Genomic DNA, 51,503 nt, shown 5'->3' on the forward strand with positions numbered 1-51,503 from the left:
ATACAGGAAAAGGAGAATGAGGAAGAACTTTGACATTTGGCAAACATAAAGTGTCCCCTTCAGGGACAGAGACTGGAGGTGGGTTTGTAAACGCGGCGGTGAGGGAGAGCTGCCGACACCTGCGGGGATCCTGGTCCTCGGGGCCCGCACCTTGACACCCGGGTCCGGTCTTGGAACGAGCCCTGTGGTAGGTACAGTAGTGATGTTAGTGGGGAGAGAGGGAGGACGGGGACGAGGGAGGGACCACAGTGCTTTAGGGCTTTCCCCGGGCTCCATCCCAGCCCTGGGGTGGGATGGGGGGGTGGGGAGGGTGGAGGCACAGACCCAGCTTCAGATCCCACCTTCCCAGGCGCCTGCCTCTGGGTCCTCCAGCAGGGTGCTTGGGTGGGCTCAGGCTCGGCAGGGTGGGCCGGGGGCGCATGACACCAGGGTTTTCCCCACTGGGCCTCAGCAGCTGTGGGGATACTGGGGAGAAATGGATTGTTTGGGGGAAGAGGGAACAGAGCCCCTGAACGGGAAGCACAGGTGCAGAGTGATGGGGCCGGTGCGAGCCAAGGTCCTGTTATCCTGGCTTCTGTGAGTCTGGGGACCCTCCCTCCTCTGAACTGGGGAGGGCAGGAGGGGGCTTTAGGGAGGTTGTGCAAGGGGAGCCAGAGAATTTGCACGCCTTTGGGATTTTATGAGTTCAAAAACCGTGCTCCAGGTTTAAGACAGAAAGGATGGGAACAAACAGAGGCCAGGGAGGCAGGGGTCTCCTGGGGCTGCCCTGCTGGGGGCTGGGCAAGAGGAGGCTAGAGGCGTCCCTGGGAGGTGAGGCTCATCCCAGCAGAGGCCACCTCTTCATATCAAGGACTTCAAGGATCTCCTGAAAGGAGGTTATACTTCATAACTTAATACTTCGTAACATGCGTAAACACAAAGTTTTGAAAAAATAAATATGCGTCATGCCCTATAAACTAGGAGAAGTGAAGGGAGAGTAATGATGGAGGGAGCGACCCTACGTGTTTCTGGGACGGCGTGGGAGGAGGTGCGGGGGTGGCTCGCCCCGCACAGAGCCGCCCTCGGCGAGTGCTCCCCTAGGAAGGCAGGCAGCCCCCCCAACCCCCGCCCCGGGGGACAACGCACAAGCCATGAGGGCCCCGTCCCTGGTGGTGACATGTTTGAGACGATTTTGAGACAATTCCTCTTGGCCGGAGCTCCAAACTCCGCGAAGCCTTCCCTCGAGCCGCATGATGCTGCATCCTGGGAGATCCTGGTATCTCCAAACTTCGCAAAAACCCAAACCACAACTTGGCGTTTGGATTGAAGCAGAAGAAGGTTCTAGGGTCAAAGTCATTGTAAATAGGTCTGTGGCTGCCCTGAGCGTCCAGCAGGGAGTCCATAAGTCACCCTGGCACCCTGCAGCCCCCTGCCCTGTGTGGCTCTCAGCCCACTGGATGCCAATAGTGTCCCCCTCCCATCCGATACCCGGAAATGTGCCACAGATTTCCAAACATCCCCGACAGCGTGAGGGCCCCACTGAGGACCACTGGTCAAGGCCATGTGTCGCTGGGCCCCCATCAGCCCACCGAGCCTTCAGCCTGTGTCTTGGAGATGCCCTCCTGCCAAAGACCACAGGAACTTGGTGAGCCAAGGGACACCGTGCATCCCGGGGCATCTATGTAAGACGATGTTAGAAAGGACGAACTCAAGGACTTGGGTGTGTGTCATGTGATTCGGGGGATGCTCAAGGACATGGGTGCTGGTGGGAGGCAGAGGTAGCTGAGAGATTGAGTATCTTAATATATCTTATCTAGAAGGGGGTGGGATGAAGCCAGGCGGGAGCCAGCAGAAGGGGCCGGTGGGCCCTGGGTTCAGGTCAGGTCATCCAGGCTGGGGTAGTGACTGGGGGTGTCTCCCTCCTTCAAGACCAGTGGTCTGGCCAGGACTCGTTTGCAAGAACACCACAGCCCCCCGACCATGGGCTCCGGACAGGGCTAGGGTGAGGCCCGAAATTGAAGGGGGTCCCTGAATCTCAGCAATCAGGATAAACAGTGTTTTCGTGGAGTATTTTTTTTAAGTGGCCTGCAGGGTCCCCAGACGTCCATGGTATTTATGGGGACAAGTGAGCCACAGGTTTTGCTTGCTCCTCTGGTTCTTGACACCGGCTGGAGAAGAGTCACAGTCTTGAAGTCGGGGTCAGGACCTGCCTCTTGGACTTGGAGACCCCGTCCTCCCCGACCACCCGCTTTGTGTCCATTGTCGGGTGTCTGTGCTGTGCAGGTGGAGGTGCCCGGCTCCTCTGCCTGGCTGGACGGGGCCAGGGCCGGAGCCGGGACCTACCCAAGGACTGAGGTTTGCCGGGCCTCTGAGGCTTTTGGAAGCTCCCCAGATGACTGTAACATCCACGTTCATTCCTCGAGGTATTTTTGAGGCTACTAGCTTGGGGTGGGGGAGTGCAAGCATTCATGCTGCTTGGGACCCCCGGAGCATGGACTTGCAGGAGGACCCCCTGTGCTCCCTGCAGGAACCACAGAGAGAGAGGTCTGGGGAGAGAACTTTGAGTCCCAGGATGAGACAATTAAGCATCACCCCCAACCCAGATGATTCCCCTGAGCAGGGAGGTCATGGGAAGGAGGCCCCTGTGCTGGGGGGTGAAGGTTGTTTCCGCCTCCGAGTCTGGCCTGGGGTCTTCCCAAGTTGGCCGGGAAGAGCTCTCAAGACCCGAGCGCCCAACAATGGGATAGAAGACATCGCCTGGGGGTGGGGGTCGTGGGCAGGGCTGCCCCCCTTGGTGGTGCCTGCAGTCAGGCGGAGAAGGGTGGCTCTGATCTGGCCACCGAGTGAGGCATTGACAGCGGTGTCTGACGGGCGACGGAGGCTCGGTGGCTCTCCTGGGGCGCAGGCTGCATCCAAGAAGGGTGGGGTGCAGAGGCCTGGGGACCCTCGGGCCTCCACGGGGTCAGGGGCTGTCCCTGTCACCGGCCAGGCCTCGGCACCCCCCGCCCCCCACTCAGCAGGTGTGCGGCCAGGCCTGGCAGCCGCAGGGCTCCGGGGGCCCACGTGGTCACGGGGAGGTGAGCCTCCTCTGAGGGCCTGCCAGCCGCAGGGCGAGAGGACCCAGCAGCTCCTGGTCACCCAGAGTGCTCCCTGGGATGCCCGGCCTTTGGGATACTGGTTCCTCAGCTGTAGGTCATGGGCCCGGGTCATCCTCCATGAAGCCAGGACCCAGGGGTGCCCAGGGACATGGGAACACGCGCTGAGAGCTGCAAGCAGGGAGGTGGCCCTGCGGTCGTCTATGGACACGGGGAGTGGGTCCGGGGGAGCCACGGAGCACAGACACAGACTCAGGACTGTCGGAGAGGAAAGACAAGGGAGGGGACCCCTCACTGGGAGGATGTGGTATGGCCGGCGCTTGGTGACCAGCAGCTGGGGGACACTGCCAGCCAGGCCCAGGCATGAGGACTTGCCCTGGGGGAGCAATGCGCTGCGTCCGGCGGGGTCTTGCTCTCCCACCGGGGCCTCAAGCGACATATCTGCCCTCCTGATACTTTTCCACTGACGGTAGAAACCTGACCCAGCACACGCAGGGCGGCGAGGGCCAGAGGTGACGTATCCGGAACATGCAGGAAGCATTGCTGTAACTGAGGAAGGGACGGGGGAGGAAGGTGGGCCCCCTGCTGAAGATTCTGGGGGGACCCTGTCCCTCCGGTGTCCCTGCTGGGGCAGGTGGAGCACGGTGGGAGGAGGAGTCTGGATCAGGGGAATTCTGGGAGGTACGGGGTGGGGGGTTTGTCACCGTTGATGAGGCCGAGGAGCAGGAGGGCAACAGAGCCCCCCCGCCCTGGAGGGAAGGCACGGGGTGGGTAGCAAGGGGGACGGTGACAGCACAGCGCAGTCCCCCGGCCGCAGCTAAGATCAGGCCTGGCCTCAAAGGCTGGGCTTGGTCTGTGAAGAGAAGGGGACACAGAGGCAGAAGGAGGGGGGCACGTCCAGGTGAGCGCTGCTCGGGGTAGCAGCATGCCCAGGGGAGGGAGGAGGCTGCGCTTTGCATGCACCACGTGGTCTGAGATGTTTCCAGAAACGTTCACTCCCTGGGCCTGGGCATGAGAAGGAACACACAGGGCTTTGGATTCAGAGGCCAGGACGTCCTGCCGTGGCCCCCACACCGCAGACCCCATTGCACGGGCCTTTTCGAGTCTTTCTCCTTATGGTTCCTCATCCGTAAGGCCGGGCTAATAATATCTCACCTCCAGGGACATGCTCAGCTCCGGGAACCCGGCCCCAGGGGCTCCAGAAACGCAGCCTGTGGTTCTGATGGGAGCTGGTGCCTGTTTTCGGTAGGAGGAGGCCTCCGACCAAGAAGCCCCGCTTCCGTCGGGCTCGGAGGAGCCTCGGAGGAGCACGCAAGATCTCAGGATCCGGATCCGGATCAGGATCTCGGGCCGCAAGAGGCCGGCAGCACAGGCAGCTCTCGGGACTCCCCGCAGGCCCGTGCGTGGGGAGCTACGCGGCCCAGAAAGTCAGCGACGGCGCAGCAGCCTGCACCTAGGGGGTCGTGAGGCCTCCACGAGAACCCGAGACGGAATCCTCGAGGTGAGACTAGCTCATTTCTTCACAAAGCCGCATCCGTTTTCAGAAGAAAAAAAGTAAAAGAAGGCCACCAAGGGGTCACCGGTGCTAAACTTGACTTGCAAATAAATCCGGAAAAAGTGCCAGTTGGAAACATGGCTTTATTGGTTTGCTCTCTCCACGAAGGAAGACATGAATCCTCTTTTTTTTTTTTTTTTTTTTTTTTTTTTTGGAAACTTACATTTGAAATGTCTTTTCGGAATTCGCAGGGGGCGGTTGGCCTACTGAAGAGGCTGCTCGGCCTCCCTGCCTCCCTCCGCAGGGCTTGGTCTGAGGCCTCTGACAGCCTCACGCAAACGATGCAGCTATTTAGGGATCACCTCGCAGTTCCGAGGCCCCCCCAGGAGGGAGGCCCTGGGCTGGAGGTGCTCCTACCCCCTCCAGCCACCCCCAGGTGGCAGAGGCTGAGAAAGGAGGTGAGGCTGAGAAAGGAGAGCCGCTTGGGAGAAATAAAACACAAGAGCATCGAGTCTCAGGAAGGAGGAACTGCCCTCGTGCTGAGTACGGGGATCTTTATTCATTCAGACATCAGGCCCCAGAGCTAGCTTTGGCCAGGAGCAGGGTGAGAGAGAAGCAGGGATGAGCCAGGGGACAAGGCGGGCGTCCCGGAGTGGGGGAGGTCGCTTCCCAGGGTGTCCGGGGCCGAGGGCGTTGCTTCAAAATCTGCATTCTGGAAACAAAGCACAGGCTTGCATCCCCACGACCTGCCTCGGCTCCACCCACCGGGTGCCTGGCTTCTCAAGGTCAAGACAGGCTCCAAGGTCAGGGCCTGGGGCTGCATTCACCCCAAGTCCCTGGGAAAGTGTTTTGAGTGTCCAACCTTCCGAAGAAGAGCCCACCGGAACCTAGGGGTTCGGGCAGGTGATAGGAGAGATGGGCCTCAGCAGGGCGGCTGCCAGCCCCCGAAGGAGAAGGGGTAGGACCCTCAGCCCCCACCCCACATGGAGGGGCCCCAAGGAATGAGGAGAGCCAGCAAAGAGGGAATGGACAACCCCTTCCTGGTCCCAAAACCTTATGTGGGCCTCTGCCTGGATTTGCCAGGAAGGGGCAGGTGGCCCCGGGCACTGGGCCAGGGGGCAGGCATCATCGATGGGGATTGCGGGGGCGGCTCGCATCGGCTACAAGGAGGCCCCACTCCCTTATCACCCTGGGACAAAGGGGGCGGGTACTGACTCCAGGAAGGGACCTACTTCCAAATAGGGGCCTGTGTCCTTAGAAGGCATTTGGACTGCCAGGTGGCTTATAGCAGGCCTCACGCCTGAGATGTTGGGGTGGGGGGTGCTGATGGAGCCAGGGCGGCACCCACCCGCATGCGCCGACACCTGCTCGCGGCGGACAGGGGTGTCCCGCCCCCGCTGCACCACTGAGGCACTGGGGTCTGGGATCAAGTCCCGCATCAGGCTCCTTGCGGGGAGCCTGTATGCCTCTGACTCTCTCTCGCTGTCTCTCTCATGAATAAATTAAATCTTTAAAATAAAAAAAGAACAGGGCGCCTGTGCCCCTCGGTGGAGGCGGGGCGGGGGGAGACGGCGGGGTGTGGACGGGCACCCGGCTCCGTGCCCGCTGCTGCACCGTCGGCCCTGCCAGGACCACGTCACAAGGGCAGGGGTGTGTTTGCTGAACGCGGCTGCAGGCATTGGCCCGGCCTCCCAGGCCTGGGCATTTTCCATTTCCCTCCAAGACAGTCTTTAAACTAGTTCTCTCGACGTTGTGCCTTGACTGAACATCTTTTCGGAACAGCTGCTATTAGATTGGGCACAAACCTCTCAGCAGAGGGACATCTGGGACCGCCACGGGCCACCGACTGCCCTGGGCACGACTCCTCTGACCGAGGCCTCCACCGCCGGACAAGCCGCGGCGCTGGGTGTCCCGCCAGGGCGTGCGTGGCTTCCTGGGGACCTGGGGGCTCCCCCCTGGGGCCGCTTACCTGTGTCCTGCAACGGCTTGAAGCACCAGGGCACCCCGTGGATGCTGGAGTCGAAGCAGCAGCCCCGATTGACGCACTGCTCGGAGGTGATCTCGGGGTAGCCGCAGTCCACCCTGTCCTTGGGCGGCACCTCACACAGGTTCGTCGCTGTCCCAAATGACACCCGGTCAGCACCCGGAGCCCTTGCCAGCCTGGGTCGGTCTGCTGACTTCATCCTGCGAGCGCGCAGCCTCCCCCAGCATCTGGGGTGGAGGCGCAGGACCCCAGCCCCACCCCGGCATCTGCTTGAGGACGACCCTCGCCCGTGGATGGTTTCACACGCTCGGGGGGAGCTCTGGCCTCTGCCAGGGTGCCCCTCGCACTCATGCGCCCCCAGGGCCCCGTCGGGGAGCCCACGGGGCCGCGGTTCCCTCCAGCTGGCAGGAACCCCTGGAAATCTGGGGGCCCCTGAACCCAGAAACAGAGTTTCCCTTCACTGTTTGATCAACAAAAAACTGCCCCCCTTAAAAAATAAATAGTATAATAGATGATACACCCTCAAAACAGAAGACCACAATGCGAGCTATTTTTTGCCCCTTTTCTGTGTCCCCCTGTCCCCCATTTACTCGGTTTGTCACACCTTCCCGGCACCTCCTTCCATCCTCAACTCTTGTGTCTCAAGCAAGCCTATGTTGGCTCCAGTTTCGCAACGTTTGCCTCGTTGCCTGACGGGATTTTTCTTAGGAAAACAGAACCCGCAGGAGATCCCCGAAATCCTCTCCTATCTCTGCTACCCGGAAAATTCTCATTCCCGCAGCTCCGAACGTCGCTCCCACTGGGACCCCTGAGACGGTGTGGCGTGGTGGGGGCATCCCGGGCTACAGCAGGTGCACAGCTCCCCAGGTGACCCGGGGGGGCACCCCAGCTGGGAACCACTGCCTCTGGCATCTGATAAGAGCCGCACCCTAATTTCCTCAAACTTGGGTCGATGGGATAGTCACGCCCCCACCCCCACCTGCAGGCACAGTGCCAGCGCTGAGTGAAAACTGCCTGCGTGTACCGAAAATGTTCTGGAAGAAATTGCTCCCACCGGACTTTCTGTTCCATAAACGTGCCAGCACAGCGCATAAAGACCTCTATGGTAATTCAGAAATCTGCGGCCGAGAGGGCGATGGGGCAATAGGGTTGGCAGCGGCTGCCAGCAGGCCGGGCAGACCTGGGTTCTAACCCGGTTCCAGCCCTGCCCGGGAGGGCTGCCCACGACCAGTCACTCGCTTTCTGAGCCTCAGTTTGCTTGTCTGTGAAACGGAAACAGCAAGATCCAGTTTGTGGTGCTACTGAGAGGGACCATGTGCGTCCGGTGATTGGCAGTTACTAACGGACGAGGGGGCTTGGTCACCTTGCCCCGAGCCCCCACGAGGCCCCCCGAGCCTGGGGCCTGTGTCCCTGCCCCTGCTCCTCTGTCCCCACTCTGCCACCAGCCCCCTCCTTCCCACGGAGTGGAGAGGAAGTCCGAGCAGTACTCACCCAGGCCCTGGTAAGCCACTGCCAAGCTGGAGGACCCCAGGACCAGGACCACCACCAGCAGCCAGAGCACTCTGGCCTCCATGGTCACGGGTGGGCTCTGGGGACCCGACCGCTCAGAGATCGTGCCGCGTCGGCCCAGAAGACGCATTTATACCCTTGTGTTTGCCCAGGTCCTCTGGCTTCTGTTTGTCTGGGGACGGCCCTTCCCTCTGGCTCTGGCCGCACCTACTTCTCCCGGCGCAGGGCCCTACAGCCCCCAGCGGCTCGTCTTCCTGAAGGCGAGAGGCAGTCGGACCCCAGGGCGGTAGCAAGCAGCGGGGGGGCCAGACTCCAGTCTCTGGGTTCCACTCCTCTCCGGGGAGCAGGGCTGTGGGTCCAGGCTCGGCCGGCCTCGGGGAGAGGATGAAGTCTCATTTCAGGGCCGGACAGTGGCCAGCAGCCCAGGCAGGAGCAGTCCAGGAGGCTCCCTCCTCAGTGAGCACAGCGCCCGGAGTCCCAGACCGGGCTTGGGGACCTGAAAAGACGGGGCCCGCTGGCGAGTCAGGCACACCGTGCACCCGGATCTCGTTTCCTCCTCGAAATTCTTAAAAATCTCGTCCTTTCTGTTTTTATTGTTGACAGCAAGATTTATTTTTATCATTAAGTACACTTTCATAAACGTCTTCAGTAAACTTACACAATATTTTAATGAAATTCAATTTAATAAATTGTAATATTTTGAAAACAAGAGGATGCATGCAGTGGGTTTTGAAAAAATCAGACAATACCAAATAAAGGCCTCCCCTGTCTAGAGATACCTGTGTTTAACACTTCTTTCTTTCTTTCTTTCTTTTTTAAGATTTTATTTATTTATTCATCAGAGACACACACAGAGAGGCAGAGACACAGGCAGAGGGAGAAGCAGGCTCCCTGCGGGGAGCCCGATGCGGGACTCGATCCCAGGACCCCAGGATCACAACTTGAGCCGAAGGCAGATGCTCAACCGCTGAGCTACCCATGCGGCCCTGTTTAACATTTTCTTAGGTATTTTTCCAGAAAAGTTTTCTCCAGATCCAAGCACGTTTTCTTTTTCTCTTTTTCTTTATCTTTTCCAAGCACATTTTTAACCCAAATGAGAACTTACGAGACACATTTGCTCATCCGCCTTTTTTTTTTTTTTTTAAATGAAGGGCATATCCTGGAAATTATTTTACCACAACCTATCAAAACGAGATGGGAATAATTATGCTCATGGTCCAGAGAAATGAACTGAGGCTCACAATATAAGGTGCCCGTTGGGACTTCCTCTCATGGACCAGGCGGAGCTAGGATCTGGAAGCAGGTGCACCTGGCTGGTCACCTCAGCGCCCAGGTGGGGGTGCGGGGTTGGAGGGGGACCTGGAGCACCCCAGAGTTTGTCCACAGAGCTGTCCTCCACGCGGTGACTGAGGGGCCTGGCTGTGCTCGCCTTGGCAATGGGGGTTGGGTCCCACCTTGTGACAGCCCAGGCCTAGCCCGTGAGGACCCAACCCTCTCCACCTGGTTTGCACCCCTCTTGCAAGACAAGTGCAGGCTGAAGGCAGAGCACTGTCTGTGTTGTCTTAAGGCCTGGCTTTGCGCCCCGCAGGAGAGCGTGCACCGAGCTCACAGATGACAGGAGCCGCGTTATTAAAAGATCATTGTAGAGAAAATCCCCGGGAGCCTCTTCTGGATGGACCTCTGCCTTCCCACTCCCCACAACATCCTTGGGCCCGGCAGGGTCATGGAGCTGAGCCAGGTCCCAGGAAAGCGCAAACACCCCAGAATCGGGCTCAGAAGGGACAGCTGTTTGAAGCCGCTGGAGTGCCCCAGTCTCCACCCAACCGCACTTGGGATCCTCTGGGGAGAAGGAACCGTATGGGTGCTGTCCCTCCCCGAATCCTCCCTGAATCCTCCCGGAATCTTCCTTGAATCCTCCCCAAATCTTCCCAAATCCTCCCCAAATCCTCCCCGGCAGCCAGTGCCCAGCCACCACCGCAGAGAAAAACCACCCGGCCTTTTGCTTCAGTGAACTCAGTTGATGTCAACTGAGCCTGGGGCTTGGAGGGCTGAGGTGATAAACCCCTGCCCTTGGAGAGCCCCCCGTGGGGAGACAGGGTCGTGTGGGACTTCCAATGGGAAGCTGAGAGTTTTGGTCCCAAGTCACTTTACCACCTGGGCCCCAGTCTCCTGTCCTGTCACACACGCCCCGCTCCCAGGGCTGCACGAGGGGGACACGCAGAGTGAGCCGGGCACCTGGGGACATCCGTCCGTCCATCACCTGCCGGGTGACCCAGACCCTCGGGTCTGATGGATGGGCAGCCGAGGCACCGGGGGCAGCAGGGCCTGAGCTGGGCTGCCAGGCAGGGAGAGCACAGACCTCTCGGTGGCCAGCGGGCCTGAGCTGGCCCGTGGGGACTAGAGCGTTGGGGAAGTGTTTGTGGGGGGAAGGTCCTGTGTGTTTGTCTCCTCTGTTCTAGCGAACTCTCCAGCCAGGGGCAGAGGACGGGGTCCGAAGGGCCCACTGTGCCTTCCAGAGCTCACAGGTCTGTAGCCTTCCCCAGCCTCCCTGCTGACTCTCGGGGGATGGGGAGCTCATCTTCCAGGAACGGATGAAAACCAGGGCCAGAGCTGCAGGCCCAGGACTGTCGCGAGCCCCACCCTGACTAGTGGCTGTCCTGTGCACCCCTAACTCCTCCTCTCAAGCCTTCCCTCTGCCACAGTCTCCCTGGCCACGTGTCTGGACCGTCCTGGGACCCTGCCCCTCCGAATCCCTCCCGCCCTGAGCTGTGTGTGCTGGTGTCCCAGGGAAGGTGCGGTTCTCCAGGAAGCTCCGAGAAGCGGGTGGTCTGGCCCTGAGCACTGGGGCTGCACAACCTCCCACCCGCAGAGCGCACGGCCGATGGCATGTCTGTGTCACAAGGAGGGACTGAGCGTGGATGGAGGGCAAGTGCTCAGCCTTCTAGTGTTGGACCCTAAGGACCAAGCAGAGCCCCCTGACCCCAGAGCCCACAGGCCAGTGAGGCAGAGTAAGGCTTGACATGGGGATCGCAAGGTAGCGTAGTAAGGCTTCTCTTTGCAAGTGCAGTCTGAACTGGGTCTTGAGGAGTGAAGAGGAGTTCCCAGGTGGGTGAGGGGCACAGGGTGTTCCAGGCAGGAACAGCTAACACTCAAAGGCAAGAGTCGGCGTGACCTACACAGGCTTACATATTCCGTGCTGCCTCTCGGCTCCCTGAGACTGTCACTCTTGGTGATTCAAGGCAGCAGAGAGCCAGATGGAGGGAAAAGATACACAGCCCGGTTAATCGGCACGCCTAGGTCAGCCCTGGGATCACACACCTCCCTGGGGGATCTCCTATTGACCTGCTGTCACGCCGTTCTGCAGCTGCCCTGGGTGTGGGCACCTCCCTCTGTGCTCTTGCACAGAACTTCCTGCTGCTTTCTGGAGAGGGGCTTTCAGACACTTCCTGGAGGCTCCTGTCTTTGGTGTGGATAAATGGAGGGGTAGCTGGGGGGCACTGTGCAGTTGGCTCCCCACCAACTCTGGAAGAGGGGACGGTAGAGGACAGAGGGCCCTGGTGAGTCAGAACACAGGCCCTGAGCCCCAGGACCCCCCTCACGGGCCTTGTGCCTCCCGCCCCCAGCACTGGACCAGTGCCTGTCCTACTATATACGGGCGCATGTGACAGCCCCTGGGTTTCGGAGGAGCCAATGTCTAGACCAAAGCCTACTGCTGGTGGTTTCACCATAGTTGCCCCGACTCCAGAGCTCCTTTGGGTTTGGGGGCTGTTGCATCAGCCCCAGCTGCTGTGACAACCAGGAAAGTTTCCCAGGAATGAGTGAGCTGGTGACCAGGACACCAAAGGAAGAGCGATAAGTTAGAAATAAACAGAGCTAATAGCCAGGGAGCAGATGTGCCTGGGGGCGCCAGGCCCCTCATTGGCAGCCCCGCCTTGCAGACCCGGATGGGCCTTTCTTGAGCAGCTGGACCAGCTCCAACAGGAAGCCCGGGCTCTGGCAGTGCATTGACACGGGGCATGGGACATGGAGATGCCCCCGACCTGCACCTGTTGCACGCCGGCCCTTGGCACTGCGCTGAGCCGTGTCCCAGGAGGACAGCCAGGGAAGGCGGAAGATGGTCCTCTGCCAGCCACGCTGGGCAGCCCCTGTGCTCTCGGGTTTCAGATTTCTTCCCTGTGAATCAAGCCATTGTCACCAAGTGACTTCCCAGTGTGCTGGAGTGGAGACTGTCCTCCCAAAATCCATATCCTCCCTGGAACCGCCGGGTATGGACTATTTGAAACTGGGTTGTTGCAAGTGTAAGTACTTAAATTAAAATGAGGTCAGACAGGAGTGGGGTGGCCCTTAGTCCAATATGGTTGGTGTCCCCAGAAGGACAGAAACACAGACGCGCAGGGGGATGGCATGTGATGATGGAGGGCCCGGTGGGCGAGATGCAGGGAAGAGCCGAGGAGCCCCCCAGGACTGCCTGCAGCTGTGGGAGGTGGAAGAGGCAGGAAGGACCCTCCTCCAGCGCCCTGGTCGGGAGCACAGCTTGCACCTTCATTTCAGACTTTGTGGCCCCCGCACTGTGAGGGAGGAGCTCTCTCTGCGGGAACCACCTAGTCCGATGGCCTTTGTTACGGCAGCCCCAGCGCACACGAGGTGCATCTAGCCCAAGAGCTACCTTCACTTGGGTTTTCTCGCAAAGGTGGGGGGAAAGCACCCAGAGAGAGACCTGGAGAGCTGGGGCCCCGGGGACCTTCCCCTTTCCACCCTGACCGGGCTTCCCATGGCCTCTGCCTGGTGCTCGGGGCCCTGCCCCCCCCAGCCCCATCTGCTGTGCCAACCACACGCCCACGCTTCCATCCCCACCCTAGGCCTACATTTGCCCTCCCTGTGCGCCTTCAATTGCTGGTCTCTACAAATCGCTGGTCATGTGAAATCAATCCCCAGTGTTTGTAGAACCCTTCCCTGCACTCCCATACGTCACCCAAATCATCCCCAGGGAGTCCTTTGTTCCAATTTCCTTGTCTCAGGGGAGGCTGAGACAACATAGGCCTCTGGGGAATGGTGAGACTCCGGTATCCTGGTCAAAGCTGGGCCAGGCTCCACCCCCCAGGCCAGGGGAGGCCCATTAGGGAGGTGACCGTGTCCTGAGTTGTCCAAACTGGGACACTTCTCAGAGCATACAGGGCACTAGTAATGATTACACCAGGAACAGAAGTGTGAACGGGGATCATCCTAAGCCAACGGGCCTCCCTCCAGGCCTCCAGTCTGTGTGTGACTCCGATGAAACACAGGCACACATAGTGTTCAAAGCTCTGGAAACACAAGCCATGTGATCACACATGAGTGTGTCATGCTCCGTCATGTTCTGACATACGTGTTGTGTAGTGATGGAAAACCTGCAAGTGGATATGAGGGTGTGTGTCTGGCCCCTACTGTGCTCAGGCTGCTGTCACAGCAGACCATGGACGGGGTGGCTCATCTGCAGCGGTTATTTCTCAGAGCTCTGGAGGCTCGAAGGCTGGGATCACGATGCCAGCACGGTCGCCTTCTGGGGAGAGCTCTCTTCTTGCTCACAGGTGGAAGAGCTCTCTTCCAAAAGAGAAGAAGAGCTCCACCAAAGAGCTCTCTTCTTTGCCTCACATGGTGGAAGGACAGAAATGGTGAAAATGGTGAAAAACAAAGTTTCTAGGACCTGTGAGACAGTATCACAAGGACTAACAGAAGTGGAAAAAAAAAAAGGAAAAAATTATTAATACTGGATCTTTGAAAAGAGAAAAAAAAAACAATCGATATGTTTCTAACTAGACCCATCAAGAAAACAATGAAAGAACACACATATAACCAATATCAGAAATGAAAGATGGGCTACCGTTGTAGCCCTACAAACATTCGAAAGGAAAATCAGGTGATAGGCAGAATAATACCAATATTTATACCCACAAATCTGATGACTCAGATGAAATGGACAAATCCCTTGAAAAATACAATTTACCAGATGGACAGAAGAAGAAATAGAAAATCTAGATATCCCTATTTCTATGGAAAATTTTGTAGTTAGTAGCAAAAGTCTTCCTGCAAAGTAAATTTCACATTCAGGTGGTTTCTGAAATTCTGTCAAAGAGCTCCCCTCTCACACCAACTACTATAAGGAAAAAAAAGGAGGGGGGGGACAACGAAGAAGGATTGCTCCCCAGCTCATTTTACGGGGCCAGCATAAATCTAATACCAAAACCTGGCAAATATATTATGAATTACGAAACACCACCACAAATGTAGATTCAGAAATACTTAAAATACTGGCAAGCTGAACCCAAGAACATACAAAACCAGTAACACATCATGGATGATAAGGGTTTGTCTAATGAAAAAAAGGTAGGTTTGGGGCACCTGGGTGGCTCAATCAGTGAAGTATCTGCCTTTGGCTCAGGTCATGATCTCAGGGTCCTGGGAGCGAGTCCTGCATCAGGATCCCTGCTCAGCAAGGAGCCTGCTTCTCCCTCTCCCTCTGCCTCCTGCTCACTCTGCTTCTCCTCTCTCTCTCTGTGTCAAATAAATAAAATAAAATAAAATTAAATTAAATTAAATTAAATTAAATCAAGGAAGGTTTAACATCAGATAATCAATCAATGCAATTCACTACATTAACAGAAAAAGTGAAAAAAAAAACGATCATTTCAACAAATGCATTGAAAGCATTTAACCAAGTTCATACTCACACATGGTGAAGACTCTCAATTAGGAATAGAGAGAAACTTTCAGCAGCTGATAAAGAGTATCTACCAAAAAAACACCACAGCACCATTCTTTGTGGTAAAACATGAGCATTCTTCCCTTAAGACTAGGAACAAGGCAAGGATTCTTGCCCTCATTTCTATTTAACATTGTCAGGGTGGTCCTAATAGGTGTAGTAAGGCAAGAGGGGAAAAGGGCATAAAGATCACAGAGGAAGAAGTAAAATTTCCCTTATTCACAGATGATAATTTGACTTCCAATGGTTTGCTGTGAATATGTAAAAGCGCAATTCATTTTTATATGACTTTGTATCCTATACTTTTGTGGTTTGGAAGATTTCTTCAGATTTTCTAAAGTTGCACACATTGTGAAGGTACAGTCGATAGGTCTGACTCAATTAAAATCCAAGGGATCTCTTCAGCCAGACATGACAGATGAATAAAAAGCCAAGCCAGGGGATCCCTGGGTGGCTCAGCTGTTTGGCACCTGCCTTTGGCCCAGGATGTGATCCTGGAGACCTGGGATCGAGTCCCACATCAGGCTCCTTGCATGGAGCCTGCTTCTCCCTCTGTCTGTGTCTCTGCACCCCTCCCCCCGCCTCTCATGAATAAATTAATAAAATCTTGAAAAAAAAAAAAAAAAGAAAAGCCAAACCACAGGGATGCCTGGGTGGCTCAGAGGTTGAGCATCTGCCTTCAGCTCAGAGCATGACCCCGGGGTCCTGGGATCGAGTCCCCCATCGGGCTCCCCACAGGGAGCCTGCTTCTCCCTCTGCCTGTGTCTCTACCTCTCCCTCTGTGTCTCTCACGAATAAATAAATAAAATCTTTTTTTAAAAAAAAAAGCCCAGTCACAAACTAGGAAAAGATATTTGAAACCTATGTAATGGACAAAGGATCACTATCAAGGACACAAAGAATTTTTTTTTTTTATTGGAGTTCAATTTGCCAACATATAGCATAACACCCAGTGCTCATCCCACCAAGTACCCCCCGTCAGTGCCCGTCACCCAGTCACCCCGACCCCCCGCCCACCTCCCTTTCCACCACCCCTAGTTCGTTTTCCAGAGTTAGGAGTCTCTCGTGTCTGTCTCCCTCTCTGATATTTCCCACTCATTTTTTCTCCTTTCCCCTTTATTCCCTTTCACTATTTTTTATATTCCCCAAATGAATGAGACCATATAATGTTTGAAGGACACAAAGAATTTCTACAAACCAGTGAGAAAAAGACAAACATGGTTTTTAAAATACACATACAGGTAATTCATGGTAAAGGATGGAAAGGGGCCCAACATCACTCACAGTGGGGAACGATACAATCACCTAACATTTACACACCACTTCGATCACATGGATTGTACCCACCTCACAAAATACTGACAAGGGTACAGAGAAAGAGGAACTCTTCCTCAAAGTTAATGAGTGTAATTAATGCATCTACTTGGATAAGCCTTTGGACAATACCTAGTAAATGGAACGAGTGCATATTGTTTTGATAGTAAGAAATTGGAAATAATATATATAATTGCTTATCAATAGGGCAATGCATTCCACATTAAAATAAATGAATCAGGCCTATTTTTGTCAATAGGAATATGTTTCAGAAGTTAAATGTAAAATATAAGATCAAAGCCTGTACATTATAATATCACTTCTATTATTTAAAAACAACAACAGGGCAGCCCCGGTGGCGTAGCGGTTTAGCGCTGCCGTCAGCCCAGGGTCCTGATCCTGGAGACCCTGGATCAAGTCCCATGTCGGGCTCTCTGTATGATGCCTGCTTCTCCCTTTGCCTGTGTCTCTGCCATTCTCTCTCTCTCTCTGTCTCTATGAATAAATAAATAAAATCTTTAAAAAAAAGAAAATAAAATAAAAACAAAAAAAACCCCCATCACCTACTGTTGATGGATATACACGGGAATAATGTATAGTGATTTCAGAATGGCGGTTATCTCCAGGAAGGGAGGGAAAAGAATGGGTAAAAGAGGTACTTTCACTGTTTTATTTCTTTTTATAAAAAGAGAGGTATCAAGGCAAATAGAAAGTCCAACATGGATAAGTCTGGGTAGTGTGTAGGGATGCCTGGGTGGCTCATTTGGTTGAGCATTTACCTTCAGCTCAGGGCGTGATCCTGGGGTCCTGGGATCGAGTCCCTGCATCGTGCTCCCTGCAGGGAGCCTGCTTCTCCCTCTGCCTGTGTCTCTGCCTTTCTCTCTCTCTGAGTCTCTCGTGAATATCTCTGCTTCTTTGGTTGGTTGTGCTAGGTGAAACTGAAGGTGCTCTATGCTAGAAAATGTTAGTACAAACCATCAAGTTTACTGGACAGGATCTTACCATCATGTAACTTCTCAAATATTTCATTCAAAGATAGTTAAGGCACTTTTAACTTAGTCACACATTTTAAACTACAAAAGAAATGACATTAAAATTTTGCCATTAAAATAATTACAAAATGTATGCTTTTATTCAAGGACTAGATTACATTTAGGACAAAAAGGTTTTTCCTATTTAAAATTCTTACCTTGTAAATTTTAATTTGTATATTCATGAGCAGCTCTGGACATTTATACTGTTTTGTTTCCTTGTTATAAACTTTCAGATTGTTGGTTTATTGACTGTAAGAGTTCTATGTTATGATTGAAAGAAAAAGATTACTGGAGAGAATAATTGTTTCGGAATGGTGCCCGTTACTGTGATGTCAATGAAGGATTTGTCCGGAGTTTTAAATATAAACCAGTATTTTATGGAGGTTTTCTCAGCCACCAGTAGTCTATCCTGGCTGAAACTGAGTACATCAGATTTAACATAGGAGCGGAATTCTACATAACACTGTGAAATGTAATCTTAACTGCCCTCAAGTACCTTATTAAACTCTTACTCTGAACCCAGTGTCAAAAAAAAAATTAAAGATAAATCTTTTAAAAAATAAAATAAATAAAAATAAAAATCCAGATAACATAACGTGGTTTGTGAAGCTGAGAGTGACCAAACCTGAGAGAAGCCAACTCTCAGACTCGGGATCTGGTCCAGGATGAGGGAGGGACCTCTCTGGAATTCCATCCAGGGTCTGTCTTAATAGCAAATAAAGTCTCCAGTCATTTCAAATTTTCTGATTTTGATTCCTAGGTCTCCTGTAGCACAGTCTCAACTTTCTATCCATATTAGTCACTTTACCAAATCTGCTAGATATGAAGACCTGACTATGTCCTGGGTTGGGGAGGAAGAGCGTGCATGAGTGTCCACTTGGTATCCCAGTGGGAAAATGCCAAGTAAACGATCATGGGTTTATACTACTAATCTCCGACGCAAATGCGCCATGGGTGTGTCCCCATGCTGTGCACCATCTCATCCTTCACCTCAAAGTCCGTCAGAATAAACAACAGATCATGATTCTGACTTTCTAGAAATGAGCACTAATCCATCAGAGGAGGATAAGTGGTCTATCAGATTTTTCACTAATGGGATGAGCACTGGGTATTATATTATATGTTGGTAAATCAAACTTAAATAAAAACAAATGTAAAAAAAGAAATAAAAATAATAAATTCAAAAAAAGATTTTTCACTAAAAGGTAGAATAAGAATGATCAGAATTGAAAGTATCTTATATCTCATAAAATGCAACCCTCTATCATACCTGGTTCTTCCCACCACATCACAGAGAAATTTTAGCTCAACTACAGTAGTTTTTAGGGAACTCAAAAGAAATGGAAAGCAGATCCCATCCTTAAGCGATGCATTATTTGCCAAAAGCAAAAAACATACCATCAAAGCTGCAAAGAGAATGCGCAAGACGACCTGGGCCAGTATTTCCACATGCTTCCTTGCACCTGTCTATGCAGGAGTGGGAGGTTTCTCTGCGCGGGGCAGGGGAGAGATTCCCCATAACCAGCCGCCTCCCCAGGGCTGCTGCTCACAGGGATTCTGGGTGGTTTGTGTTAAAGGTGCCACGTGGGCATTTGTCAGATTTGAGGCCAGTATCCCTCTCACGGTGACCCTGTCGGTACTCACCATCACCTCAATGTTTCAAAGAATGCTTTGGCCCTGCCATCATGTATGCACCCTGTTAAGTCTGAAATCCATCAGGGAATTGAAAGCAAAAGTGTGAGACTACAAAGAAAGGCAAACCCCACAGGCAAGAGCCGGCCTCGGTGGCCAATGACTCTCTGTAGTTCTTACTTATAAAGGTGCCCACCTGGTCTCAAGACTCATGATGGCCCTGTTTTGCATATCAAGTGGCAAGAAGCTAAATACTGTGGTTCACTAGTAGATCGTTCATACATACATCTCGTTTTGGATGTCTTGAGAGGTTTTACCAAAGCATTAATATTTGTCGAGCTCCTATAGGTGGATAAGTTATTGAACAAAGGACAATCGGTCAATATTTACCAAACATCCTTTGTGTGCCCGGGCTTCAGCCCAGGTGCTGTGGGAGGTCATAAAGGAAGAGGATGACGTGGTCACCATTGATAAGAAAACTGCTGTCATGAGGGGGCATTATAAAGTCAAAGACCACATTGTGGGATCCTGGCCACCTGCACAACACTGTAGTGACTGCCCTCCAGTGGCTCAGCACACTGAGAAGGAGCCAGCAGAAGAATATGTTAACTTCAAAAATGAGGTCACCAACACACACGCAGGCTGCAGGAGGGAAGATGTGTGGGCGTTGGGTATCAACGTTAGCGCATCTCTCTTCTAATGGAGATGGTGATAGAGGAAGAGGATACTCTGTACTGGGCTGTGAAAGGCAGGAGGGATGTCATCAAGTCAATGGGGATGTGTTGTTCAAATATGAAGAAGATGCAGCAAGAAGGCACCTCTTTCCAGGACATCAGAGCAGAGTGAGACATCCTGAGACTTGAATATGTGGTGGAAGACACGTTGGGTACGCAGAGAGCAGAAGGGTCCCTGGTGCTTGGCCTCCAGATGGCAAGAACCAAGCACAGTGGTCATGGCCTGGGTCCTTCATCTTCATCTTTGATGTGAGGTGGGAAGGCTGAGAGAGGATGGCCCTGATGGGTCTAGAGACAGAGACTGGGATTCAAGCTTCCTTGGTGTCCCTGGACCCCTGAACTGTGGTTTCCTGACGGATGACCATGACACCTTCCAAGATGCTGTGAGTCAAGCAGCAACGGGCAGCACAATGCAACAGGTAAGGTGCCATTGGCTTGCTGACAGCGGGAGTTGGTGACAGAGACCCATACAGTGACTGCTTTGTTACTATTGGGATGATCTGGGGGGCCATCCTTGGTCCTTCATGACTCAGTTCCATGGGGTTTGGTCTAACTCACTAACCAGACTCCTGAGTTTTATGCCCAGAGCCGCTGACTGTTCCTGGAGCACATGTCTGGCTTCAGCTGACCTTCCCACTCTTCTGAGTTGGAAGCTGCTTGTTGCTCAGCTCCCACCTGTGGGAGGATGGAAGTCCCTGCTTTTGGGGATCTGTGGCTGAAGGATGGATCAGAGAAGGGAGTAAGACAGGTTGACCCTGGCCTGAGGCTCAGGGTGAGGGACCCTGTAACACAAATGCTGCACCCCGAGGCCAGAAGTTAGTTTTAGCAAATTGCATTGCTCCAGGTAAGTACCCAGTGGTTACTCCATGAATGGGAAGCAGGGGCTGAGCATTTGCTCATCATCACAGTTTTCTGGACCCTTGATAAAACAAACCGAGAGCAGGCCGACTGGAACCCTATGTGGGATTCCAGTGCAATTCAATACACTTGGTGCGCCAAGTTATGTTTTGCAGGACAAAGTAACCACACAACAGAAAAGTTCAGATTCTAGAGCTAATAAATAACTCATGAGTTATTGTGAAGATCAAGAGTGGTAGGCGGTGTAAAAGCAGACATTGAGCAATGCTTCCCAACCCTTCCGCCTGTGGACAGTTCTCAGAGAAAGCAAGGCCGAAAACCCTTTTGTAGGAATTACAAAAAATAATCAGCAGTAACTTTGTAGGGTATACGGTAAAGTGAATCGATATACAAATATTTTACTTCTGAAAAGTGTTTCATTAAGAACATAATCATTTATATTCTGGTAATTTCCTTCTTTTTTAACATTGTTTTTACTTTCTGGAGAAATGTGGATTCTCACGACAAGATTTTTAAGTCAATCCACCAACTGGATAACTTATCTGGGGAAGATCTGAAGATCTGAAGATGGATTTTCATTGTAATTATTTGTATTATTCTCTCATTCACTTCCTGTATTTCTTGACCGGGATTTCATATACTCTCTGCTTTTAACCAATAGCCATCATGATTATAAATTACAGGGGCGCCTGGGTGACTCAGTCAGTTGAGCATCTGCCTGTAGCTCAGGTCATGATCCCTGGCTCCTGGGATTCAGCCCAATATTGGGCTCCCCGCTCAGCAGAGAGTCTGCTTCTCCCTCTCCCTCTGCCCTCCACTCGTGTTCTCTGTCTCAAATAAAATAAAAAATCTTTGAAAATGATAATGGTTGAAATTTATCAATATAATGCGAAGAGCGTACAACTTTAAAGCACTCATGGTAAGAAGCGATTCATCTAGTAGGACAGCGAGTGAGGAGGAGATGCCCTCTTAATAATCAGACAAAATAGAATTCAGGCCGAAGCACCTACATGGGACAAAGAAGGACACTTTACAGGCCACAAACCACCATGAGGATATGACGGTTACAAACATGTTTGTACCAACAAAAGGCGAGGCAAAGGTATTCATTCTGCTTACAAACTGGCAAGAATGGGTCGTGCAGGCAGGTATGGACAAAAAACAGAACTGATGCATTTTGGGGACCCCATGCCAGGCCTAAGACAAGTCACGTGAGCCAAAAAATAAGAAAGAAAATAGAGACTCCGGCAATATAATCAGTAAGGTAGGTCTTAGAGATGCACGTACCTCAGGCTTTAAGTCCTGACAACACAACTTCTTAAGTGCCCACTATAAAGACCCGCAAAGCTTCATCATATGCGTGCTCACAAAGAAAACATGAGGACGTTGCACAGAGTAGAAGCCTCAACATCGGTCTGTGATCAAAGGCAACAGAACTAGAGACTCAGGACATTTTTTTAAAGGTTTTTGCACACGGATATTTAAATAAATATAAAGTAAACACTCTTGGCTAAAAGATAAACTACAAACGAGAATTACAGAATTAAAAAAAATCATAATAAAAATACCATATTTCTGGATTTATGAAGAATGTTTAAAATATTGATTGCAGTAAAATGTATAGCTTTAAATACATACCAAGGATAAGTGGATTAAATTTCCAGTAAGCAATAACGAGAGCCCAAATAAAACAATTGATGAAGGAGTGAAGAGAAAAAGCTTACAATTAAGCAAATCAAAATCTCTGTTCTAAAAAACAAAACAAACCTAAAAGTTCAAACCAGCAGCTAACCTAATCACAGAGGGAAATGAGAGAAACCTCCCAACGTCCAAAATAAGGATTGACAAAGGGGAAACAACCTATTAAAACATATAATTTAAAAATTACATGAAGCTGCTCTACACAACTTTATGCAACTCTGTGCAAGTTGAAAAATCCAGATGAGATGGCTAAGTCCCTAGGAAAAAGCACAGCTCACCACAGTTGCTCCGGTAGAGACAGGGAGCTCAAATACACCGCAGGAGACTAGGAAACCTGTGAAATTCTTCATGCCCAGAGGCCTCATAGAGAAATTCTTTTTTTTTTTAATATAAATTCATTTTTTATTGGTGTTCAATTTGCCAACATATAGAATAACACCCAGTGCTCATCCCATCAAGTGCCCCCCTCAGTGCCCGTCACCCAGTCACCCCACCCCCCGCCCTCCTCTCCTTCCACCACCCCTAGTTCATTTCCCAGTTAGGAGTCTTTATGTTCCGTCTCCCTTTCTGATATTTCCCACACATTTTTTCTCCTTTCACTATTTTTTATATTCCCCAAATGAATGAGAACATACACTGTTTGTCTTTCTCCGATTGACTTACTTCACTCAGCATAATACCCTCCAGTTCCATCCACGTCGAAGCAAATGGTGGGTATTTATCGTTTCTAATGGCTGAGGAATATTCCATTGTATACATAAACCACATCTTCTTTATCCATTCATCTTTCGATGGACACTGAGGCTCCTTCCACAGTTTGGCTATTGTGGACATTGCTGCTAGAAACATCGGGGTGCAGGTGTCCCGGCGTTTCATTGCATCTGAATCTTTGGGGTAAATCCCCAGCAGTGCAATTGCTGGGTCGTAGGGCAGGTCTATTTTTAAGGCTTTGAGGAACCTCCACACAGTTTTCCAGAGTGGCTGCACCAGTTCACATTCCCACCAACAGTGTAAGAGGGTTCCCCTTCCTCCGCATCCTCTCCAACATTTGTGGTTTCCTGCCTTGTTAATTTTCCCCATTCTCACTGGTGTGAGGTGGGATCTCATTGTGGTTCTGATTTGTATTTCCCTGATGGCAAGTGATGCAGAGCATTTTCTCATGTGCGTGTTGGCCATGTCTATGTCTTCCTCGGTGAGATTTTTCTTCATGTCTTTTGCCCATTTCATGATTGGATTGTTTGTTTCTTTGCTGTTGAGTTTAAGAAGTTCTTTATAGATCTTGGAAACTAGCCCTTTATCTGATATGTCATTTGCAAATATGTTCTCCCATTCTGTAGGTTGTCTTTGAGTTTTGTTGACTGTATCCTTTGCTGTGCAAAAGCTTCTTATCTTGATGAAGTCCCAATAGTTCATTTTTGCTTTTGTTTCTTTTGCCTTCGTGGATGTATCTTGCAAGAAGTTACTGTGGCCAAGTTCAAAAAGGGTGTTGCCTGTGTTCTCCTCTAGGATTTTGATGGAATCTTGTCTCACACTTAGATCTTTCATCCATTTTGAGTTCATCTTTGTGTATGGTGAAAGAGAATGGTCCAGTTTCATTCTTCTGCATGTGGATGTCCAATGTTCCCAGCACCATTTATTGAAGAGACTGTCTTTCTTCCAGTGGATAGTCTTTCCTCCTTTATCGAATATTAGTTGACCATAAAGTTGAGGGTCCACTTCTGGGTTCTCTATTCTGTTCCATTGATCTATGTGTCTGTTTTTGTGCCAGTACCACACTGTCTTGATGACCACAGCTTTGTAGTACAACCTGAAAGCTGGCATTGTGATGCCCCCAGATATGGTTTTCTTTTTTAATATCCCCCTGGCTATTCGGGGTCTTTTCTGATTCCACACAAATCTTAAGATGATTTGTTCCAACTCTCTGAAGCAAGTCCATGGTATTTTGATAGGGATTGCATTAAATGTGTATATTGCCCTGGGTAGCATTGACATTTTCACAATATTAATTCTGCCAATCCATGAGCATGGAATATTTTTCCATCTCTTTGTGTCTTCCTCAATATCTTTCAGAAGTGTTCTGTAGTTTTTAGGGTATATATCCTTTACATCTTTGGTTAGATTTATTCCTAGGTATCTTATGCTTTTGGGTGCAATTGTAAATGGGATTGACTCGTTAATTTCTCTTTCTTCAGTCTCATTGTTAGTGTATAGAAATGCCACTGACTTCTGGGCACTGATTGTGTATCCTGCCACACTGTTGAATTGCTGTATGAGTTCTAGCAATCTTGGGGTGGAGGCTTTTGGGTTTTCTACGTAGAGTATCATGTCATCGGCGAAGAGGGAGAGTTTGACTTCTTCTTTGCCAATTTGAATGCCTTTAACGTCTTTTTGTTGCCTGATTGCTGAGGCTAGGACTTCCAGTACTATGTTGAATAGCAGTGGTGAGAGTGGACATTGCTGTCTTGTTCCTGATCTTAGGGGAAAGGCTCCCAGTGCTTCCCCAGTGAGAATGATATTTTCTGTGGGCTTTTTGTAGATGGCTTTTAAGATGTTGAGGAATGTTCCCTCTATCCCTACACTGAAGAGTTTTGATCAGGAATGGATGCTGTATTTTGTCAAATGCTTTCTCTGCATCTGTTGAGAGGATCATATGGTTCTTGGTTTTTCTCTTGCTGATATGATCAATCATAAAACATAAAACACTGATTGTTTTATGAGTGTTGAACCAGCCTTGCATCCTGGGGATAAATCCTACTTGGTCATGGTGAATAATCTTCTTAATGTATTGTTGTATCCTATTGGCTAGTATCTTGTTGAGAATTTTTGCATCCATGTTCATCGGGGATATTGGTCTATAATTCTACTTTTTGGGGGGTCTTTGTCTGGTTTTGGAATTAGGTGATGCTGGCCTCATAGAACGAGTTTGGAAGTATTCCATCTCTTTCTATCTTTCCGAACTTAAAGCATCTATCCAAGAAGAGGACTTAACAATCATCAATATATATGTCTCGAATGTGGGAGCTGCCAAATATATCAATCAATTAATAACCAAAGTTAAGACATACTTAGATAATAATACACTTATACTTGGTTACTTCAATGTAGCACTTTCTACCCTCGATAGGTCTTCTAAGCACAACATCTCCAAAGAAATGAGAGCTTTAAATGATACACTGGACCAGATGGATTTCACAGATATCTACAGAACTTTACATCCAAACGCAACTGAATACACATTCTTCTCAAGTGCACATGGAACTTTCTCCAGAATAGACCACATACTGGGTCACAAATCAGGTCTTAACCGATACCAAAAGATTGGGATCATCCCCTGCGTATTCTCAGACCATAATGCCTTGAAATTAGAACTCAATCACAAGAAGAAGTTTGGAAGGATTTCAAGCACGTGGAGGTTAAGGACCATCCTGCTAAAAGATGAAAGGATCAACCAGGAAATTAAGGAAGAATTAAAAAGATTCATGGAAACTAATGAGAATGAAGATACAACCGTTCAAAATCTTTGGGATACAGCAAAAGCAGTCCTGAGGGGGAAATACATCGCAATACAAGCATCCATTCAAAAACTGGAAAGAACTCAAATACAAAAGCTAACCTTACACATAAAGGAGCTAGAGAAAAAACAGCAAATAGATCCTACACCCAGGAGAAGAAGGGAGTTAATAAAGATTCGAGCAGAACTCAACAAAATCGAGACCAGAAGAACTGTGGAACAGATCAACAGAACCAGGAGTTGGTTCTTTGAAAGAATTAATAAGATAGATAAACCATTAGCCAGCCTTATTAAAAAGAAGAGAGAGAAGACTCAAATTAATAAAATCATGAATGAGAAAGGAGAGATCACTACCAACACCAAGGAAATACAAACGATTTTAAAAACATATTATGAACAGCTATACGTCAATAAATTAGGCAATCTAGAAGAAATGGACGCATTCCTGGAAAGCCACAAACTACCAAAACTGGAACAGGAAGAAATATAAAACCTGAACAGGCCAATAACCAGGGAGGAAATTGAAGCAGTCATCAAAAACCTCCCAAGACACAAGAGTCCAGGGCCAGATGGCTTCCCAGGAGAATTCTATCAAACGTTTAAAGAAGAAACCATACCTATTCTACTAAAGCTGATCATAGGGAAATTCTGAAGAAGCTGCAAACAGAAAATGGTCCCCTTGCTGCAGATTGTCTCCAAGAATAAAAGATAAAGGAGAATGTCCTAAGTCATACTGAAAAATTAACTTGAAAACTGTCATAAATCCCAAACAGCAAGTGCTGAAATTATAAGACTTCTAGAAGAATATATAGTAGAAAAATCTTTGTGGCCTCGGATTAGGCAGATTTTTTTTTTTTTTTAAGCGAGGGACATAGAAAGTGTGAGTCACAAAGAAGGTGGGCTTCAGCAAAATGAAACACACCTGCTGTTTGAAAGGTACTGCTAAGGGGAACCTGGCTGGCCCAGGGCATGACCCCGGGGTCCCAGGATCAAGTCTTGAGTCTCGTGTCGGGCTCCCCGTAGGGAGCCTGCTTCTCCCTCTCCCTGTGTCTCTGCCTCTCTTTGGGTCTCTCATGAATAAATAAATAAATCTCTCTAAAAAAAAAAAAAAAAAGAAAGAAATTGTTTGCAGAATAGATGAAGAGCCCTGACGGCTCAGTATGAAAAAGACAAAGGCCCTGAGTAAAATGATATAAAAATTTGGGCAGAGGCTCTAGCAGAGAAGATGTAAGGAGAAGAGAAGCCCAGGAAAAGATACTCCCTATCACTAGCTGCTAGGGAAATAGAAATTAAAATTAAAATGAAATACAGTATCGCATACCCTAGCCTGGCTACAGTTGAAAAACAAATGAGGGCAGCCCGGGTAGCTCAGTGGTTTAGCGCCACCTTCAGCCCAGGGCGTGATCCTGGAGACCCGGGATCGAGTCCCACGTCGGGCTCCCTGCACGGAGCCTGCTTCTCCCTCTGCCTGTGTCTCTGCCTCTCTGTGTGTCTCTCATGAATAAAATCTTTAAAAAGATAGAAAAGAAAAACAAATGATACCGAGGGCAGGAGGGGATACAAAACACCTGCAATCCTCATCCTCATATGTTGCTGGGGAGGTAACACGGGAGGATTATTCTGGAGAACGGTTTGTCAGATTCTTACAGAGTGAAGCATGACACCTCCATGCACCCAGACATCTCACCCACTGACCTTTACGGTGAGGGAAGGTATTTACCCAAAGCCCAGGAAGACCTGGGTAATTATTCGTATTAGGGTATTATACATATTATGAATACGTAATTATTCATTACGACTTGGTTCACACCAAACAACTGGGAACATGGCGGGCCGTCCATCAGCTGGTGAGCCGTGTGGGTGTCAAATGTTCCTGCATGGAGGAGGGGGAGAGAGGGGGTGCAGTGCAGGGGAGGGGCGGGGAAGGATGCAGGGGAGCCCCCCTTGCATGCACAGATCTGGGGCATCTCGGGAGCCCGGTGCTGAGTGAAAGAAGCCAGGCCCACGTTGGATTAACTGGAATGAAATTCCAGAAGAGTCATAAACTGTAGTGACAGAAAGTGGATCACGGGGCTCTGGAGGCTGGAGGTGGGAGGAGGGCGCTGGAGGCAGGACAGAAGGTCTGCGTCTTCCTTGGGGTCCTGTTTCCATGACTGTGGACATTTCTCAAGACTCAATGAACCAATGCACTTAAAGCAGGAAAATTTTATTATATTGAATTATACCTCAATAGAGCTAAGTTAAAAAAATTAAAAACCTTCAAGATTTTAACTGTGACCATTACCAGTGTTACTAATTAGTGTGCAAAGGCGGTGAGCTGATTCCTGATGCTGTGACTGAGGTACGACCCCCGAGTCCACACGCAGAAGCCATGACCCTCGGGTTGATGGTATTTGGAGACAGGGTGGAGGGGTGGGGGTGCAGGGGGCAAGTGGGTGGGGGCATGGGGGGGGCCTCTACAGGTGTAATTAAGCTTAAATGAGGTCATACGTGTAGGACCCCGATCTGATGGGATTACTGTCAATAGGAGAGACTGGATCTCTGTCCTGCCCCCTCTCTCCCTCCCCTTCTTCTTCCTTCCCTCCCTCCACCCCCTGCCTCTCCTTTTGCACACAGAAGAAAGGCCATGTGAGGCACACTCTGTCTTCCAGCCACAAGGGAGCCGCGTTGCTGAATGCAAAGTGTCCACGTCGCGACAAGCCCACGTCGGTGCATCTGGCCCCCTCTGATTCCCGTGATAAGTTTAGTAACTTGCAATCGTTGTTGAACTGACTCTGTTGACTTTGGGGGGCTGAGGGGCTAAGTAGAGTCAGGCACCGCGTCTCTGCTGCCCCGGGGGGCACCCACCGACACCCCAGGCGCCCGGCAGGTGAAGGCGGGGAAGGCGGCGCCCAGACCGCCAGCAGAGGGCGCGGGAGGGCCGGGCATCCTCGGGGCAGGTGCTCACACCCCTTAGCCACCTGGCCCAGAAGCACGAACAGAACCACAGAACCGTTGGTCCTTCCCTCGAAGCCACATTTCTCACTGAATCAGATGAAGGTGGAGCACTTAGGGAACTCTGTGCTGTCTTTGGATTACAGGCCACCACAGGACCTTGTGGAAAGCTGGTCACCCGGCCCGGCCTGGGAGCCCTGGTGTCAGCACACCCGTGTCTGAGCTGCCCGGGGAGCCTGGCTGGGCCGGAGCAGGGATCAGGCTCCTTCAGGGGCTGTGGACCACAGTCCATCTGGGCTCAGGCACGCTCAGGAAAGTCCCGGGAGTGCCCCGGAAGCCTCCCACAACTGTTCGCACTGATGCAGACAAGCCTTGGGCAAGGGGCAGGTGGCTGTGCAAAGGGGAGGACGGTGGGCTGACACAGTCCCCTTTCACTAGGACGCTTCTGGCCAGGGCCTTCCTGAGGAGGGGGCAGCAGCAGCCTGCCAGCCCGAGACAGGAGCACAGCACCCTGGGACCACCGCGCCGCAGCCAGAGTCAGAGGAGGAGCCCTGGGGAGGGGACTTGGCAGGGCCTGGCCTTCCTGCATCAGCAGCTAGGATCCTGGAGGGTCTGAGAACTGTGTCGTGAGACGGCGGGGACACTTCCATGTCCCCAGGAGCACTGGCTGCATGCTCACCAAGCACCCGCCGTGTGCCTGACCCTGTCGACGGCCCGTCTCATTAATTAACTCATTGAATCCCCACGACGGGCCTCTAAAGAAACGATGCTGTGAGTACCCCCACTTCGTACATGGGTAAAATTAGGCACAGAACATCTAAGTAACCTGCTCAAGGTCACACAGCTGGGAAGTGAGCTCCGTGCAGAGATCTAGAACGTAAGTGCAGTGTCTGTATTTTGGAGATCCGATGCATACGCTCTTATGGCAACACCCCAGCTCCAGGTGCCCCGCGGAGGTTCAGATTGTGCTGCGGCCGCTCAGAGGGGCTGGGCCCCTGGACCCCAAAGCGACAGCTGGGGGTATTTGTGTGTATGTATCACACTGTCTCCAAAACACATTAATGAATACGCAACACCTATGATGAATATACAACCGATCCTCATTACTCGTGGATCCCTATTTGCAAATCCACTTACCCGCTAAAAATTTTTTTTTAAAGATTTTGTTTATTTATTCATGGGAGACCAAGAGAGAGAGGCACAGACATAGGCAGAGGGAGAAGCAGGCTCCCCCCAGAGCAGGGACCCCCGATGCTGGGCTCCATCCCAGGACCCTGAGGTCATGACCTGAGCCGAACCCACTGAGGCCCCCAGGTGCCCCCAAGGTCATGCACTGAACATTGAATATTTGGTTCAGAGGCGCTCAGTCTCCTGACCGTGTGTTTCTCCCAGCCTCAATGGCTCAGGGTTTGCTGACTCAGTGTCAACGACTTTATAGAACATAACTACCTCGAGTGGAGGACTGAGTGTCCCCGTGTTCAGTATACAGGGTGTCGTGCGTATAAGGAGTAAGCACGTGCTCGTCAGGCTCTGCTCACATTCTGGACGCAGCCAGGCTGCTCCGCACCAGGGAGGGGGCTTTTTGACACGACCCCGCTTGGTCTCGTCAGCACAAGACAGCAGAGAGTCACCTCTGTCCAGACTCTCCTGGAGGATGAAGATCAGCTTTCAGTCCCAGGACAACACGGCTAGGGATGTAATTAGTACCTATATTTTACAAACAGAAAGGCTGAAAGTCTGAGAGATCAGAGAACCTCCCTGAGGTCACCCTGGGATGTCAACCCACACGTGCACTGTGACATGTCCTGTTGTTCTCTCTGCCGAAACGCTGGCCGGTCCCCTGTCCTGAACCATCCAGACAAGGGCCTGCGTGATCCCAAGGAGCCAGGAGGCCAGGATGGTGGGATTGAGGGGCAGAGCTGGCCTTTGCCTCCTCCTGCTGGACCCTCTGCACCAGCCTCCCTGCTCCCCACCTCGGGGGGGGGGGCCCACTGGAGGAGACCAAACAGAGGGACAGGGAAGTAGACACCCCACAGGGCACCAAGGAATTACTTTATTGTGGGAAGAGGATGGAAGGTTGTTTTTCCTGATGTGGTGGGTTTGAATGTCACCAGCTGTTGCTCCAGGGGCAATGAGGACCCTCGGATGGCCCATGAATGGAAGAGGAGGACGTGGGGGGCAGTAGGATCCCAGCCGCGATGGGGGCCACACAGTGACCTGTAAGCAGCAGTGGTGGAGTGAGCAGGGGACAGAGTATCTGAAACAGAGTAGATCTGCTGAGCCCCCGGGCCGTGGGGAAGGCCTTGCAGCTCTTCAAGATTCCTCCCTCATTTATCAGGAAGGCAACGTAGGATCGGCTCAGAAGCTAGGGTGCACCGTACCGGGGAGACCCCCGCCCAGGGCCCCCACAGCCTGAAGGCAGGGACCGCAGACGGGAATACGCCCAAGGAGGCCACGAAACCAGGAGTTTCCACGCAGCCCAGCATGCAGGACGGCCGCGGCACCCGTCCTGGGGGTGCCTCCAAACTCTCAGTCCAGGGGTGTTGGGACGAACAAGTCACGTGTCCCAGAAGGTGTGTGTCAAAGACCCTCTACACGGGCCATGCTCACTGGGAACTACACGGCCAGGGACAGGATGCTCTGTGGAGAATAGCATCACGGGGACCAGAGTCTGTCTCCACTGGCCGTCTGTCCGGCCTCGGAGACCCCGAGTCCAACGAGAGCCCTCGTTTCATTGAGCTTATGAGTGTGTTGTGAGCCAGACAAAGACACGACAGTGACTTGACTCAAAACAAGAGTCCTAAGAGCCGATGTGGGCCGAGTCCTTCCTTGAAGGATGCACTTCGGAATCGAATGCAGAGCCAGCTGGCACCTCCCCACCCTGGCAGGGGAGCCCTTGGGTTTTCAAGGTGGCAGGCGGGCCATTGGGTGACACCCTGGCTAAGCCATCGGGCTCAGGCTGGAGATGGTGTCAGGAAGGAGGGAGAAGCCACAGAAAGTCTGGCCCGGCTCCTCCCCCTGCACCCCCAGCCCTGACGGAAGAATGCCAGCACCCCTTCGCGGAGGTTTTGTGCCAAGACCCTCCCACGGGCTGGCCTGGCCTTGGTGGAGGCCCTGGAGCTGGCCCGGCCCGCCCCACCCATGGGAGGCTAGATGGCGGGTCCCCTGCACTCCGTGCAAAAGCCGTGGCCTGGGCTGCACGTGGTAAAAGTGAAGCGATTTAGTAATTGCAATCTGAAATCAGATGCGACTCCGAGAGGTTTTCGGGGCAAAGGTGGTTTGAGTTCTTACACCAATGATGGGGGATGGGACTGATCGTGGAATCTGAATCCCCCCCCCCTTGCTGCTGGCGTGGCCTGCGTGTGCGAGGGGAGTCGTCCCCCCACGCACACTCACGTCTGTATGCACACACACTCCCTGCCTGTCTCTCCGCGTTTGTGTCAATGAAGCCAAGAGGAAATTTAGCAAGGTTTTCTTTATTTGAGGGAATTGTTTGTTGAACCAGTGACAAGGATAAAAAGCAGATTAAGGAAAGCCCGGCACTCGGGGGACCTGAGATGTGACGGTGAGTGGTCTTCATTTCCAAACACCCAGGGAGGCTGGTGGGTTCTCCGAAGGGACTCCTCTTAATAATGACAATCTGGAAACATGAAATGCCAGGGGGTGGGTGACAACATCAGGGGACCAAGGGACCCCGCCCTGACAGCCTCCTGGGGCTCCTATCAACAGGCCCTTGGCCAGACTTCCTGCCCAAGGAGCTCGCTCCTGGAGGAGGGAAGGAGGACACTTCTCGGGGGTCCATCCCCTCCCCCAGTAACTGGCAATTGTCCAGAGAGACCCTTAGGTCACATAAAAAATCACTCGGGAGTGTCCCCGTGAAGGCTGCGCTCTTTGGCTCGCCTTGATGTTCTGAAACAGGGAAAGAAAAGCATCTAGATGGGTAAGCGCACGGTGCCCGCTTTGGGGGACGTGTTGCCAAACTCAGGTCAGGAGACACACTGTATGTTAGGGGAGGGGTCGGCTGGAGCCTCCCGGGGTGGCCCTGAGCAGGCCTCCGTGAGCCCAACTGGTCCATCGTGCTCACGCGTGAGCAAACAGCAAGGCCCACATCCTCCTCCCCGGCACCTGGCACAGCGCATGGCACTTAGTGGCCGTGCAAACCAGGGGCTGCGTGACAGTCGCCTGGGCGGCACCGGCAGCTGGGCCGGGACCCAGGGGCGTGGCTGAGGTGACCTGCGGCCGTCACACAAGCCCCAGTGGGAACCCTGGTGGCTTTCGGCTCATCCCAAAGCTGCTGTCACTGTGGAGAGTGACCCTCGGAGCTGCTTCCTCCTGAAACGATCCCCGCTGCGCTCGGGGGTCTGGCCTGGAGTCGGCCGGGCCCGGCTCCCAACACCCCCACCCCGCCCCGTCCTGCACGGACGTTACCTTGATTGAGGATTGGGAAGAAGCACCAGGGCACGTTGCGGATGGTGTCGGAGAAGCAGCAGTTGCGAGACGCACACTCCTGGGGGCTGATGCCCGGGTACCCACAGTTCTTGCGGGCCGCCACTTCCATGACACACTGCTCCGACTCTGGCCACGCGTCCCCAGGCACCAGGAAAGGAGCAACAGGGAGACTCAGTTAGCGCAGCTCGGGAATTGGCACCTCTATTCCTGTCCTCACACGCGGGTGCCACCGAGCTGCAGCCTCAGCGTGTTGCGAGGTGCTGCCGTATACGACCCCCAAGGACTGTCTAAGGGTCCTTAGCCAGCGGCTGGCCACCCTTGGATCTGCACAGACGCCACAGGTCAGAGGTTCCGGGGCCTTGGGAAAATCAGCTCGCCTCTCTGGATCCGATATTCCCGTCTGTAAAATGGGGTGACCCCCGTACCCTGCTGAGCACGGGCCGGTGAGCATCCTTTAAACGGGTGATGCATTTTGCTAGAGCCCTGAAAGCCAGCAATGCCTCCACCAGAGAAGAAGCCCTGCCTCGTAACCACCCATCTGTCTCGTCCCCTTCGGAGCCCCGGGAGCCTGTGACCCACAGTCACTGGCGGGCGTGGACGGGCGGCCGTGGGCGCCGAGTTCCGTTGGCGCCGCATGCTCTGCACATGCAACTTCCTTCCCCGCGCACCTCGCGACGAACGCCCTTCTATCTGGCTGGCGTGCGCCGCCGTGAAACTCGTTCTCGGAAGAAAACCCTGGAAGCCCTAAGTGGGTCTCCTACCATTGGAGGCTGGTGGGCAGTTCGGTGGATAATGTCCCAGGGACTGCCTTCCTGTCCCCCAGCAGCTCCCCAGCAGCCAGGAGAGGCCCGGGAGCTGTCCTTCCTTCTAACAGTAAAACTGACCGGTTCTTGCAAGTGTGTGCGGGAGGGGGAGTAGGTAGGGCTGGCCCTGGGGGGGGGTCCAGGGGTGGACAGGGGGGCCCTTCGGGCGGGCCAGGCGCCGGTTACCTTGCTTCGGGAGGGGATGGAAACACCAGGGGACGTTGGGGACTCTGGAGTCGAAGCAGCAGCCCGTGTTGAAGCACTCGGAGGCGCTGATGCCCGGGAAGCCACAGTTCTTCCTGTGGGAGGCCTCGATCCGCGAGCACTGGCAGGCGGCTGGGGAGAGAGCCCTGGTCAGCCCGTCCCCACTTGCGCTCCCCGCTTGCTCCCGGGGCCACGTCCGGACACCTCCCCGGGCCCTGTGGCCACGCCGGGAAACGGCAAAGTCTCCTCTTGCCCGGATTTGAACTATGCAATGTCCTGAGGAGTGAACAGGGCTTCCCAGAAATGACTACTTAAAAAAATAATAATAATAATAAATAAATAAGGGAAAAATTTAGGAAAGGCAGTGGGCCTAGGAAGAGTCAAGATGAAAGGTGACCAAGGTGGGCTCCAGGTGCCCTGGGGGCCTCCTGCCTCAGCCCCCCCTACCCAGCTGGCCCCCAGCACCTGTGGCTGCTTTGACCTTTGCCAGGAAGGAGGCCTCTCCCAGCCCTGGGGGCGCCCCCCCCCCAAATGGCAGGGAAGGAGGCACCAATGCCCCCAGCGCACATCACAGGTGTCAGGATGCCTTTTGAGCTGCTTCTGCTCTCAGGTGAACCCATCATTCCGCCCTGTGACTCTGAGGAAGGCAAACAAGAGCCGAGACCCATCCAGGGCCAGGGGGGCACCACAGAAAGCCAGGGACCCGCGTACCCCACTGCATTTGGGGTTTACCTGGGCTCGCGGGCCCGTTGCCCTGTTGCCAGGTCAAGGACGCTGAGCCGCATGGCACGACTCACGGGGGCTCACTTACAAGGTTTCTGGGCCCCCGCCAGGGCACACAGCCCCAGGGCGAGGAGCACCGCCAGCAGCTGGAGGCCTCGAGGTCCCATGTCCATGCTGCGCGCCAGGGCCGCCTGCAGAAGGTGCACTGCCCACTGCCATCGGGCGTTTTATAATGTCCTCTCTGTTTGCTCAGCAAATGCAAATAACTTTTCTGTGTCCCCTGTGGCACCAACCCCTCGGGTCCTTTGTTAGGAAAAGAAGCTGAGATAGGCCGATGGGCAGGGGACAGAGCAGCCGTGCCTGCAGGCGAGGCTTCCGGCAGGGGCTGCCTTGCTGCCAGGCCTCCCCCTGCCCCCCGGGGCCGCGAGCCAGGTCACGCCAGGATGCCGACGTGGAAAACCGGCCACATGCACGTCTGGCACTGGGCACCCTCAGGGTCACACCCAGGAAGGGATAAGCTATGTATGTCTCCTGATAAAGTACATGGTTATCGCATGATTTTTTTTTTTTTTAAATATTAGGCCCAAGATTACTGGGGAAAATGAGGGAGCCAGCCGGAGGCCTAGGGAAGAGCCCACCTCGAGGGCAGCACGATGCCTCTGCCAGCCTCTGGTCTTCTGTCTCCTTGTCTCCTGCTTGGGCAGGGGCTGCTCCCCGTGGACGAGAGGCTGGTGTGTAAAAATCAGCAGCTGGGGATCCCTGGGTGGCGCAGCGGTTTGGCGCCTGCCTTTGGCTCAGGGCGTGATCCTGGAGACCCAAGATCTAATCCCACATCAGGCTCCCGGTGCATGGAGCCTGCTTCTCCCTCTGCCTATGTCTCTGCCTCTCTCTCTCTCTCTCTGTGACTATCATAAATAAATTAAAAAAAAAAATCAGCAGCTGGTTTCGGCACCCCTGAAATGCCTATTTGTCTTTCGTGGGAGCTCTGTGTGTTTCCTAGAGACATAAGCCTGCCCCTGTGCAGGGGTCCCGTGCTCCGGGGAAGAGAGTCCGTGGATGGAACCAAGAGAGAGGGGAGAAGGGAGACGGAGGCACCCCAAGGGACAAGATTTGGGGCAAAGGGAGGCCATGAGCCCCCACTGGCTGAGGCCTTGCAGGAGGGCACCCATCTGGGAATCGTGGGTTGAGCAGCCAGGGACCCAGAGACACACAGAATCCAAATCCCAGCGTTCTTGGGGTTCAGAAAGCAGGCCTCCTGCTCCAGGGCTTCTGCTTGACCCCATCCAGTCCCTCCAGACCAGGCCCCTGACCCACCACCGGGCAACCACCAGATTCCTCGAAACCTTGCAAACTCAGCTTTCCCCAACCCATGTCCCCACCACCCTTGATCACCAGCAAGACATAAGGGCCCCGAGGGACCATCATGTCCCCACTCTGCTTTGTCTCCCTGAACCGCTACCCACTTCTTCCCACTGCCCCCATCTCGGCCCTTCCAGGAGCCATGCAGAACTTGCCCATCCAGGCCAAGCCCCTCCATCTCTCACCCACCCCCGGTACTAGCAGAAGCCAGCGCCTTCCTGGACTTGCTTCCCTTGTGCTCATCCCAGGAGAGGTGCTCAGCAACCCCACTCCCTTCTCCGCCCACACGGTGCTTTTGTACAAGTTAGAAAATGGCTCATTTGCTTCAAGACAAGTTACTTGGCGCTGAGGGGAGATCAAGATAATAGATACAATATGTCCAGGATCAGCAGCGCCCTACCTGAGTGGGGAGCTGTGCATAGCACAACCTCTGTGACTTCCGTCACGTGGGCTCAGGCCAGGGGGCTGGACGCTGGCCTCGCACCCCCGTGTCTCCACGTGCATGCCAAAACCATGTTCCTCGGAGATGCGGGCTGTGTGAACCTCACCACTTCCCACGGCCCTGCCCTACTGTCATCTCCTGACCTTCAGCCTGTCACTTCTGTTAAGGATTTTAGCACTGGGTTCTCTGTGTCCCTTGTCACCCCAAGACTTAGCAAAATCCCTGCTGGCCTCTGCATTCCAATGGACAGCTCACCCAAATGCCTAGGCACCTGGGTTTTCGTTTCCTCCTCATCTATAGAAACATCACACCCTATTCCAGGTCTGCTACATGTCCTCCATGACCACACTCAGAAATAAGACATGCTAACATCCTTTCTGTTCAGGACATCCTAAGCTTCTTTATAAATATTTTATTTCTTTATTCATGAGAGACACACAGAGAGAAGCAGAAACTCAGGCAGAGGGAGAAGCAGGCTCCCTGCGGGGAGCCCGATGTGGGACTCGATCACAGGACCCTGGGATCACAACCCAAGCTGAAGGCAGACGCTCAGCCACTGAGCCACCCAGGTGCCCCAGGATGTCCTAAACTTCTAAGATTTTCTCTGTTCCTCCCACCACACCTGTCCTTCAAATCCCAAGGCCCTTCACTCCCTCCATCCCTCTCTTTCCCTGTGTGAGCACTGTGATGCCCCTCCCTTCCTCCCTCCCTCCTTCCCAGGCAGGTCCCCACCGTCCCCACTCTGTCTGCTCCATCCACTGTCCTGGTGCCCAGCACTGCACCCATCTGCTTACTGTCTCCAGGCCCTCTCTTCCAGCTGAGCTCCCTGGACTCATGCTGCCGATTGTGGCCCCTGTCCACGCAGGATCTCAGACGGATCCTGGCACTCACTGGCATTGCAATTCTTCTTTGAAGCTACCCTTCTCCACCCCCTCTCACTTCCATTCTGCATCCGGGGGTGATATTGTCTATCAGTTCACAGAGAAAACAGAAAGCAACAAAATGGGAACTTCCTCAGATATCACCACCCACGTGGACCTCTGCTTCTGACTATAATGGAGAAACTGGTACCAGACTATCCCTCTCAAAGGTCCCACCTCCAAATACAATCATATTCTGTGTTAGGATCTTTACAGACCAATTTAGGGGTACACAAACTTCCAGTTCACAGTATGCCATAAAAGTAGGCTTGATCAAGTCCCAGAGGGAAAGCACCCCGTGCCTATTCTAGCAGAACTTCAAACAGGCCTTAAAAGAATCAGATCCACCTGGTGAGTAAATTAACTGCCCAGCAGAACAAAGCTCAGCATTTTATTAAGGCTGACAATAAAACCAGACACACGACGTTGCATCCACTATGTGTTCAACACAACACATCACTGGATGTGTGAAGAAGCAAGAAAACATGACCCATCATCATAAGAAAGACCAGTGAATAGAAGTAGACCTAGGAGCTGCATTAAAATTTAAAATCTGAATGGTGAATAGAAACTAGAAATGAGGGATGCCTCAGTGGCTCAGCAGTTGAGCATTTGCCTTCAGCCCAGGGCATGATCCTGAGGTCCCTGGATCGAATCCTGCATCAGGCTCCCTGCATGGAGCCTGCTTCTCCCTCTGCCCGTGTATGTCTCTGCCTCTCTCTCTCTGTGTCTCTCATGAATGAATAAATAAAATATTTTTTAAAAAAGAAATTAGAAATGAACAAATATGAAATTCCAGACATAAAATAAAATCACGCACAAAAAAGTTTTCCAGAAAAAAATTTTTATTTATTTATTTATTTGTTTGTTTGTTTATTTATTTATTTATTTATTTTTACTGGAAGAAACAGCTAATTCATCTGAAGCCATCGAAATATAAATTCTCCAGACTGAAGCAGAGTGAGAAAGGGGGATGAAAATAAATGAGCAGAACCTCAGTGGCTGCGGAGACTGCATCAAGGGGTCTAACAGACATGTAATTGGCGTGCCAGCAGGAGAGGAGAGAAAAAGCATTCGAAGAAACAATGGACAATTTTTTGGGGAAACTTGATGAAAAACATAAACCCATAGATCTTAGAGGCTCAATAAACTCCAAGCAAGATAAATACAAAAAGAACCACATCCAGGCACATCCAGGCAAAGCACGATCACATTGTTGAAAACAAGCAATCGGAAGCAGTCTTACCGCAGCTGGAGTCGCCGCGGATGGGGCAACGCAGCTGACTTCTTCCGCAATGGTGCACGCTGGAAGGAACAGAGTGACGATTTTTAGGTGCTGAAAGAAAAGAAATTATAAAGTCAGAATTCTATACTCAGTGAGAGTATCCCTCAATGATAGAGGCAGAAACCTCTTTTAAAACATGGATTTGGGGACACCTGGGAGGTTCAGTGGTTTAGCGTCTGCCTTTGGCTCAGGTCATGATCCCGGGATCCTGGGATTGAGTCCCACATCGAGCTCCCTACATGGAGCCTGCTTCTCCTTCTGCCTATGTCTCTGCCTCTCTCTCTGCGTCTCTCATGAATAAATAAATAAAATCTTAAAAAAAATAAAAATAAAACATGGATTTTATTTATTTATGTTTAGAACAGTTCTGGATTCACAGCAAAATCGAGCAGAAGAAAGCCCAGTGATTTCAGAATCCTTTTTTTTTTTCTTTGTAGATAAACAAAAGCCAACAGAATCGGCCACTTGCAAACCTGTTGTCTGAGGAGCTTTCAAGGACGTTCTTCTGGCCGAGGTTGTGGTGGCTCCTAACACAGAGCACAACGCGTCCCCGCAGGGGCTGCAGCCACTTCCCACTTGGCCGGGTTGGTTCAGCCTGGCACCTGTTGGCCTCTGCGTGCATGTGCGTGTGCTGCCCGGTCGCGTCCGCGAGGCTTCTCCTTTGCTCTGCAGCAACTGTCTCCCATCTACTGTCTCAGCCACCAAGATTTTGGGCCCAATCTGGGCAAAAGTTTGCTTCCTTAGTTACCTTTAAAAGGTGGAAATCTATCTATGTCACTCCCCTGCCACTCCGCACTCCCCACAACCTGTAGGGTAGAAACCAAGTACGGTTTCCTGCGTGTGAGAAGTAGGACCCGGTGGGAACTGGACCCACACGCCCCCACCACCCTCTTGTGCTCCTGGGCCCCTGACAGCGTAAGCAACTCGAGCTTGTCTAGACACACCCCGACCGTTCAACCCGCCCATCCTTCAGCTCCTAACTCAGGAGCCAAGTCTTCGAAGAAGAATTCACTTTCACCTGAGTGAAGACAGGCACCTTTCACCACCCGGACACGCACACCCTTGTTCTCCTAGTTCACAACACCTGCCCACACCTGCATGTGATGTAGATATTTTTTTAAGATTTTATTTATTTATTTGAGAGAGCGAGAGAGAGCGCGTGTGAGTGGGGGGAGTGGCAGAGGGAGAGGGAGAAGCAAACTCCTCACCGAGCAGGGAACCCAATGAGGGACTTAATCCAAGACCTTGAAACCCTCAACCTACTGAGCCACCTGGACGCCCTGTGAAGTGCATTTTTTTACCTTCTTGGTTCCTTTATGAATAACAGCTAACAGTCACTGCAGGCTGGCGTGGGCCAGGGGATCTTCTAAGGATCTTACATGCTGTATCTCGTTTAATCCCTGCAACAATCTCAAAGGAGGGCTAAGATTTCACTCCCATTTCCTGGTCTGTGTAGGTGAAAGGATTTGCCCAAATAACACAGCTAGTACATGGAGGGTGAGATTGAGACCTCACCTCACTCACACTATAACCCAGGATCCTGACCTAGGGTGTGCACCTGGCAGCCATGCTCGGTAAGGGGGTGGACAAGTGGGTCACAACCCGGACGCTGAGGCAGAAACATACCACCTAGCGTTCTCCGTGACCCAAATTATCTTCTGTAATCTATACAACAGTATCTATGCATATATATGAATATATGCAAATAAACCCGACAAGCCTCCTCCTGTCTCCTGATTGGTATCCTCATCTATGAGAGGAGAGGTGGAATGAGGAATTTTAAACGTTTTTCAGGGATGCCCGGATGGCTCAGCAGTTGAGTGTCTGCTTTTGGCTCAGGGCGTGATCCAAGGGTCCTGGGATCAAGTCCCACATCGGGCTCCCCGCAGGGAGCCTGCTTCTCCCTCTGTTTGTGTCTCTGCCTCTCCCTCTGTGTCTCTCATAAACAAATAGATAAAATGTTAAAAAAAAAAAAAAAAAGCTTTTCAAAGTCTCACATGTCTTCTAAAACCTGAGTAGTAGGGTATCTTATTTTTACACTATTGTCAGGGGAAAACATATTTTTCTTTCCAACATTTACTTGCCTAGTCACACCAAATCCAGAAGGGCAGAGGTCCCCCCCGCCTCTCTCCCCAGCATTGTAAAGTTTCTGGTTTGGTTTCTGCAGTTTGGCTGTGCTGGTCAATAGGGTGGTTAAATAACAGAATCTTTTAAAGCCCATGACTAGATTTATCTATGTAATAAAGAACATGGCCAAAACCGGGAGAAGAAATCAGCAAATCAACCATTGCCGATGAGAATTTTGATGCCCAATCTGGGAGGGGATGACATTGGAGATGTCTTAGTAAGTTATATTTGGGGGATATCATTGGACAGACATAAATTTTAACACATTTTTCAGTGTGCTGTGCGATGAAATTCCTCCTTGAACTTCTCTGATTTTTACCAAGATTTAAATGACTTTAAGATGTCTCTTTGGTGTCTGAGTGGGTGCTTTGTTTTGTTTTATTTGGCACCATGCTGAGACAAGCCATGATCTGGCCAATCTTTTTTTTTTTTTTAAGATTTTATTCATTTATTCATGAGACAGAGATGGAGGCAGAGACACAGGCAGAGGGAGAAGCAGGCTCCCTGCGGGGAACCCGATGTTGGACTCGATCTCAGGACCCCGGGGTCACGACCTGCCCCAAAGGCAGATGCTCAACCGCTGAGCCACCCAGGCATCTTGACCTGGCCAATCTTAAAACTTAAAAATAAAAAAATTTTAAAAAATTAAAAATATTTGAGCCATTCAGATTAAGGAAAAATAATAGGGTATCATAAAAGTCGGCAACACTGACCCATAAGCTCACTGCCTGTTTTTTAAAATAAAACTTTATTAAAAGACAGCCATACCCACTCATTTATGTATTGTTTATGGCTACTTCTAAGTTACAATAGAAGAGCTGAGTAGTTGCCAAAAAAATCTGCATACCCCTGTAGTGTAGTCTTGAAACTCTCTAACATGAATTTCAAAAATAAAGATGGAGAGAAATATTTCTATTTTATTTTATTTATTAAGAAAATGTTTGGAAACATGCCACCATGTTTTCTTTCGTCTTCTGTAATCTGGTCCTGAAAACAATACGTTTTGGACACTGGTTGTTGGGAGACAATTCTCCCCGAATCTGTCACATTTGTGCACGTGAATGAGGCATTAACTATCTGCAGGGCATGGGGCCTCAATTAAGGTCAGGGATAAATGCTGCCCTGCATCCGGTGGAATTGGAGGGCTCCGAGTCACCTAACCGCAAATTCCCCTCCCTGCTCTGCTCCCACAGATATGACCCCTTCGCCAAACAACCCTCCTTATCAGGGGACCGGGCACAGTTCCTGCTCACCCCTGAGCAGTGGGTTTCACTCCCCAGCCAGCCACAGAATTATTTAAACAAGCCAACCACATTCTCCTGTGGGAGCCTCCTGAGGGCACTCCACCCTCTTGTCCCTACAAAGCCTCGTGTCATAGCCCCGGTGGTTCCCTCTGTTCCCAGGGCACAACCCATGTGGCCCTGCATGGTGTGACGCCTTCCTCCCCTGGGCTGTGCGTAGATGGGACTAATCAACCGCTGTTGGCCTCGGCGGTCCAGGGTTTGTGCAGCAAACAACCTTGGAGGGTAGATACGGTGTCCCCCTCGGAGCAAAGGCAGGCAAGGCTTGCTGCCCCTCAAAAGATCTGAGTCCCCGAAGAGATCAGAGCTGCTTTCTCGTACTACAACCTACTGTGTGTGTGTCAGCATCCACCCGGACCCACCCACGTCACCCCAGGAGGACTCGGGGGCAAAGATGCTGATGCCCAGGCCACTGGCTGTCCCACGAGTAATAACGCTCTTTGTCTCTGAACCGGGAGTCTCCTATCCTCTGCCAACATCAGGCAGTCTGTCAGCTGCCAAGGGACAAAACTCAGCCCTCCCAAGTTCCCCACGCTGGCCGAAAGTCCTCCCAACATTTGCCTTTAGAATGCACGTCCCCAACTTATTAGTTCGCTCAATCTCGTTGCACCACACGTGTACGTGGCGATGTGTGTTTTTGTCTGATTTACTGTGCTACCTCCAGAATGCCCAGCTCAGGGGCAATGTTAAGAGCTGAGAAGAACAATTTAAAAATACCTTTAAAAATAATACTATTTCTGGGGCCCCTGGATGGCTCAGTCGGTTAGGCATCCGACTCTTGATTTTGGGCTCAGGTCATGACCAGGTTGTGGGATCGAGCCCCACATGGGGAGTCTGCTTGAGATTTTCTCTCTCTCTCTCTCCCTCTGCCCCTCCCCTGTGCACTCCCTCTTCCCCCACCCCAAATAAAATCCTTTAAAAAATAATACTATTTCTTTCCCTTCCTGTGACTGACTGTAATCTTCCATCTGCTCAGACCCTTAAAAAGGCAACTATGTCCTAAGAGCCTTTGATACCTTCCCCTACGTTCCCAAGCTGGATTTGCCAAGTGTGTCTCTCTCTTATTAGCTGATGTTTCCTATCAGGGTCACAGGCATTGAACGTTTCCACCGACCGCCCCTCCCCACACTCGCAAAGAAAGGCGAGGGAGTTTTCTTAAACTCACAATAACCTTCCCAGTGACCCTACAAATATGACCTTAAACCACAATTTGGCTTCAAGAACTGGTTCCTGGTCTGATCCTTAGATAACATTTTCTGAACAGAATCCTGTTGTGTGGAAATTATCCAGAAACAATGGCAGCCTCCAAGTATACGACCATGGAACAGAAAGGCTCAGGGATCAAAGCCACAGACTATGGTAAGTCGATGTATAACACGTGTGAAATTCAAGAGGCAGGAAAAGTGGCAGGTAATGCTTTGCATGGGGTGCAGGTGGAGGGGGGAAGGACCACGTACCCAGATCCTGGGTCATGTCCTGTCCTGCTCTCAGCCTTTCCACCAGTGCATGGTGACCACACATTGAGCAAGGGGCTAACACATGGATGCTATGGGGGCCACCATATGCTGGGGCTTTATTGGAGAGGCTCAGGGTAAGCACTGTTGGCCCAGTTGTAGCCCACGGCGGCCCACAGGGCAGCTGTGACATTAGTCTGTGTTTGACAAATGCACCCAATTGGGCCATGACAGGGGTCACTGATGGTACCTGATTTAGGATTGTCAAAGCTGTCAGCCTAGCCGTGCACGGTCAGCTTCTCATGGCTTGGCCTTTCCACCCCGCCTCTCCATGCTAACATCCCTGCTCATTCCTTCCTTTTTGTTATGTCACGTCCTGTAGGTTACCAACTACCTGCATGTCACATATCTTAGGAGCGCCACCCACATCTCACAGGCCACAGGTTTCCCACTGTCTGTACTTGACACATTTTCAGTTTTGCAGATCCCCCTTGTTGGAAGGGGGACCATTATGGAAAAATTGACCAGTCTCCAATGCAGCGGATGATCATGACACCTGCCCTTTGGTGATTTGCAGCGATGAGGGCTCCTTGGTAGCAAGGAACAGACACCAGCTGTCATGGGCTGAGTTGTGTCCCCATCAAATTTGTATGTTGAAGTCTTGACCCCTGGTAGTCAGAACATGACTTTTTTTTAAAAGATTTATTCATTCATGAGAGACACACAGAGAGAGGCAGAGACACAGGCAGAGGAGAAGCAGACTCCCTGCAGGGAGCCCGACGCAGGACTCAATCCCAGGATCCCGGGATCAAGCCCTGAGCCCGAGGCAGATGCTCAACCACTGGGCCACCCAGGAGCCCCAGAAGACCTGTTTCTAAAAACAAAATAGAAAATATAAAAAACTTTCCACTGCCAAGCATTGTACTCAAATATAGAAATTATCAGAGCAGCCTCCACTCTTCTGATGGAATCCAGGGCTGTGGGGTGCAGAAGGCTTACCCCCAGTGGCCACCCTCCACCCAGTTTCCCCAGGGCCTTTTAAGAGCCGAATGTATGTGAGTCTGTGTGCGTGCTTGCATGCGTGTGTGTGTGCACGCGTGTGAGAGACACGTCCTTCCTCGTGCCTTATCAGCAGAACTGTTCCCACGAAGGTGCTTTGTTGTCACAGCTGCCTGCTTCCCACCCTCTCCAGGCACCTCAAGGACTCGAGGGGCCCCAGGCAGCCATGAACTGGCCACCCTGAATTCTCGCTGCTGGGAGAGGGGGGCTGGAGGGTAGCCTAGAAGGTATTGGGAGAGGGCTGGGAGGGGAGCCTGCAGGGTGCCAGGAGGGGGCCAGGAAGGGAGTCTGCAGGGTGCCAGGAGGTAGGCCAGGAAGGGGGATCTGCAGGGTGCCAGGAGAGGCCCAGGAAGGGAGCCTGCAGGATGCCAGGAGGGGGGCCTGCAGGGTGCCAGGAAGGGAGTCTGCAGGGTGCCAGGAGGTAGGCCAGGAAGGGGGATCTGCAGGGTGCCAGGAGGGGCCCAGGAAGGGAGCCTGCAGGGTGCCAGGAGGGGCCCAGGAAGGGAGGCTGCAGGGTGCCAGGAGGGGGCCAGGAAGGAAGTTTGCAGGGTGCCAGGAAGGGAGTCTACAGGGTGCCAAGAGGGTGCTAAGAGGGGCATGCAGGGGACAAGGAGGGGGCCAGGAAGCAGATCTGCAGGGTGCCAGGAAGGGAGTCTGCAGGGTGCCGGGAGGGGGCCAGGAAGGAGGCCTGCAGGGTGTTAGGAGGGGGCCAAGAAGGGAGTCTGCAGGGTGCCAGGAGGGTGCCAGGAGGGGGGCGTGCAGAGGGCCAGGAGGGGGCCAGGAAGCAGGTCTATAGGATGCCAGGAGGGTGCCAGGAGGGGGGCCTGCAGGGTGCCAGGAGGGGGCCAGGAAGGAGGCCTGCAGGGTGCTAGGAGGGTGCCAAGAAGGGAGTCTGCAGGGTGCCAGGAGGGCGCCAGAAGGGGGGTCTTCAGGGTGCCAGGAGGGGGCCAGGAGGGGGGCCTGCAGGGTGCCAGGAGGGTGCCAGGAAGGGGGCCTGCAGGGTGCCAGGAGGGGCCAGGAGGGGGGCCTGCATGGTGTCAGGACCGGGCCAGGAAGGGAGTCTACAAGGTGCCTGGAGGGTGCCAGGATGGGGCGTGCAGCAGGCCAGGAGGGGGCCAAGAAGGAGGCCTGGAAGGGAGTCTGCAGGGTGCTGGGAGGGGGCCAGGAGGGGGGCTTGCAGTGGGCCAGGAGGGGCCAGGAGGGGGGCCTGCAGGGTGCCAGGAGGGGAGTCTGCAGGGTGCTGGGAGGGGGCCAGGAAGGACGCATGGAGGGTGCCAGGAGGGGGGCAGGAGGGGCCAGGAGGGGAGTCTGTAGGGTGCTGGGAGGAGGCCAGGAAGGGGCCGGGAGGGGGCCTGCTGGGTGGCCTGGGGCCACTGCATGGGCTGCGGTGACTCCTCTGTGTTCCCCGCGCAGAGGACACAGCCCCTCACATCGCCACTGGGCCCCTGTCCTGCCCGGCACCTCCTCTGTCTCCTTGAACCCGAGGAGGAAGGTGCACGTCCCCAGGGCCCCCTGCCCCCTGCCCCCTGCCCCCAGCTCTGGCCCCTGCGCCCCCTCGTGCAGCCTCAGCCCTCACCCCTCGGGCTCCGCAGCCCACACAGCTTCAGGGAGCTGGGGCCACCCAGGGATGAGGCGCAGGTGCATGGCCATCTGCCCTGAGCATCCCCTGAGGAACTCGGGGTCCCGGAGCTATCGGGGCGCCCCCATCGGCTCTCTGTCAGGCCCCCACACTGGTCACAGACTGTTTTCTCTGCCTCCCCTCGGCTTCAGTCCCGGGGGATTCTTGGGGAGGTTGTGACTTTCCGCAAGGCTGAGTGGCGGAGACCGCTCCCTGTCCCCACCTCCCGGACAGGGACAGAAGGACGCGTGTCCCCACCCGCCTGAGGCAGGGCCGCCCCAGCAGGCGTCCCCCGGCTCTGTCTAGGTCTGCGGTCCGGATGGTAGAGCCAAGATCATGCACCCACACACCCTGGACGGTCCATGGTGGACGGCGGACCCGATTTCTCTCCAGGTCCCAGGCTGGGAGGCCGAGCTGAGCTGCTCGCCGGCCCTCGGCCCCCTCCCTCCCGCGGCGGGGACCCACGTAGTCAGTCACCCTGTCATCCGGCCCTACTGGACACCCCAAGCCACAGGAGCATCTCGAGTCACGGGGCCCCTGGTCTGTGCATCATGCGAAGTGTCCCCAGAGCCACACGGTTCCCTGGGGCGTGAGCTAGAGGGAGACACCTCCCGACCTAATGTCCCGCCGCGTCGGCCCCACTAGAGGCCTCACCTATTCGGTGCATGAGGGAGCGTGTGACTCATGAAGGAACAACATGGGCGGTGTCCCAGCCTCCCCGCCCCTGCATCCCCTCCTTGCACCCTTGAGATCCTCAGTAGGCCCGTGATTCAGGAGGGTGGCGGGGCCGGTCGGGAGCGTGTCGGCCCACGCGGCCCCCTTCTCGTCACTTACGGGGCCACGAAGGTCAGGATGAGGTATCACTTGGAAGGGAGTTGGTTTTGAAAACATGAAGATGTGCCTTTTGAGCGTCCCCACACACCTCCCCCTGCTGCTGCTCTCACCCCATGCGTAGCCCGATGTTCAGCTGAGAGCCCCACGGGGCGGGGGGGGGCTTAGAGGGAGGTCGGGCTAAGACACCAGGCGCGGAGGAGGGGACGAAGGGACCGGCCCAGCCTGGAGGACTCAGTCGAAGCACCTTCACGGGGGGCCCTGGTGTGTTCTCAAGCGACAGAAACCCCAGTAGTTGCGTTTTGACCCATCAGGACCGTTGGGTTTGCTCAACACGAGGTCTCAAGGCGAGTGAGTCACATGCGTCAGGTCACGGGCGTCAGGGCTCTAGGCCTGTGGCTTTTCCTCATGAGCACAGAATGGCTGCCCGAAGCACCGCGTCACGCTCTAGACCACGCGGTGTGGGGAGGCAGGCGCAGGCGCTGCCCCCCGGGATGCTCAGCCGCGTGACGGTCTGGCGGCCTTGGGCGCTGCCCCCGCTGCCCACACCCGGTCAGCCTGGGCGGCCCTGCGAGCGCCTCATTCCCCCCTCCGGGGCAGGGGGACCCGTGGACGGAGGCCGCACCCCCCTTGCAAAGAAAGGACAGCCGTTTGCAATCTTTAAAAAGAACAGAAAGCACGAGCAACATTCATCTCTTTTAATTTTTAAGCCAATTTTGAGTCCAGGGCTGTGCGCAGTCCGGCGATGCAGCGAGCCGAGGTGCGGATGCGCGAGGGGGCCCCCGCGTGGCTGCCGGGGACGGGGACGGGGTGGCGGGGCTCCCGGGCGCCCGGCGAGGCCGCCCAGCTCCTGGCGATGCTCCGCCGCAGGCATCTAGAAGGGACACTCCTCTGAGGGGCGAGGGTGGGAAGGAGACACAGGCAGTGAGAACCTGGGGTGTGCTCGCTGCGAAATCACCGCAGAGATCCCCCCTTGGAGGCCCCAGGGGGAAAATTTCTTAGAAAATGCACCCCCCTTCATGTCTTTGTTGTGACTTTCTGGGCTCCCGCCCAAGGGGGCGGAAAGTGCCAGCAGGACTCTCCACGGGCTTGCGCTCAGCGGCGCGAAGACGAACGGGGACAAACACGGACTCCTCGCCGAGCGGCTCTCTGAGCCTCGTCTTTGGGTCCCCACCCCGACGTCAGCCTGATGCAGGCTGGACCCCCCACCACCACGCTCACACTGGGGCCCCCCTTGTGGGTGCAAGCACGGCTGGCCGTGCAGACTAAGGGGACCCCTGCGCCCCCATGGGGTTTCCTCCCTGATTCTGCATCCTCAGACCCCACAGAGCCACCGAGGCCATACCTTCGGGAGGGTTGTCCACGGCCACAGGGTAGTAGCACCACGGGACCCCACGAACTGTGTTGTCGAAACAGCAGCCCTTGTCCTTACACTGGGAAGGCGTGATGCCCGGAGAGCCGCAGTTGTCTCTGTGGTGAGGGGCCACCGTGCACGTCTCTGGAAGGGCAGAGGCAAGAGGCAGCTGAGAACCAGCCGACCCGGGCCTTCCTTCTCCAACTGAACCAGCAGGCAGCCAGCTGGTGCCACGGATGGGGACTCGGGGCTCAGAGGACAGGGGGCGTCCTGTCCCCATCTCCGGACATGAAAACCCTTCAGCTCAGGGCAAATGCAAGGTGCCCGGGGTTTGTCGACGTTCCCCCTCCCGACGTAATGTATCCACGCGTTCATTTACTTCCACAAACAACACTCTGACGTTACTCAGTCAGGAAATATCTCCCGAATGCCGCCCGTGCTCGAAACAGAAATCGGCGCAGCGTGAGTCGACGGTGAAGGTCACCGAGGATCGAGCGCGTGCGGGGCCCTGCGCCAGCTGATGGGGACCCAGAAATTAAAAACAGAGAGGTCGTGGCTAAGACACTAACCGTCTAATGGAGGAGAAAAGCAAGTAAATGTCCGAAACTGCGCAGGGTGGGCATCCCAGGGCGCTGAGGGCGAGTACGGAAGGGACAAGGACAGGGTTGAACAAAGCAAGGACGGCTTCCTGTGGGAGGAGGTTGACCAGGTGGGGATGGGGCAGTGGGTGTACCCTGCGGCGGGAACAGGTGTTCAAAGGCAGTTGAAAGAGAGAGAGAGAGGAGAGGAGAGAGAGGAGAGGAGAGAGCGTGCGCAAGGTGTATTTCAGGGGTGGAGGTCCGTTTGCAGGAAAGACGCGGAGACTAGGGTGTGTGGGTGCCGCAGGCGCTCTGTAGCCTCGACCCCGAGGATGGTGGAGGCCAGCACAGCGGAGGACGCGTGGGGCAGACGCGCCGGGGAGGCAGGGCTCCCTGAGGTCTACCCAGGAGAACCGAAGGGGCTGAACCCACATCCGTTCCTCTGTTAAACCCAGCAAGGCCTAATGGAGAAGGCGAGCCCACGAGGGAGCTGCCCCCAGGGCTTCTGTGCTCTCCTCCCCGGGCCGCCTCAAGCCGTCTCTGAAGGAAGGGTCTGTGGCTTCGCGGGAAAGGTCTGGGCCACCTCTCACTGGCAGGGTGGCCTCTGCAGGTGGCATTACCTACCCCCAGGGCGCTTGTGAAGTCAGGAGGAGCTGTGTGTGTGCTTGTATGCATGTGTGCGTACATACATACGTGTGTGCATTTGTGTGCGTGCATGTGTGTACGTGTGTGCCTGTGTGCATGTGCATATGTGTGCATGCGCATGTGTGCCTTATGTATGTTGCATGTGCATGTGTGTGCCTATGTGCGTGTGCATGTGTGTGCATGTATGCCTGTATGCATGTGTGTGCCTGTGTGCATGTGCATGTGTGTGCATGTGTGCCTTGTGTATGTGTGCATATGCATGTGTGCCTGTATGCCTGTGTGCATGTATGCCTATATGCATGTGTGTATGTGTGTGCCTGTGTGCATGCACATGTGTGCATGTCTGCCTTGTGTATGTGTGCATGTGCACGTGTGTGCATGTGTGTGCACGTGTGTATGTGTGCATGTGCACTGTGTGCCTGTGTACATGTGCCTGTATGCATGTGCACATGTGCCTGTGCACATGTGCACATGTGTGTGTGTGTGTGTGCATACATGTGTGTACCCCATTGTTTTTCATTCTCCATCAGGTCCTCAGAAGGCACCCCAAGGTGCATGGAAACCATAGTTTCCTCTCCCTCTCCTCAAACCTCTATGGAAACCCTTGTCTGGAAATCCTGGGAAACCTTTGGCCACGGCACCTGCCGAGAATGAGTAACACTTATCGAGCACAGTGCAGCTGGCAAAGTGCTCTCCGGAGCCCTCGTCACCCCCCACCCTGTGCCCCCGTGGCCGACGCCCCACTCCAGGGTCCAGGATCGGAGACAGTAGCTTAAGGGGCAGAGCACTCCGTGGCTTGTGGCACCACGGAGATGTACCCCGTACATCGAACACCAATAAAAAATAAATTTATTATTAAAAAAAATAAAGTAAAATAAAATATTTAGAGACCACAGGGGTCCTCAGGGGACATTCATCCGCGGAAAATGCACTTGGGCATCTGGGCGGCTTTGACCAGCGTCCGGTTTGGACATCTGGGGGAGTAGTTGTTCTCACACCCCCCCTCCAAGACCTCTCTTCGAGGTCCTGTGTTGGGAGTGGTGGGTGCTGGACACAGCGAGCCATGACCAGGGCGCCCGCATCCCCACAGCAGCGCTCGGAGCTCCGGTGGCCATCGCCCTGCTGGTGCTCTCTGCCCACCTTCACCCCCTAAAATCCTCCCAGGTCCCAGAACAGCGCTTGGCTCAAATGCATGGGTGGTGGCCCAGGGCCCCCCGGGGGTGGGGGGCTGACCAGGGCCTGGTGACCACTGGGAGGTGGGAGGAGGGCCACTTACCCTGCTGGCCCTGGGCCAGGGAGCTGAGGGTCAGTGCACAGACCAACACCAGGACGTAGATCACCCTGTGCTCCATGGTGGCGTGAGCGTCCTCTCTGCTCCAGGGGAGACCACGAGTCGGGGATGGGACCGTGGGCAGGCCCTTGGTTTTATGCGCAGGCTCTGTTTGCCCAAAGAGTGTTGGGTAACGTTTGCCTAAGGAGGGTCCCACAGTCCTCCGCTCCAGGTAATCTCCACTGATTAAAACGGGTTTGCTGATACGGGCAAGCGCCGAGGTGCACCGTCATCCTGGCCGAGGGACCTGAGATTCAGAACGTCCCTCCTGCCCCCTGGGCCTGACCCGATCGCGCTCCTAACCGCAGTGGGGGCCCTCCTGCGAATGTCAACACCACACTCACGGAAGGGTGAGTCATGTGAGAGCTGGCAGAGAGGCACAGTCATGTCAGCGGTGGCTCAGGGGGTCGCCTCCGGGGCGGTCGGACCTTGGGGGAGGGGGTGCGGGCAGCAGAAGGAGCAAGGGCCCAGCCCGCCAGGCCATCCCCTCCAGGTCGGCATG

General features: G+C 53.3%; 3 protein-coding genes across 3 annotated transcripts; all 3 read right to left on the reverse strand.

Annotated features, from left to right (window-relative positions):
- Nucleotides 1-5,083: 5,083 nt before the first annotated feature.
- TFF3 (trefoil factor 3) lies at nucleotides 5,084-8,206 on the reverse strand. Its single transcript, XM_072807069.1, has 3 exons — nucleotides 8,045-8,206; nucleotides 6,539-6,685; nucleotides 5,084-5,281 (listed from the first exon to the last, which is right to left on the reverse strand). Exons 1-3 carry the CDS (start codon nucleotides 8,190-8,192, stop codon nucleotides 5,268-5,270), a joined length of 309 nt encoding a protein of 102 aa, XP_072663170.1. The 5' UTR covers nucleotides 8,193-8,206; the 3' UTR covers nucleotides 5,084-5,267.
- Nucleotides 8,207-31,979: 23,773 nt separating this feature from the next.
- On the reverse strand, nucleotides 31,980-34,946 carry TFF2 (trefoil factor 2). Its single transcript, XM_072807070.1, has 4 exons — nucleotides 34,787-34,946; nucleotides 33,958-34,107; nucleotides 32,948-33,094; nucleotides 31,980-32,159 (listed from the first exon to the last, which is right to left on the reverse strand). Exons 1-4 carry the CDS (start codon nucleotides 34,869-34,871, stop codon nucleotides 32,146-32,148), a joined length of 396 nt encoding a protein of 131 aa, XP_072663171.1. The 5' UTR covers nucleotides 34,872-34,946; the 3' UTR covers nucleotides 31,980-32,145.
- Nucleotides 34,947-47,777: 12,831 nt separating this feature from the next.
- Nucleotides 47,778-51,108, reverse strand: TFF1 (trefoil factor 1). The gene is made up of 3 exons (XM_072807071.1): nucleotides 50,948-51,108; nucleotides 48,440-48,592; nucleotides 47,778-47,985 (listed from the first exon to the last, which is right to left on the reverse strand). The coding sequence occupies exons 1-3, from the start codon at nucleotides 51,021-51,023 to the stop codon at nucleotides 47,969-47,971; spliced, it is 246 nt and encodes an 81-aa protein (XP_072663172.1). The 5' UTR covers nucleotides 51,024-51,108; the 3' UTR covers nucleotides 47,778-47,968.
- Nucleotides 51,109-51,503: the final 395 nt, after the last annotated feature.

Source organism: Canis lupus, chromosome 30 (assembly GCF_048164855.1).
Source record: "Canis lupus baileyi chromosome 30, mCanLup2.hap1, whole genome shotgun sequence".
NCBI lineage: Eukaryota > Metazoa > Chordata > Mammalia > Carnivora > Canidae > Canis > Canis lupus.

Bases quoted from the DNA above. Each gene is read 5' to 3' on its own strand.
- TFF3 (XM_072807069.1), bottom strand. From the start codon at position 8,192: ATGCGTCTTCTGGGCCGACGCGGCACGATCTCTGAGCGGTCGGGTCCC. The intron at 6,686-8,044 runs GTGAGTACTGCT...CATTTGGGACAG, and splicing joins AGTGGCTTACCAGGGCCTGG to CGACGAACCTGTGTGAGGTG.
- TFF2 (XM_072807070.1), bottom strand. From the start codon at position 34,871: ATGGACATGGGACCTCGAGGCCTCCAGCTGCTGGCGGTGCTCCTCGCC. The intron at 34,108-34,786 runs GTAAGTGAGCCC...CTCTCTCCCCAG, and splicing joins GGCGGGGGCCCAGAAACCTT to CCGCCTGCCAGTGCTCGCGG. The intron at 33,095-33,957 runs GTAACCGGCGCC...ACGCGTGGCCAG, and splicing joins CCATCCCCTCCCGAAGCAAG to AGTCGGAGCAGTGTGTCATG.
- TFF1 (XM_072807071.1), bottom strand. From the start codon at position 51,023: ATGGAGCACAGGGTGATCTACGTCCTGGTGTTGGTCTGTGCACTGACC. The intron at 48,593-50,947 runs GTAAGTGGCCCT...CTGCCCTTCCAG, and splicing joins CCTGGCCCAGGGCCAGCAGG to AGACGTGCACGGTGGCCCCT.